The 72,089-nt window shown below is 40.0% G+C and overlaps 3 protein-coding genes across 3 annotated transcripts; 2 read left to right on the top strand and 1 right to left on the bottom strand.

Annotated features, from left to right (window-relative positions):
* The first annotated feature begins 30,424 nt into the window (after positions 1-30,424).
* Positions 30,425-35,674, top strand: LOC124277916 (chymotrypsin-like protease CTRL-1). The gene is made up of 6 exons (XM_046713641.1): positions 30,425-30,620; positions 31,285-31,456; positions 32,852-32,976; positions 33,426-33,581; positions 34,949-35,079; positions 35,501-35,674. Exons 1-6 carry the CDS (start codon positions 30,425-30,427, stop codon positions 35,660-35,662), a joined length of 942 nt encoding a protein of 313 aa, XP_046569597.1. The 3' UTR covers positions 35,663-35,674.
* Positions 35,675-52,739: 17,065 nt separating this feature from the next.
* Positions 52,740-68,455, bottom strand: LOC124277914 (zinc finger MYM-type protein 1-like). Its single transcript, XM_046713640.1, has 4 exons — positions 68,224-68,455; positions 54,445-54,635; positions 54,261-54,271; positions 52,740-53,808 (listed from the first exon to the last, which is right to left on the bottom strand). The coding sequence occupies exons 1-4, from the start codon at positions 68,453-68,455 to the stop codon at positions 52,740-52,742; spliced, it is 1,503 nt and encodes a 500-aa protein (XP_046569596.1).
* A 432-nt stretch (positions 68,456-68,887) lies between these two features.
* LOC124277938 (ras-related protein Rap-1b-like) lies at positions 68,888-70,354 on the top strand. Its single transcript, XM_046713656.1, has one exon. The coding sequence runs from the start codon at positions 68,915-68,917 to the stop codon at positions 69,596-69,598; it is 684 nt and encodes a 227-aa protein (XP_046569612.1). The 5' UTR covers positions 68,888-68,914; the 3' UTR covers positions 69,599-70,354.
* Positions 70,355-72,089: the final 1,735 nt, after the last annotated feature.

Below are 72,089 nucleotides of genomic sequence, written 5' to 3'. Positions count from 1 at the left end.
AATGGACACTAATTTTGTAATGCTAGACAATCGGGACAAACATTAGTTTATGAAATGTAGGACTACCTTCCTTGAACGGATATGTGAGTGTGGTATTGCTTTTCCTACCACCTCAGAACGCTGAGATCTGTTCACGCGATCTGGATAAACAACTGTTTCTCGCCTGGGAGGGAAATATATTTCTGAGAGGAGTAAATCCCATAAACCCCGTTACAAAGCAAACAGCTCCATGTTCTTTCGAGTCCAAGAGAGCCACTTAGCACAAGTTAACGTTACCTCAATCGAACACCTGGTGGTGGTGGTGGTTTAGGGGTGGGTAATGTGTGTGTGCGGAGGAGGGGTTATGGTGATCAGGATTTTTTAAGGGACGGTCATCCATTTTGTTCTGGTGAGGTAGGGGGGAGGTGTCAACACTTTTGTTCACGTGTTTTGGGGGAGTGGGGGGGTAGTAAATTTGTACATATAAATATTAAAACATTAGCTTAAAGCTAATTATGGGAAGGAGGGGGGGGTGTCATTGATTTTGTAGGGCAGGGGTCACTTACTTTGTACATAAATTTTAGGGGGTGTCATACACAATGTACATGCTTCTCCATAAAAATCATCATCACCCCACCAGCCATGAATTAGGAACGCTCCCTAATGACGGCGGCAAGGCAAATTCGGTGTGACTACTGATATAAGTGTTAACACTGTACGGAGAAATCACCTGTACTCCTTGTGATTCTGCTTCCTCCTACATTGGGAATCTGGCAGTGTTGTGTTCTCAAGTATGCAATACTGCGTGATATCAGTGTATTCGAGTAGTTATAATGAGATCAAATGTACACTAAACACCTCCTACCTTTATGAATTACTTAAAAACTATCAAAGAAGATGTTAGAAGGTATTAGTTTACAAGAAAAAAAACATGATGAAAATCACAGCTTATGCAAATCACAAAAACAATTCTAAAATGCATTGTTCATATTTAGGTGAAATGCATCTTTTCCAGAAGAGTTAAATTGTCCTATTTTCGTCCATGCCGAAATAAACCAATAACAGTGATTTAGATGTTCAAAAGAAAGGTTGAAATATAATTCTGCTTTGGGACAACGATAAACCATTTAAAGTCACCATTTTCAACTATTAAAACAAGAAACAACTGTTGTAGAGTGTGTAAAATTGTAAAATAATCATTCCTATGATTTCAGTCTTTTAAAACATTTTCTGCTGATTTGCATTAGTGAAAACAAGTAAAAGGTGTCTTTGATGTTGTGAAAAAATGTTTAGCAACATCTACAATGATCTTTGTTAACATTTGCGCTTGCAAAGTAATATTTTAAATTTCCATTTTCTGTTTACACATAGCAGTATCAATCGGCAAAACGCAGCATTATTCAAGCAGTATTTGCATCCATTTCATATGTAGAATTATTCCATAGGGTATGAAGAGAGCCTAGAAAAGATGATATGATACACAAGTACGAGAAATATGCCACGATTAACAGCTGCAGAGTGAGAAAAAGCCATTTGGATGTTGCAGATGGGGTCGACATACAATGCTGTTGCCAACGTCCTGGGATGCCACCGGTTATAAGACTTATTCAGGGCTTCTGACAGACTGGGGTCACCGCAGACTGACCAATAAGTGGACGTCCACGCATCACAACGCCAGTTGAAGATAGGTACCTCCGTCATTAAGGAAGGAGGGTAACGTTTCTTTTGGCGTTTAGTGTATTCGGCAGATCAGGAGACACTTGTAAAAAAAATGAAACAACATACAACTTTGAAATACGGTTATCCAGAGAATGTTAGAACGCAATCTCTATGCATAGCAACATGCATATGCCTACAGATGTCGTGGAGATATAAAAATATTTTTGTTTCCTGTTTCCCCGATCCCAAAATTTGACCCGACCTTCAGATTTTGTGTTTTACACCAGAGAAAATGCGACATTGACTCTCAAAATGTGCATGAATTTTCCACATTCCCAAGCTTTGATTTTCTATCAGAGAAAAGGTTTAATTTTCCACAGAAATCAAGGGGGTTTGGACATAAATAAAATAAAATGTAAAAATGAAATCTGCCCGCTCAACCCACATCTCTCTCTCTCTCTCTCTCTCATCTTTCTCTCACGTGCGCGCGTGTGTGTATCGCTTTCTAATAACTATAAGGCCAGTTTACGCTATGTGATAATAGGGTTACAATCCCCGAATTTGTGCTAATTTTGTTACATCATGAGTAAAACAACTGCTGCTGATTGGTAGACCTGCATCAACAGAGCAGAGGGCACACTCCATGTGTTAACGCTGTTGGTCATGTGATATTCAGTGTTTCAAAACAATCAGTCGACTTTGTTTATTGTCGTGCCCCGTAAAATCAACAACATATCAGTATCGTCAATATCAGTGTAAGTCGAAATAACATCAACACAGTGTCATTTCAGTGTATTGCCAATATGTTTTATACATTGTTTGGCAATGAAACCTATCAAGAGCTACTTAATTATTGGAATCTGCAGGTGAACACAAACGTTAACACAAACACAACCGAGAACTTTCCAGAGTAAGACGAGATCATCTGGATACATATCAGCGTGCCGTTTGAGTGGAGAAGAGAGTTGACCCCAGGTATTTACGCACTACAAGATGTGTTGCTATGGCAGCTATTTGTTGCTATGGCATCACCTCTGTAATGGCTGTTACAGATATCACATAGTGAATATGGCGATAAAATTCACAGCTGGAAAATGGAACATCGTACTGAATCAGAGATATACTGATGCCTCAAACATCACACATAGGCGACTATAGTTGTACCACACCGTAGGAGCGGTGAACGGCAGGAAATATCTCATAGCATGGAAGTGAATGATTTATTCAGAGAGTTGATCAGGTTTTATTTTTTAGGTGTAGGAAATTTGTCAATATCTATATTTGTATAGGTCACATTGTCCCCAAACTTAATGCTGTAAAATAGAAGACACATGTGCGTAATCATACCCAATATCTTTCCATTCCGTCATTATACAAGCCCATGAGCCTGCAGAACAATGTCTAGCTTCGGGTACGTTTCCGTAAAGATGCATAAACATATCAAAGTTTAAGGTATCATTGCTGTATAAACGAAAAACAAAATACACCAACATTAAGAGTAATTATCGAACTATCTTTGTGCCAAATTTGAATGCTTAGTTTTGTACCGTTTTCGAGTTTTCATCCTCGAAAGTCCAACATCATCAAACAGTGAACGATTTACGAACATCATGTGAACGATTTCATGTCGAACTCTAATTTACACAGAGAACGCTTTACGGTGGTTATTCAATAAAGTTTCTTGTGACAAGGTGTGCTGTACGTACTGCCCCAAAGTAGTGTATTCACACAGAAAGCATATAGAGACATCCGTATTTCAGTCACGTAAAGCTGAATCAACTTGATATAAATTCTTTTTCATCATTTTTTTGTATTACATAGTTATTATATTTCTTACGAACGGATTCTCTCCGTCAACTTCTATAACTGAGTAAGTGGCAGTGGTTTGTATTCTGAACTATTGTTTCAAGATGATCATATCAGTCGCATAACATTTGAAGATAAAGATACCAGAAGTGAATGGCATCACCTTGGACGGCTCATTAAACGAGACACATACTCACGTGAGCAGGTCTACACCTATCAAAAGCAGTGCGGTTTCATTTATCAGTTCAACATCTACACTCTTCAAAAAACAAAAAAAAAGAAACGCATAGGTGATTTTGAGAATATTGGACTCGGCAAAAACAATACAAACATACTCTTTCTTTCCAAGACGTCATCTGTGTGTGATTGTAAACAACTTCAGCCCAAACGCGACAATTTTAACCTTTCCCCTTGTTTTAGAAGTGTTTGAAGAAATTTTCGCTAATACGTCACCAAGAAAACATTCAAAGCAAAATGCACGTGCAAGTAAGCGGAAAACCATGTGGTATCGATCATTATAAAAAGGTAAACGTTGTGTTTTGTCATTCGTTTTTGCCTGGAAAAGAGGAAATCATCATGCCACGACTGAGTGCCGCCAATCGAAACATCGCCATTATAGGCCGCCTTGAAGCTGGGGGGTCGCAGTCTGCAGTTGCCCGACATTTCGACTTTCATCAGAGCACCATATGGCCTTTGGGATCGTTTCCTGCAGACCAATTCAGTCCAAGATCGCTCAAGAAGCGGCCGTTCAAGAGTTACCACCTGAGCCCAAGACCGCTAGATCCGGGCTGCTCATTTGCGTCATCGTCTTGACACAGCACGGTATTACCGGTATATCGCAATACGCCTTTAAAACGATACGTATTGCAATGTTTTTTGTTGTTGTTATCTTTATGGTTTATTTTCAAATCCATACAGACTTTCATTCACGCTGACGTTTTCCATTGTAATTGATTGACAAATCAGCATACTTTACATACAATACATTTTATAAAAAAGAAAATGCAATCCTTCAAAATCAAATCGAAATTCGAAATTTCTATCAGCACAGCCATTAAGTTTATTATTATGGCTTTAGCATATAGAAAATAGGCTCTGCATGTACAAACGATGTCACTCACTGTCAAACACTCAGGCTCCCAATACATCGCAATGCTTATCGTAATACGGGTTCCAGAATCACAATATATTGCAATCCAATTTATTTGCCAATACACAGCCCTTGTTTAGAGATACTTCCATCGGCGCAGTCGAACTGGAACCTTATCTGGAGTCGAGTCTGGCTCAGTGTTGAATCACGATTTCTTCTTCACCGGTGAGATGGAAGACAGCGTGTTTACCGTCGGAGAAATGAACCTTTTGCCCCTAATTGATTTCGACAGGTCGACGGATTCGGTGGAGACAGTGTCATAGTGTGGAGTGAGATATCTAGCACATAAAGATCTGATTTCGTGGTGGTTCAGGGGAATCTGACAACAACTCAGTACATCGACGACGCCCTTGCACGTCACATGCTTCCGACAGAGGGAGTTGTTCCAGCATGACAACGCTACTTCACCTACAGTAAGCGTTATGGTCTGCTACCTTGCCTATTCTGACGTGAATGTCTTGCCATGGCCTTCCCGATCACCAGATCTAAACCCGATAGAACACCTATGGGATGAACTCGATCGACGTGGTCAACGTCAAAATACGCCTCAGACACTTCCATAACTGGCCATCGCACTCAGGAAGAGTGGGGAAGAATTCCGCAAGAGCGACTTCGTCGACTTATCCAGTCTGTGCCGAGACGGTGCCGAGCAGTAATTGCTGCCAATGGAGGCCAAACAAAGTACTGACTTTGACGCCTTCTTGTGGACTCAAGTAAACAGAAACACAACAATAAGGTTGCTGTTGTGTTGGCGAACTCTTTGTCTATAGACGTATGAACTTTCACCTTTTTACCATTGAAATTACATGAAATAAGTGCTCTTAAACTAATACGAATTCTTCTAAAATTGCTTATGCGTTTCTTTTTTGAAGAGCGTATCTTGTCTTTTATTGGTGTACATGGTGATTCGTCATCCTTTGATACTGAGTTTTTCAGGTTCTTTAGAGACAACAATTTCTTTATCAGTTACATTTGGCACATATTTTAAATCTTTTTGTACTTATTTGAGTTTACCTGTAATGTCACCTTAACGTATTTTTAAAATAAAAATTGTCTTCTCCGTGTGAATGTCATTACAGTGATATACCGCCCCACTGAAGTCTTGAAAATATTCAGAACAGTAGTAGTACTGATTTCCGTCGTTTAATCATCACATCTGAAGAATTCAATACTTGATAGTTCGTGGTAATGCTATGTAGCAACTTGGATGACGAGTTTAGGCTGACCGTAAATCGTTCACCAACAGAAAATGAAATAGTTCACCACGACCAATTGGCTGGGTTCTTAAATCGTTCACTAACAATTTGATTGTGTCTGCCTTTCGAGCATTAAAGCTCGAAAACGGTACAACACTAAGCATTCATATTTGACACACAGATAGTTCGATAATTACTCTTAATGTTGGTGCTTTTCGTTTTTCGTTTATAGAGCAATGATACCTTAAACTTTGAATATGTGTATGCATCTTTATGGAAACGTACGCGAAGCTAGACATTGTTCTGCAGGCTCATGGGCTTGTATAATGACGGAATGGAAAGATATTGGGTATGATTACGCACATGTGTCTTCTATTTTACAGCATGAAGTTTGGGGACAATGTCACCTATAAAAATATTGATATTGACAATTTTCCTACACCTAAAAAATAAACCCTGCTCACCTTTTGCGTGATAAATCATGCACTTCCATGCTATGAGATATTTCCTGCCATTCACCGCTCCTACGGTGTGTTTACGTCGCACTCGGCACTATTCCAGCTATGTGGCGGCGGTCTGTAAATAGTCTAGTCTGGACCAGACAATCCAGTGTTCTACAGCATGAGCATCGATCTACTCAAATGGGATACGATGAAATGTGTCAACCAAGTCAGCGAGCCTGACCACCAAATCCAATTAGTCGCCTCCTACGACAAGCATGGGTTAATGAATATCAATTCTAAATTAATATTACTTTTTTTTTATCTTTTGAAACATAAAACGTGCAATGGTAGTTATCATATATTACATAAGTTATCAATGAAATTATCTACTGATATGTAGTTATTGAAATTATTTCTTTAACCAAAGGTCCTATTTTAATCAGATATCAGTCACTCAGGTAGCCAATGTAAACCTTTTATATTGGTATTAACACGAACGTCTTAATCAATGAATTCTGAAGTCAAAGTTATTTTTAACACAAAGTCAGCTATACCTTATTTACTTAAAGGTAATTGCTTATATTTCAAACGGTATATCTATACTCATATGAGCATTAAGCACCACCTGTATCCATTGGCAATATTTAAAATTTTGGTTCAAACAGATGATTATACCAATAAATTGGATCAAGTCATGTAAAATACGGGCTTCACACAAAATCTCATAAGCTGTGGGGATCATGTGCTTGTAATACAAATATGCCAAACACATTGGAGTAATTGCTGTATGTGTTTTTTTAACTTATGTAAAAGACGACAGTACCAAAAAATACATGGCAAGACGTAGACATACAGAAAATCACACGATGACAGGTTATTGGGCGTCGCAACTACGGTGCTAACGTGAACGTCAACCACACCGTGAAGTAAAAGATCATCCAAGACCTGAAAGATCGAGGAATTTTAAGTTCAAGTGTATGTTTGCAAATACAACATAGCCTTCAAACTGGATTAACATTTTCGCAAACTTTTCCAAGGACATGTAAGTCTTTAAACTTCTTAGAAGTCTTTGTTATCTTAAAGATGTGTATTAAAGATTATAAATTTGTTGCTTCTTTTAATACCGCAGGTAGCAATATTCCAGCTGTTTGACCTCTGGCAGTAAAGAATCGAGTCTGAACCAGAAATTCCAGTGATTGACATCATGAACTTCGATCATGCGAGCTTGACCAACCGACGCCTTTAGTCACTTCTTACGACAAGCATGGGTTACTGAAGATCAATTATAACCTGGATATTCACGTAGGAGAGGCTCTTCGATTCTGAGGAATGCCAAATAAGCTCCCATCCGTGAAGATCCGGTTTAGAATTGATCTTCTGTATTCCATGTTTGTCGTAAAAGGCAACTAACGGGGTCGGGTGGTCAGTCTAGCTTACTCCGTTGACACATGTCATCGTGTCGCAACTGCGCAGATCGATGCTCATGCTGTTGATCACTGCATTGTCTGGTCCAGACTGGATTATTTACAGACCGCCGTCATATAGCTGGAATATCGGTGGGTGCGGCGGTAAACAACAGACATAATGTTGCTGGTGTATAACACCATATGCTTGGCTGTAGGTGGTGTGACTGAATCACTTCGCACTTTCACTCAGAACTCCAATACATGTCCAGCTTTCTAACGATATTAACATCCGTTGATGCCATTTATCACACATAGGGTATGATATACATTTAGTAGGTATGTACGGGATGGCCTAAAAGTCGGGCCAAGAAAAGTCGGGCCGGGCCGGGCCGGGCCAACGGGTAATACTAAAAATGGATTGCAGAATATTAAAACGAAACCAGCACATTTGGGTCGATACACTTCCCGCCTTCACAAATGCATAGTTTGGTTGAAAAAGTATAGTTAATGGGGAAAAGACCAACACAACAACAAAGTCTACATACCGAGATTCCCGTAGAAAAGACACCGTCTTGTTGTTATATGTTACTTCTTACTTCTCTTAGCGTGTGACATCCTGGGGTCCTGGGCAGGAAGTGACAGTGTTGTGACTGCTTTTCTTTCCTTAATTAAGATATTAGCTTATAGGGTTCCCTAATTAACCTTTATTGTCTCAGGCTGAATCAGCACAGGATGTTTATGTTAAAGAGACGTGGATATCGGCGAATGTCAACCGGCAAATATGACATGATTATGTATATTAAAAGAAATATTTGAAATCACAAACTTTTGTAACATGTTATAAAGGATCAAACAAAGTATGCATTCACAAACACAAAAATTCTTATGTGTTTTCAATGTAAACAATACCAGCCCAAATCCGATAGCCAGCGAGTGTGCGTATGCTTATATTTACTAATACACATGAAACACAAAATAGTATTATATCTACCTAAATACCACTTCATAAAGTAAAGTAAAAGTGAAGCCCCTTTCTCTCTCCATTCCCAACGATTTAGGAAAATAATGTCCTCGGAGAAAACAAAATCCGCAATCAAAAGTGTTTAGTCTCTGTTCAGCCCGACTTGGCCCGTGATGTCAAAAACAACTTAAACCTCACACGTGTATCTTGAAATGTGTTTATATCTATAGATTTGTATTATATCTACCTAAAAACGTCTTTATAGAGTCTCAAATCGTTGTATTTGAAGCAAACACGTTGCTTAAAGTGAAGTCCTATTTTCTATACATTCTCAACAAAGACACAGTATCACAAGCTTTCGGTCCGGCTTGGCCCGCGCTCTCAAACGCACCTTAAACCTCACAGATGTATCTTGAAATGTGTTTAAATCCATAGATTAGTATTATATCTACCTAAATACCTCTTTATTGAGGCTCAAAGCTTTGTACATGTATTTGAATCTAACACGTTGCTTAAAGTGAAGCCCAGTGTTCAATCTGGCTCTGTGCGGGCTAATGAAATTAATACACCTGTTAATTACACCTGTATCCAGCTTGCTTAATTGCCTCTTGTCAAATTGCAATCAGCTAGGTGTTGTGATGCAATTAACATACTCCATTGTTGCCCTTAATTACCGTTCAGGGGCCTTCAGTGTTACTGATTACTCCACCATTTCTTCATTACGTTTATCACAGATGTATATATAATATATAATAGATATATATAAAGTTATTTATGCTTCCACTCGTGTTATATGATGCGTATGGGATGTTCTCCGTACATGTTTCAGAGTATAAACATTAATGAATACTAGTACCGATACAGATGGCAGGCTTTACACATATAATTAACTTAATAAATATCAGAAGATATTATACCCAATTATATGACATGAAATGCTTGAAAGAGGTGGGTTTTTTAGTGGTTCAGAATACAGGATGTTCTCCGGACAGTTTCCACAGTATAAACATCAATTCATACTAGTACAGATATAGATAGCCGGCTGAAGCTATTCATGACATGATTTGAACATATCAGTAATTTAATAAATATCAGAGGGTATCAGCTAAAATGACTTGCCGTATGAGATGTTATGGTTATATAATTTGAACATACGAAAGTATGAAAACACATCCACGGCAATGACACTGTGTTGCCCAGCTCAGGCTCGGGAGAACATTGTTTTCACTGTATGAGCTTTGCCAAAGGTTACTCGGAGATGCCGTTTCCAGATGTTGTAAACTTCAAGCGTTTCTGATAATCCTGTTTTCCTGATAATCCGGTTTCGACGAGGCTCACTTACAGCGTGTTCGGATGAAATGGACAACGGTCTTACAACGGTCTTACTGTATTACCTAATATATTCAGTAACACATCTTTTACTTGTAATACTTTAGATTTTAAATTTAATTTTTTGTTATCTTCTACTGCTTTCTTATCTAACTTAGGTTTAATGTGTTTTAAGATGTTTTATCGTCGTAAATGTTTTAAGAATATTTCAACTAATTCTATCTAGTCATTATTTTATTAAATATTTTTACAATTTTATGTACCTTATATATACATTGTACTGTACGGTTATTTTATCTTATTGAAATAAGTTATATTTTACAGTTTTATACCGTGTCTCTTCGGCCTATTGAGGCCCTGCATAATCTATTTTATCTTTGTATATTTATTGTGTGTATACCTTGTAATTTTATGCGTGACACGTTAATAAACAATTCATTCATTCATTCATTCAGTGATCGGACGTTTGATACCAGTGACCTAGATAAACCTGTAACATTGGCGGAGGTTGAGTACGCGGTTGCCCGTGCTAAACGTGGTAAGGCTGCCGGTCCAGACTGTATACCTGCTGAAGCTCTAAAAAGTAAAACATGTATTGATCTTTTATTTAGACTGTTTACATTTTGTTTTGAAAACAATAAGTGCCCGGATATTTGGCGTACTAGTTTTATAAATCCTATCAAGAAGCCCGAGGGTGACCCACGTGATCCATTGGGTTATCGCGGTATTTCACTGCTTTCAGTCCCATGTAAAATATACTCAGATATCCTTAATACTAGACTTACAAAGTGGTTAGAATTACATAATATATTGGTTGAGGATGGCCTAAAAGTCGGGCCGGGCCGGGCCAAGGCGGGCCAAATCTATTATTGGCTAATAAACCCATTAACAAAAACCATGCCTACAATTAATCAATGCAACATACACTCATGATAATAATGATCAATCGGAAGCCACAAACGCGTACCATAATAACTTTATTACGAGTAAATCGGCTAAAACCCAGGAAGGCGAGAAGCCTGTGAACTGGCTGACCGAGGTTACGTATAAAAGTGGAATCGTTAAACGAAACGGGATTTAATACGTATAAATACTTCAGCCAATTCCGATACACATTTCCGTCGGCCCGAAAATGATTTTACATCTATATCCAATCACATACCACCCCATAAATTCACTATTCATCGTATTTAAAGCATGCCCACATTTAAATGTTACGATCTCTTCCCCACACTCTCAACATTATCTCGGCCACAATTTTCCGCCCGGCTTGGCTCGAGCTGTCAAAGGCAGCTTAAACGTAACACACGTATCTTGAAAAGTGTTTAATTCCATAGACTGGTATGATATCTACCTAAATATCGCTTTGTAATATTATAAAATGCCACATGTAAAGAAAACTGGTTCGTTAAAGTTAGCCCTTTTCTCGCTCCATTCTCAACATAGCCTCAATCAAAAGTGTTTAGTCTCTGTTCAGCCCGACTTGGCCCGTGCTGTCAAAAACACCTTAAACCTCGCACATGTATCTTGAAATGCGTTTAAATCCATAGATTAGTATTATATCTACCTACATTTCACTTCACAGAGTCTCAAAGCGTAGTATTTGAAGCAAACACCTTGCTCAAAGTGAAGCCCTATTTTCTATACATTCTCAACAAAGACACAGTATCACAAGCGTTCGGTCCGGCTTGGCCCGGGCGCTCAAACGCACCTTATACCTCACAGATGTATCTTGAAATGTGTTTAAATCCATAGATTAGTATTATATCTACCTAAATATCAATGTGTGATGTTACAAAATGCCACATGTAAAGATAACTGGTTCATTAAATTGAAGCCCTTTCCTCTCTCCATTCACAATATAGTCTCAATCAAAAGTGTTTAGTCTCTGTTCAGCCCGACTTGGCCCGTGCCCTCAAAAACAACTTAAACCTCGCACATGTATCTTGAAATGTGTTTATATCCATAGATTAGTGTTATATCTACCTACATTTCACTTCACAGAGTCTCAAAGCGGAGTATTTGAAGCAAACACCCTGCTCAAAATGAAGCCCTATCTCTGTACATTCTCAACAAAGACACAGTATCAAAAGCTTTCGGTCCGGCTTGGCCCGGGCGCTCAAACGTACCTTATACCTCACAGATGTATCTTGAAATGTGTTTAAATCCATAGATTGGTATTATATCTACCTAAATATCACTTTGTAATGTTATCAAATGCTACATGTAAAGATAACTGGTTCGTTAAAGTTAGCCCTTTTCTCTCTCCATTCTCAACATAGCCTCAATCAAAAGTGTTTAGTCTCTGTTCAGCCCGACTTGGCCCGTGCTGTCAAAACACCTTAAACCTCACACATGTATCTTGAAATGTGTATATATCCATAGATTAGTGTTATATCTACCTACGTATCACTTCACAGAGTCTCAAAGCGTAGTATTTGAAATAAAAACGTTGCTGAAAATGAAGCCCTCTTTTCTACATATTCTCAACAAACAGTATCACAAGCGTTCGGTACGCCTTCGCCCGGGCTCTCAAAAACAACTTAAACCCCACGCATGAATTTTGATTTGTGTTTAAATCCATAGATTAGTATTATATCTACCTAAATATCAATGTGTGATGTTACAAAATGTCACATGTAAAGATAACTGCTCCGTTAAAGTGAAGCCCTTGTCTCTCTCTATTCACAATATAGTCTCAATCAAAAGTATTTAGTCTCTGTTCAGCCCGACTTGGCCCGTGGTGTCAAAAACAACTTAAACCTCATACATGTATCTTGAAATGTGTTTAAATCCATAGATTAGTATTATATCTACCTACATTTCACTTCACAGAGTCTCAAAGCGGAGTATTTGAAGCAAACGCCTTGCTCAAAGTGAAGCCCTATTTTTGTATACATTCTCAACAAAGACACAATATCACAAGCTTTATATCTACCTAAAAACGTCTTTATAGAGTCTCAAATCGTTGTATTTGAAGCAAACACGTTGCTTAAAGTGAAGTCCTATTTTCTATACATTCTCAACAAAGACACAGTATCACAAGCTTTCGGTCCAGCTTGGCCCGGGCGCTCAAAGGCACCTTATACCTCACAGATGTATCTTGAAATGTGTTAAAATCCATAGATTGGTATTATATCTACCTAAATATCACCTTGTAATGTTATCAAATGCAACATGTAAAGATCAGATGATTTGAAAATAGGCTGCTACTGCCCAGCTCGGCCAGTTAGGCGAGACACTGTGGATTTAATGAAAACATACTTCTCCCACTTCTCTCTCTAATACTTCTATTGTCTGTATGCGTGTTCAGGAAAACAGGATTATCAGAAGAAGAAGAAGAAGAAAATATTTTTATTTTTGTGTCACATGTTATATATAAAACATACATAAACTTTAAAACATTCAATAAAATATAACATCTGGCCATATGGCCTATGAGACACAAGGCACTATATTATATCTAAAACAGTATAGTAGTAAATAAAATATCACAGCTTTGTAAGCAACATTGGAGTGTGGTATATATATTTAATTACATGACTACAAACTGCGTTTACAAATGGTTACCAAGAAGAAAGAGTGTTATAATTTGTGTTTAACATGTTGTACCATAAGACTCTTAATATAACATCTGGCCTGTGAGACACAAGCCACTACATTCTACCTAAAACAGAATAGAATCTCACAATTCTCTAAGCAACAGTGGAGTGTGGTATATTTAATTACATGACTACAAAGTGCGTTTACGTCTATTAAACATTTTAGTAACTAATGCAGCTAAGGGTTTTATTAATTTAACATTACCTAGCATATATTTGGCCTGGTCGGAAGGTGGCAAGAGAGAAAAAAAAGGGTTAATATTAAGTACATTTTCCCACAAATCATATCGTAAATCCGAATATAGTGGGCAGCTGACCAAAAAGTGAACTTCGTCCTCAATCGTATTGCCATCACAGCATTTACAAATTCTATCGTCTAAAGGTGTTTTAGGGCGTGTAAATCTACCGACCTCTATTTCAAGGGGTAAGGTGCCACATCGTAACTTGCTAAGTGTACTGCGATGAGATCTAGGCAGAAGTTCAGTGACATATGGTTCAGCTGTTAATAGTTTCTTAAACTTTCTGTAAGTACGGAGTTTATTCCCGTTAGGTTTCCCTCGGTCGTTCCAAAGTTCTTTATTCCAGTCCTGACAATCTAATGATCGTATCCACAGTGAGGCGTAATAAAATTCCATTTTAGACATATTATATAGGTCAACCACGGGGAGATCCAATTTGTTAAGAATATTTACAACAATTTTATTCCAGGATTTTGGAAAAGTATTAGACCATCTGCATACAGCACTAGGTATTCTCGGCTGCTCAGTAGAACACAGCTTACTCCAGAACCGCACAATTTCAATTTTTTGTTTAGAAAATGGAGTTGTCCAACCCATCTCTCCCCGGACCGCTAGATTTGGAGTCTTACTGCCAACGCCCAGGAAGAATCTACAGGCCCTGTTTTGTAATGCATTTATACAATTGAATTGTTTTGTGCCCCATATGGCTGACCCATAGGATAAGATCGGCTGGACAAGGTTATTGTATAAAGCATAAAGACATTATAAGCCAAACCACCACAAGATCTGAATTTACACATGATAACACCAAGTACTCGACTAGCAGATTTAGCGATTTCTTTAGCTGTAAAGCTCATATCAATGTTTTCCTGCAACCAAACGCCCAGATATTTATACGCACTGGTATAGTCAATAGTAACATCACCAATTTTGAATACAACTTGTGATCTATTGAAACAACAGGGTCGGTAATGAACGAGATTAGTTTTCTTCTTATTAATAGTTAAACGCGAACGTTTACACCAATTATCAACGCAATCTAACATCCGCTGTAGGGACAACTCGTCTCTTGCTATCAAAGCAATATCATCAGCGTACAGTAGTGTACTCAACATAACTCCGTCAATGTTTACACCACAATTGAGAGCGTTGATTTCTTCGGTAACCTCCCATTACCCCTACATGCCATAACAACTCAACATTGCGAAGACCAGCCATGTTGATGCCATGTTTGTTTCATGTCAGCACTTATATACTGTATGGAACAATCTCAATTTCCTGTATCATCTCCACGTTTTATTTCTCTCAACTTCTCAACATTGTAATATATGTAACATTAAAGTGCACTATAACAACTTTTCTTAACAACATTTAGCAATCACAACACTTTTCCAATTGTATGTTTCTTCTACTCAGGGTTGAGGTTTGTTTTCATCATGAGACCACTAATTTCCTTGCCACAAAAGACTAATCACATTTATGCATCCCTTGATCTCATCTATGCTCCATGCACTAATCCCTCTTTAGGATTAGTCTATTATATCAGACAGGTAAATGCTAGGTGTTGTTTTAACTAGCTGTAGGGGTACTGGAGTGTAGGGGTAGTGGCATGTAGGGGTTATGGGTGTGAACCATTTCTTCTGCTAGGTCATTAATGTAAATAGAAAACTAAGTCGGTGACATTACACAACCCTGCCTAACACCGGAATTTACATTAAATAAATCAGTGAAACAGTTGTTTATACGTACACGGGCGTTAGAGTTATTGTACATAGATTGAACAGCATAAAGGAATTTCCCTTTGATTCCAAGTTTTAACAGTTTAAACCATAGACAATTTCTATCTACCTTATCAAACGCTTTCATTGCATCGATGAAGCACACAAAAGTAGGTTTCCCAGTTAGCTTTCTGTTATTGATTACTGAATATAGACTGTAAATATGTTCTTGAGTACTACGCTTGGATCGGAAGCCATTTTGTTCCTCAACCAATATATCATGTAATTCTAACCACTTTGTAAGTCTAGTATTAAGGATATCTGAGTATATTTTACATGGGACTGAAAGCAGTGAAATACCGCGATAACCCAATGGATCACGTGGGTCACCCTCGGGCTTCTTGATAGGATTTATAAAACTAGTACGCCAAATATCCGGGCACTTATTGTTTTCAAAACAAAATGTAAACAGTCTAAATAAAAGATCAATACATGTTTTACTTTTTAGAGCTTCAGCAGGTATACAGTCTGGACCGGCAGCCTTACCACGTTTAGCACGGGCAACCGCGTACTCAACCTCCGCCAATGTTACAGGTTTATCTAGGTCACTGGTATCAGACGTCCGATCACTCGCCCCGTGACCGTTGTCCATTTCATCCCGAACTCGCTGTAAGTGAGCCTCGTCGAAACCGGATTATCAGGAAAACAGGATTATCAGAAACGCTTGAAGTTTACAACATCCGGAAACGGCATCTCCGAGTAACCTTTGGCAAAGCTCTCACAGTGAAAACAATGTTCTCCCGAGCCTGAGCTGGGCAACACAGTGTCATTGCCGTGGATGTGTTTTCATACTTTCGTATGTTCAAATTATATAACCATAACATCTCATACGGCAAGTCATTTTAGCTGATACCCTCTGATATTTATTAGGGCTCCTTTGCCTTTAGGCAGGAGACCTATTGTAATCGTTCGTGTTTTTATTATTATTATATTATTATTTATTCTTCCGCCGTATTTTGTACCAGAGCTACAGAGAGCACCGCTGGACAGAATGCCTTGAAAAAAATCACCCAGATGCCCACCGAGGTGTACATATCGCGCTTTAAAATCTGTAGGCTGTAGGCCCAATAGCAAAGGGCAGATAATTCAAAATTAATTCAAAAATTTCAAACGCAAATGCAAATATCTCCAAAACTAATGCTCCAATGTTTGCCAAAGTTCTGGAGCAGATGCGCAATCAAAATGCCTACAATTTCGCCTGGACGGCTCAAGTCGCTAAAATGCACCGTTTGGACGCTATTTGGGATTGAAGTTTTTGGTGATGTTTTTCAGCAAAATCCTGACTGCATACCTCCCAAAATGTGCTGCACTAAAACTACAAGGGCTACGGCTTTCAAACGTTGCATACTTTGTGTCTATGCATGTTTCTACACAGTAGCATCGTCAAATGTGCCTATGTTTATATGATGGCCGCCATATTGGACGCTACTTTTCGGCAAAAGTTGTCTTCAAAAAACTTTCACGGGCTTCTTTGCCATTTTGTGCCAAACCAAACTTAGCACATACAACATTTTAAGCGCTTGTTCTGAATCGGCCTTTGGTTGCTGAACATTTTCTGTTCTTGGTCCTATGTCAAAAGTCACGTGATGCGGCGGCCATATTGGATTGAAGATGTTTCTCGGAAATGTGCAGATTTTGTAGGGTAGGCATTTTTTCGCAAGCCATAACTCTGAACGTATGAACTGCAGAACGCTGTAAATGTGCAGATATACAACATATACCTCAATTATTAATGCCCATGAGCTATGTTGCGATATCTTGATTAGTTACGGATATCTAGATGTTTGCTTCTGTTGTTTATTTTGTACTAAAATGTATTTTCAAAAAATCGCAGCAACATTACTATTTCACCTATGCAGCTAGCATCTTGCAGTACGTAGTAACTTGGTATGTTGAACATTTTTTGTTCTTGGGTTCATGTCAAAATGTGCATTGCTTGGCGGCCATATTGGATTTCGTCAGATTCTGATGATACTACATTATAAACAGCATAGCTGCTCGAGTTCTGCACAGAAGGCAGTAAAACCTGGCAGTATGCATCAACATAAGATGCTTAACATTTCGTGTTCTTACATGCACGTACAAAATTGGATCGTTTGTCGGCCATAGGGCATTGAAAATTGCACAAATGCATTATGTGTCCTGCAATCAAAATGCCTACCATTTCGCATGGACGGCTCAAGTCGCTAAAATGACGATTCCAGAACACTAATTGTTTTGAACGTAGACCCAAGGACAACGGAGCTACGGCCTGTCAAAGAGCGAACTATCTCTTCTCCGGAACTTCTTAAAAGGTACATGACCCCGCGCCGACCAGGGGTCAAGTTTTCCAGTCCTCACAGCTCATGTTTTCCAGCTTTAAACACCCGTAACTCGGAAACCACCCATCCGATTTCGACCAAAATTGGGATATGCATTTATGCCGCCAGTGCACGTTGTGTGTACCAGTTGCAGCAACATAGCTTCAAAGACAACGGAGGGACAAATAATATTCTATTTTCCTCACCACAGTTGCTAATCTTGATTGGTTCTCTACTGTGGGCTGTGAAAATTGTCAGTGGATATGTCTATGGTTTGCTGATCATTTTTTATTCTAAGGTACATGTTAAAAATATCACCGTTTCGTGGTTAGAGGCAGCCGTCAAAATCCTACAAATCCACTCACTCGCTCGCCGACTTTGTGATGTCTGGAATGTGTCATAACTTTCTCGGAGATTTACGGCACGGCAGATTACCCGTGCAAAGCATGCGACAGTCTGAAGGGAAGCGCAGGGACGATATCTGCTATAAAGAGACTACCACTGCAAAGCGTGGTCCACGTGCAGATATGGGAGACGATGTCAATTTCAATTGACAATGACGAGAGCTAGCGTTACACAACATTAAAATACACTGCAGTAGAGGTGCTTTTAGCTGGAAATTGTATCTACACTCACCCGAAAATAAACGTGCAATTACCCATACCATACAACACAATCCTTTGTTTCTAACCCTGAAAACATAAGAATTCAAAGTTTACCACTGAAGTATTTTTCATTACTGACAATGATATGATCCATATCAGCTATAACCTTTACTGCTTTCGACATCAGGTACCAAATGTTTAGAAATTATCCAAGCCAAGGAGCCCTCAAGGTTGCCCGCAACTTTAATTAAATTACTGATATGTTCAAATCATGTCATGAATAGCTTCAGCCGGCTATCTATATCTGTACTAGTATGAATTGATGTTTATACTGTGGAAACTGTCCGGAGAACATCGATATCCTGTATTCTGAACCACTGAAAAACCCACCTCTTTCAAGCATTTCATGTCATATAATTGGGTATAATATCTTCTGATATTTATTAAGTTAATTATATGTGTAAAGCCTGCCATCTGTATCGGTACTAGTATTCATTAATGTTTATACTCTGAAACATGTACGGAGAACATCCTATACGCATCATATAACACGAGTGGAAGCATAAATAATTTTAAATATATCTATTATATATTATATATACATCTGTGATAAACGTAATGAAGAAACGGTGGAGTAATCAATAACACTGAAGGCCCCTGAACGGTAATTAAGGGCAACAATGGTGTACGTTAATTGAATCACAACACCTAGCTGATTGCAATTAGACAAGAGGCAATTAAGCAAGCTGAATACAGGTGTAATTAACAGGTGTATTAATTTCATTAGCCCGCACAGAGCCAGATTGAACACTGGGCTTCACTTAAAGCAACGTGTTAGATTCAAATACATGTACAAAGCTTTGAGCTTCAATAAAGAGGTATTTAGGTAGATATAATACCAATCTATGGATTTAAACACATTTCAAGATACATCTGAGAGGTTTAAGGTGCGTTTGAGAGCGCGGGCCAAGCCGGACCGAAAGCTTGTGATACTGTGTCTTTGTTGAGAATGTATAGAAAATAGGACTTCACTTTAAGCAACGTGTTTGCTTCAAATACAACGATTTGAGACTCTATAAAGACGTACTTAGGTAGATATAATACTAATCTATAGATATAAACACATTTCAAGATACATGTGTGAGGTTTAGGTTGTTTTTGACAGCACGGGCAAAGTCGGGCTGAACAGAGACTAAACACTTTTGATTGAGGCTATGTTGTGAATGGAGAGAAAAGGGCTTCACTTTAACGAACCAGTTATCTTTACATGTGGCATTTGTAAAATCACACGGTGGTATTTAGGTAGATATAATACTAATCTATGGATTTAAACACAAATCAGGACATATGTGTTGGGTTTAAGTTGTTTTTGAGAGCTGGGGCCAAGCCGGACCGAAAGCATGACTGTGATACTTTGTGGTTGTTGAGAATGTATAGAAAATAGGGCTTCACTTTTAGCAACGTTTTTGCTTCAAATTCTACGCTTTGAGACTCTGTGAAGTGATATGTAGGTAGATATAATACTAATCTATTGATTTAAACACAAATCAGGATAAATGTGTGAGGTTTAAGTTGTTTATGACAGCACGGGCCAAGTCGGGCTGAACAGAGACTAAACACTTTTGATTGAGACTATACACAGCAAAAATAACAGGGTTTCCAGATTTCCGGAAACCTACATGAAACTGGGTAATGCCAGAATCATGTAGATTTCCGCTCACGGAAACTATGATTGTTTGCTTCCGGCAGTTTCCTGTTGCTGAAACTAACACGGTTAGTTTCAGCGACTGAAAACTGTCGGAAACAAACAAGGTTAGTTTCCAGAAATGGAAACTGACAGTAATGTATCATTGTTAGTTTCCATTGCATAAAGCAACTGGAAACCATCATTGATGGTTTCTATTAGTGAGAACTTGAATGAAACGATCGTAGAAAAATATATTTGACTCCATATGCATATATCCAGAAACCTACATTAACCTACGTTAAACTGCCTATGTATTATATAGGGTTTAGTTTCGTGATGTCAGTCTTTCTGTACATCAGAATTCAAATAAAAGATATTGTCACATAAAATAAAATTAATTTCAGGAAAACGGAAACCTAATCGAAAGAATATGGAACCTGAAGATTATTTACGTTTTGTTTGGTAAACTTACGGAAAACTTAAATTTATAAGAGATTTGATGGTACATTTAAAAGCTATTTAAGCAGTGTAAATCAAATATAGTTTGCAACAACCACAAAAGTAGCGGATGATTTGGCCTATTTTCAGTGTACCATGGTTCTTCTTTTGGCTTTTGTGTGAACCATATGTTATCGATTTTATTCGTTTGATTAGTTTGTCATAGATACCTGTGGTGAGACAGACTTTGATCACGTTTTTGCAAACATCTGTTACCATAGCTATTTCACAGCAAGTCATATGTCTGCAAATTTGGTAGTTGCGAATGAGATTACATTCAGTCATTGAGGACAGCAGTGTTTATCCACAGTTATCTAGAATATCTATGATAAACATTAGCCAAGTATATTGTGAATGGAGAGAGAAAAGGGCTTCACTAGTTATCTTTACATGTAGCATTTTGTAACATCACACATTGATATTTAGGTAGATATAATACTAATCTATCGAATTAAACACAAATCAGGACATATGTGTGGGGTTTAATTTGTTTTTGAGAGCCCGGGCCAAACCGGACCGAAAGCATGACTGTGATACTGTGTGGTTGTTGAGAATGTATAGAAAATAGGACTTCACTTTAAGCAACGTGTTTGCTTCAAATACAACGATTTGAGACTCTATAAAGACGTTTTTAGGTAGATATAAAGCTTGTGGTATTGTGTCTTTTTTGAGAATGTATACAAAAATAGGGCTTCACTTTTAGCAAGGCGTTTGCTTCAAATACTCCGCTTTGAGACTCTGTGAAGTGAAATGTAGGTAGATATAATACTAATCTATGGATTTAAACACATTTCAAGATACATGTGTGAGGTTTAAGTTGTTTTTGACAGCACGGGCCAAGTCGGGCTGAACAGAGACTAAACACTTTTGATTGAGACTATATTGTGAATGGAGAGAGAAAAGGGCTTCACTTTAACGGAGCAGTTATCTTTACATGTGACATTTTGTAACATCACACATTGATATTTAGGTAGATATAATACTAATCTATGCATTTAAACACAAATCAAAATACATGCGTGGGGTTTAAGTTGTTTTTGAGAGCCCGGACCAAACCGGACCGAAAGCATGACTGTGATACTGTGTAGTTGTTGAGAATGTATAGAAAAATATGGCTTCACTTTAAGCAACGTGTTTGCTTCAAATACAACGCTTTGAGACTCTATAAAGACGTACTTAGGTAGATATAATTCTATTCTAGAGATATAGACAGAAATCAGGATACATGTGTGAGGTTTAAGGTGTTTTTGAGGGCACGGGCCAAGTCGGGCTGAACAGAGACTAAACACTTTTGATTGAGACTATATTGTGAATGGAGAGAGAAAAGGGCTTCACTTTAACGAACCAGTTATCTTTACATGTGGCATTTTGTAACATCACACATTGATATTTAGGTAAATATAATACTAATCTATGGATTTAAACACAAATCAGGATACATCTTTGAGGTATAAGGTGCGTTTGAGCGCCCGGGCCAAGCCGGACCGAAGACTTGTGATACTGTGTCTTTGTTGAGAATATATAGAAAATAGGGCTTCACTTTGAGCAAGGTATTTGCTTCAAATACTACGCTTCTAGACTCAGTGAAGTGATATGTAGGTAGATATAATACTAATCTATGGATTTAAACACATTTCAAGATACATGTGTGATGTTTAAGTTGTTTTTGAGAGCACGGGCCAAGTCGGGCCAAACAGAGACCAAACACTTTTGATTGAGACTATGTTTAAAAATTGAGAAACAAGGGCTTCACTTTAAAGGAGTAGTTATCTTTACATGTGGCATTTTGTAACATCACACATTGATATTTAGGTAGATATAATACTAATCTATGGATTTAAACGCATTTCAAGATACATGTGTGAGGTTTAAGGTGTTTTTGACAGCACGGGCAAAGTCGGGCTGAACAGAGACTAAACACTTTTGATTGAGGCTATATTGTGAATGGAGAGAGAAAAGGGCTTCACTTTAACGAACCAGTTATCTTTACATGTGGCATTTTGTAACATCACATATCGATATTTAGGTAGATATAATACTAATCTATGGAATTAAACACAAATCACGATACATGTGTGAGTTTTAAGGTGTTTTTGACAGCACGGGCCAAGTCGGGCTGAACAGAGACTAAATACTTTTGATTGAGACTATATTGTGAATGGAGAGAGAAAAGGGCTTCACATTAACAGAACAGTTATCTTTACATGTGGCATTTTGTAACATCACACATTGATATTTAGGTAGATATAATACTAATCTATGGATTTAAACACAAATCAGAATACATCTGTGGGGTTTAAGTTGTTTTTGAGAGCCCGGGCCAAGGCGTACCGAACGCTTGTGATACTGTTTGTTGAGAATGTATAGAAAATAGAGCTTCACTTTTAGCAACGTTTTTGCTTCAAATACTACGCTTTGAGACTCTGTGAAGTGATATTTAGGTAGATATATTACTAATCTATGGATATAAACACATTTCAAGATACACGTGTGAGGTTTAAGGTGTTTTTGACATCACGGGCCAAGTCGGGCTGAACAGAGACTAAACACTTTTGATTGCGGATTTTGTTTTCCGAGGACATTATTTTCCTAAATCGTTGGGAATGGAGAGAAAAAAGGGGCTTCACTTAAACTTTACTTTATGAAGTGGTATTTAGGTAGATATAATACTATTTTGTGTTTCATGTGTATTAGTAAATATAAGCATATGCATACGCGCTGGCTATCGGATTTGGGCTGGTATTGTTTACAATGAAAACACATAAGAATTTTTGTGTTTGTGAATGCATACTTTGTTTGATCCTTTATAACATGTTTCAAATATTTATTTTAATATACGTAATCATGTCATATTTGCCGGTTGACATTCGCCCATATCCACGTCTCTTTAACATAAACATCCTGTGCTGATTCAGCCTGAGACAATAAAGGTTAATTAGGGAACCCTAATATCTTAATTAAGGAAAGAAAAGCAGTCAAAACACTGTCACTTCCTGCCCAGGACGGCAGGATGTCACACGCTAAGAGAAGTAAGCAGCCTTCCCTCATAGACATATCAAGGAAAACACATAACAACAAGACGGTGTCTTTTCTACGGGAATCTCGGTATGTAGACTTTGTTGTTGTGTTGGTCTTTTCCCCATTAACTATACATTTTCAATCAAACTATGCATTTGTGAAGGCGGGAAGTGTATCGACCCAAATGTGCAGGTCTCGTTTTAATATTCTGCAATCCATTTTTAGTAATCCATTTTTGCCATCCCGGTATGTACTTCTCACGCAGTGTTTTATACCGAACACAAACCATCAAAAAATGGTATTCATCTTCGATGTAGCCTTCATTACACACAGTGCACACCCTTTCATCTACAGGAATATTAACATATCCGCCTGTTTCAATTTTGAGTTATTACAACTTATAATGTCACTTGTGTATCGCCGACAGACAAACGACATCTCAATAGTAGGTGTACATGTCATTCCATGATTCCGGCGAGGCCAATTATTTACAACAAAAAACATCGAGTTCAAAATAAATCCTTTCCAAGCTGAATCAAAATCAAACCGGTGCGTTAAGATTCTGAGAAATTCGTTCTGCCCCGCACGTGTCTGTCTGCAAACAACATCAACGGATCGGCTGTATTTTCCATAGGACAGGAGGCTGATAACAGATGTTCGCCAGTTTGAAATGTCAAGTGTGGATGCTGTGGTGCTACAGCCCCGACACCTGGGAACCACACACCTGCATGGTGGGCTTTGTATGACACGAGAAACGTGCTTGTGTTGCGTCAGGTGTCTGAATACGAGATACACACATTAGAATTAACTATAATGAGATAGGAGATTTACTTCGTTTTAACTTTTAAATAATCGGTGCAGGGGTGAGCACCCCTCCTCCCTGAAAGTTTATTAAATGACCATTGAAACTCTCGTGAAAACAGGTCAAAATGAAGTGTGCACCACCCCTTTCTCAGAAGTGTGCACCCCCACCCCCCACACCCCTTTCTAAAAAATCTGTATCCGCCCCTGCCTTTCACTCGCGTCAGGCAAAGACCCGGGTTCAAATCCCCAGGTAGGAATACTGCGTGATATTTATTTCTTATATCTTTGTAATGTTGCTTAAAGCGGAGTGAAAAAACATATTTTTATTTTTATTAATTTTTTTTGTCGAATGAGTAATCACGTTAAAACTTCGTGTGGATGTGGGGCGGTGGGGTAGCCTAGTGGTTAAAGCGTTGGCTCGTCACGTCGAGGACCCGGGTTGGAAACCCCACATGGGTACAATGTGTAAAGCCCATTTCTGGTGTCCCCCGCCGTGATATTGCTGGAATATTGCTAAAAGCGGTTCACACGTCCATATTTGGCCGGATGCTTATTTGGCCGAATGTCTTCATGAATTGCACTAAACGATTGGTCCGTGGATCATTGCACATCTTGATAGTAGCTGCGACAGAGACAGGTCTCCATCCTTGAATAAACTCCACAGTTCGAAAACCTCCTCCTGCCTAGCTGTTAAGGATTTTCGGATGTATGCCTTCAGCCTTCCTTCTTGTATAAGTCTTGTCTGGAGGGCCTTACGATGGAGCTCTGGGCTGAGCCTGTAGAGCCCCAGTGAGTGTTCTCCCACCTTGTTATTGATTCGCCTGTGCCAGCCTGAAAGGAAGAACATATTTTTACGTAACATTATAAAAATTGAAACCTGACAATGCAAAAATAGTATAATATTCAGTATTAATTTATTTTAAGTTTGTATTTTGAATGTATACCTTCAACAAAGTTGTTTGTCCTGACTGCGATGTTGAAGACTGACCAGGTGCGGGGGGTGAATATACAATTATTAAACAAACACGATAAATACCTCCACTCTCACTCGGATTGCTGTCAACTTGCCTCGTTGGGGTGGATGGCAATGGTGGTGTTTCCCCTCTTCAAATGAAGCCCCGAACTGTATAACAGATGCAGGACACGTGGTCGTCTTGTTCCTGACACTGCAGCGCCAGTAAGCTCGGGCAGTTGTTGATTTCTGTTACAAAACAATATTATTATACACCGTGATTACATTCAACTTATTTATATATTATGTATTTATTACTTATACATTATTTATTATATATAACATTTCTGAAGTTATATATTTAGGAAAAAATCTGTACTTACCCGGATGACATATGTGAATCCATATGAATCGACCAGCTTCTTCTTTCCTTTCTGAGAACCAATCTCCACGATTGTGTACTCGTTGTCCGAGATATCAGCAGTAGGGGGGGTCGAGGAGGGTGCTGTCTACCACGGAATGGTTGACACTGAGTTTGGGCGATTTGAGTTGTGATGTTTTCACACTAAATTTACAGGCTTTTCCAATCACTCTCGGCACAGTAGATGTTTTGACTATCGAAACATTCTACAAGCCGATTATCAGTCAGACTCATTCATTATCTAAACATACTGGAATCCGATTATCAGCTTACACAAACTTTCCAATCACTGTATTCAGATTATCTAATGACAAATAAGATGTTCCCAATAATTAGGATTTTATTTGGTGCCGTTTTCACCATAAGATTTGTAGCCGTTTTCTCCAAGTCGAGGTTCCGTTATGTCCAAATGGTGCCGTTTTCGCCTGGTGCCGTTTTGCTGTGGTTCCGTTTTAGCCTGCACCCCACCAGTTATGTCACGACTTTGTACATCGCGGTCCCTAACGTAAGGAAAAACTTCATTCTTTGTTCCATAAGCCATCCCTGTGGGCATCTCTCTCATCTGTTTCTTATGGATCGGATCGGAAAGTCACTGTCAAAGTCAAAACAAAGGGAACTGACAAAGGAACTAATCTCAGGTGCATTTTTTTATTTTTCCAACAGCCAGGGATAGTCAATTCCCATCTAAAGATGTACCCGAAATAACACGCAATAAACAGAAGCTTGGGACCACTTCATCTGTGTCTTATTGAGAGTGAGTTTAGTTTTACGCCAATTTTAGAAATTTTCCTGCAATATCACAAAAGCTTTAACCACTAGGCTACCGCAAAGTCCCGTCGTATTTAGATCTGTGCCTCGAGACTGTATGACAAGGGGATGACTTCGACATTACAATAGTCATCTTTGCTTTCATTTTACGATTACTAAATTCGTCTAACCGTGTATTACGTCTAATACGTCTAGCCTTTGGTGTCCATATTTCACAATTGTTAGGAACAATCGGAAACGCCCTTTAGCCGACTCGACCTGCCGGAATATTGCTAAAACCACTCATTCAGTCACAAGCCCTATATAAGTAGATTTCAAAGAATGTCCTAAGCAATTTTCAGCTGCGACTCATATGTTTGTTTTACAGGCGATTGGCTGACCTTCCTTTGCATGTGTTTGTGTCGGGTAACACAGGTGAGGCAGGATACGGTCACCTTTTTGCCCAAATCGTGTATCGTTACTACTTAATCCTCTGATTTACAGACACATGCGATCCGTGAAGATCCGGGTTAGAATTGATCTTCAGTAACCCATGCTTGTTGTAAGAGGCGACTAACAGGATCGGGTGGTCAGGCTCGCTGACTTGGTAGACACATCTTTTTGTATCCCGATGAACTCAATGCTCTTGCTGTTGATCACTGGATTGTCTGGTCCAGACTGGAATATTTACAGACCGCCTCCATATAACTGGAATATTGCCGTGCGGCGTAAAACTAAATTCACTAACTCACTCACTACAGACACATGCCCGTGTGTTTAACAGAGTTATCTTGGGAATACTGACAGCGTTTTCTAGCTATATCTTGTAAATAGGGTTGAGGTTATTGACAGTTGGGCCCATTCAGGTCGACGTCAACAGGTCCGGGATAACAAACTGCATCTGTGGACCATGTGTGTTGAAATCATATATAATGATGATACTGAAAGCCAGTTTAATTTCACTTTAGTTGTCCCCAGATGGGAACTGGGCTACTGTCTAGTACGGCGGGGTTCGACATTAAGAGGACAGTGAGTGAGTGAGTTTAGTTTTACGCCACTTTTAGCAATATTCCAGCAATATCACGGCCAGGGACATCAGAAATGGGCATAAAACATTGTAACCATGTGGGGAATCGAACCCGGGTGTTCGGAGTGAGGTGCGAACGCTTTAACCATTAGGCTATCCCACCGCCCCAAACCGCCTCCGTGGTGTAGTGGTTAGAACGTGCGCCCGGGGAGCGGAAGGTCGCGGGTTCGATCCCCGACCGCGTCATACCAAAAGACGTTAAAATATGGTACTTGTTGGTCCCGGCCTGGCGCTCGGCATTAATGGGTACAACAAGGATTGGTTGCCTCCGAGTCAGTATAATGTGTCTGAGTGGGGTATTCATGCTTCACTGCGGCATGGTATATCAGTGGGCTAGCACTATACAATCAGCTTAAGTATGCAGTATGGACTAGTACAAGCAGCCGCACACACACACACACACACACACACACGCACACAACACACACACACACACACACACACACACACACACACACACACACACACACACACACACACACACACACATGCATGTACGTCGTCATATGAGTGAAATATTCTCAAGCACGACGTTAAACCCAATTTCACCTCACCTCACCTCACCCAGCGCCCCAAGATTACAATGACAAGCGTATACGTTGACACGTAAAAATATACGTGTCTATCTCAGGGTACAATATTATTTTATTTTATTTTATACTGCACAAGTATCTCCATAAGTGGGACATATAGGTCGCAACAAACGATTTGGTGCCATGGGAATCAAAATCTGGTAAAGCTCTTACTCTATGACCAGATTGTTTTCATGGCATAAAAGTAAGTGAGTGAGTTATTAGTTTTACGCTGCTTTTAGCAATATTCCAACAAGATCACGGCAGGGGACACCAGAAATGGGCTTCACACATTGTACCCATCTGGGAATCGAACCCGCATCTTTGACGTAACGAGTGAACACTTTAACCACTAGGCTACCCCGTCGCCCCAATACGAATATTACTCTCTATGAATTTAACTCAGACATAAAACAGTAGTTCTCACATATTCTCTTCCCTTTGCAGATTAAGAAATATTTGACCAACTACCAACTCTAATTCGCTTTCGTCAGTGTTTCATGACGTCAAAGGCTGCAAGACATACCTGTCTCAGAACTCTTCCAATACACGAAGAAAAATACTTACGTATAATTTGTGGAATATTCAGCCACAAAGGTGTAAAAAGAATGGCGTGTTCATTAACTTTCTTGGATGTAGACGGAGAAAGCAATTATTTTTAGATCGTTCATACTTTGAAGTACATGTATATGCATTGAGTCAACAGACTATTTATCTCGTAGGTGTTGATAAATGCAGATGGTGTGACTAACGGTATTTGTTCTGTAACTAAAGCCAGACTTAGTGTTTACGAATGGCACACAGTTATACTATATATACTCTGGTTCCATGATACTGACCAACACTCACCTGCAGAATGAAGATGACTCGTCTCGGCCTCGTTATTCTGACGTTAGCGACTCTAGCTGACTATGCAGTTTGTTCAAGTTTACAGTCTAGGTCCAAACGAGGTGAGAGCTCAGCTCGAGTAAACAACTGATTTTTGTGAGATATATATTTTTGAAAGGGTCTGTGATTAAGTTTGCATGACTTTATTCACCATTTTGTGAATACCAGCGATTCTTCTGTAAGTCATCCTCTTACAACCAAAGCAGGTTGGTGGGGTAGCTTAGTTGTTAAGCCTGGCTCGACGGGCCGAAATTTTTGGTTCGATTCCACACATGGGTTGAATTTGTGAGGCCCTTTTCTGCCGCCCCTGCCATGATTTTGCAGAAATCTTACCAAAACATCCATACTCAGTGCTTCATACATCATTTTCTTTGTTGTATATTATTTTAAGCAATTGTCATTGGCTCTTGTGTTCGTTAACGCATCGTAAGTATCATCCGTGTTTGTTTTAACCTATCTAAGTCTTGTAAACAAGCGACCTCAGCTGTAAAATAACACTTCACAAATCATGTGCCAATCAGTGTTGCCTTCACCACCACGTGGTGTCCCAAACAATAGAACATTCACGTTATGACTTTCAGATTCTACCGTTCTGTGGAGAAACTCTTTGTCCTCTATTTGTTTGAACTAAGACGTGTTTGATTTGATATCTTTAGGACTTCATTGCTAAGAGTATACAATTCCGGTCAGAGTTATGTCCCCTGTTCCAGCCAGGAACCACTTGACGTTGCATTCGTCCTGATTCGTACCTCACTAGTTGTCGCCAACGCCAGTAACGGCTTCCATGGACAATGGATGTCTGTGTTCCTCACTTCGTTACCATAGGTGGTTCCAGAGGAGGGTGGTGCCGAGGTGCGCCCCTTTTGTCTTGAAAGTTTAATAAATGACCATTGTAACTCTCGTGAAAACGGGTGAAAATGACCTGTGCACCCCCACCCCCCTTTCTCAAAAACCTGTATCCGACCCTGGTTACATAGTACATTGTTTCCAGTTAAATAACCTTCATGATTTTAATTTGAAATGAAACAGTGGATAGACCATGTACCTGGTTGGGGAAGTTCGATTCGCCGGCGCCATACCGTAGAATAGTGTTCCAGTGGGCTTTATAAAAACGCCCCCCCCCTCTCTCTCTCCCCCTCTCTCTTTCTGTTACTCTCTCACACACGCTCTGTGTGTCTTTCTCACTGTCACGCTCTCTCTCTCTTCCTGTCTTCTTCATTATTCGCTTGGTGTTGTTTCAGCGGTCATACAGCTGGGTACCAGTTCACCGTCCACATACTGCCAGAGTCTGTTAGACATGGCGGACACTGTACCAGACATCAGCCAAGTCCCACTTCTAGAGATGCTCATCAACGGGGCATGTTCAGACATCGTCTTCTTGCCCGATGAAGACACAACAATTGCAGCCCAGACACTAACGACAACGACGACAACAACAAAGCCAACGACAACGTCAGCGACAGCATCAACTGCAACAGCAAAACCTTCGACGGGTAAGCAGAAAGTTATTTGAACTTTCATTGAACTATATGATATTGCCAAATAAGATTAACTGTTTGCGTGACGTCGTTACCTCTGATTAAGTTTAATATTTTCTTTTATTTAATAGCCAATTAGGTACAGGGTGTTGCAGGGAGCGCCGTTACTGTTTGGGGTAAATTTTATCGCGGATGCTTCAAGTAGAAAAGGACATGATTATGATTTTCAAAGAAAACTGAAGTTGTGTATAATGCAAAGTTGTAAATCGATTGAATTTTATAAATATAACAATGTAAAAGTCTTCTTTGACCTTAAACTAATTGCCAGTACATTTTTTCTCTGAAATATCGTTTATGTAATGTTGGTAACTTAAGATATTTTCAGTTGGAAATCAAACATGAGTGAGTGAGTTTAGTTTTAAGCCGCACTCTGCAATATTCCAGCTATATGGCGGTGGTCTGTAAATAATCGAGTCTAGACCAGACAATCAAGTGATCAAATTCAAACATGACAAAATTAGCTGAATGGTATAGGTTCCAGTTGCATCCGGTTTATGATTTATCATATCAGTGTAACTAAGAGACACTATAATTGATATACAGATTTTTCCTTTATCGTTTTCTATGCTTGCACTTACATAGATTCACCACGGTTAATAGTACAGGTGTACACTTTCAGGAACATGCGGAACTGTCTTTAACCCCGAATCCTCTCTGAGAGTCATCAACGGACAGAGGGTGGCTGTAGGGGAATACAAGTTCCTTGTGACGCTCCTTAAAAACGGCCAGGTTGTGTGTACCGCCACAATCATAGACCCAACCCACGTCATGACGGCAGCTCACTGTACTGTGTAAGTTGAGATTGGCTTGTGTAACGGTTCTTCATACTGCTTGTACCACAGTTGATCCATCACAAACTATAGACACAAATATTACAAGCCTTTAATCTCTTTTTAGAGTTTTTCACTTGCGTGGGAAGTGGAAGTATTATGTAACTTATGTGGGTGTATTTGGGGTTGTCTGTTTTACTGTTCAGAACTTATATTTTTATGCCGCCGTTTGTGAACACGCTACAGGTCAAAGTGACACGGATTAGTTCCCCCTGGCCCGTTGAAATAACGCTGATCGATCTACCTCCTCAGTTGCTTTCACTCACGTTTACTCAGCCTCAGGTATCACGGTGAAAGTCAACCATCACAGATGTCAGTTGGCGATGGAGTTAGATCTCCAAGAATAACTCATTCCCGATTCCCGAAACACCAATTTCGCAATTTTCCACTTTGTTTACTAAGTGTTTGCGAGCACACACAACACAGAAAACCAGGACGATAAATTTTGTGTTACTGTCAAGCTAAATTCAATTTTAAAAAAACCTTACCGTGAAAATTTCTGAAACGTAACGTGCAATAAAAAGGTGGTTATGGTGAAATATGTGATGTTTCTTGCAGCAGTACGTCTTGAACTCCATGTGGGATTCAAGGGCACATTGATGTTTAAATATCAACATGAAGTTTGTATGTTTTTACCTTAATATTCATTTAGCGGGGAATGATGATCTACGACTTTGCGTCAAAGATGTTTCTTAAATATTGACTTGGAATGTTATTGGAAGTGTGTTGAGTTGTTGGACGGTAATTGTTGGCACATTTCGGTCGCACAATAACTGCAGAAACCATGGTACGGAAATAAAATGGTATTTTGTTTAATTAAGTGTCTACTCAACTTTATAGTTACGCTTTGCTTTAGTTTCATCCATCGAACACTTTCGCGTTTCTTTTGCGGTTGAGTATTATGATATGTAAATGAAGCCACATGACAGTAACTATATCATTGTAATACGCTCATTACAATACATATACGCAAGGCATCTAATAACGTTTGATAGTCGTTCCCAGCAGGGGTTTTCCCACGCGAGGGTCCTCCAGAGATAGTTGTAAACAATTTGGAACAATTATGAACGGGTCTGTATTCACTGCAGTGAGACAGAACAACGGCGCTACCAATACGTTATCAACTCTAGCATCGCAATTTGTTACCATAAGGTGTTCCAGGTGCTCCTCCAGTGACAGAAAAGCATTCATAGTTTCATATCCTAAATGTCTTATATTGGGGACATTAAATGTAATGGGCTTGGGGATCATAACACATGTATTATATTTTTATAATAATGGTATTCTTACGATAAAGAAACACGATGGTAATAATATCACTTAACCCGATGTACATCCTCAAGTGACCGTTTTCAGACGCTCGACGGCACAACAGCTATCGGTTGGCATAGCCGAGCATGATTTTACCAAGAATGACGGCGAAAAGATCATCCAGGTGAAGACCCTTACCCAGCATCCCAGGTACAACGATGTCCAGTTAGGTATGTTTGATACAATACTATAGTTGGGAAGTCCAATACAATAACAACAACAACAACAGCAACAACAACAACAACAACACAATATTGATCTGTAAGTCAACACATCAACACAGTTGGTATTTGGGGCTTCAGCGATGAACGAACCTATGAGTCATATGGTTTGTATTTCGGCCTTTTGACTTTTTGACTTTTTGAAGGATAAATAGTGGGAAACAACTTTAGTTTCTCTTTCCTGAAATCTTGTATAAATATTGTATTTTGAAGCTCTGGACCCCAGAGTATCTCCATCGTGACCTGTCTGCGGTCACTGTAACCCGATAGCGTGGAATTCAGTGCCTAATATCAATCATTGGTTTTAAACTGCGGTCTAAAAAACGTTCGTTGTAAGGAATGCGTTTTGAAACAACCTCCACGTTAATAGTTTGTTTACAAACTGGTTATTTCTTCAGTGAACGACATCAGCGTCCTGACACTGTCGCAGCCCATCACCGGCATCAAGAACGCCGAGCCTGTGTGTCTCCCAGTCAACGACCAGTGCATGAACCTCCAAGGAAGGAAGTGTATCGTCGCAGGGTGGGGAGTCACCTCACAGCAGGGGGGTACCAGTACGTAGCTGTCATTTGACATGACTTTGTTGTTTAACACAACACTCAGCAATATTCCAGCTATATTGCGGCGGTCTGTAAATAATCCAGTCGGGACCAGACAATCCGGTGACTGATATCATGAGCATCGATCTACGCAATTAGGATACGCTGACATGTGACAACCAAGTCAGCGAGCCTGACCACCCGATCCCGTTACTCGCCTCTTACGATAACCATGGGTTGCTGAAGATCAATTCTAACCCAGTGCGAAAAGGGTAAACTGTGACGTCACAAAAAGTAGTGTCACCTAAAACATTATGACGTCATGACATTAGTACAGACCGACCAAAGAACTCACATCATGGGTTGTTTCAAGACGACGAGAATCATATCGCTAGATCTTTAAACAAGTAATACTACGTGTTGCTTTCTTCTAATCTTATTGACTATATATGTGTCAGTGTCAGCGTCAGACTGACGCGTCACGCTGATATTATAGCCCACAGTTGACGTTATGATGAGGTCACAGGCTAATATTTACGCTTTACTCTAGTGTTCACGTTGTGTTGAGGTTATAGGATTTTGTAAACGTTATGAATCTGTCAGAGTGAGTGTGTGAGTTTAGATTTACGCCGCTTTTAGCAATATTCCAGGAATATCACGGCGGTGGACACCACAAATTGTCTGCACACATTGTACCCAAGTGGAAAATTGAACCCGGGTCCTCGACGTAACGAGCTAACACTTTAAAAACCAGGCTACCCCACCACACTGATGTCAGAGGCTCTTGTGAACGCGGTCAGAACTCATTATGATTTAGTAAGCTTGGGATAAAGTTATCGCAGCAATTGTTAACGTTATTATGACGTCATAGGCAGTGTTAACATCAGGAAAAGGTCAAGGCTACTGCAGACGTAGTGATTAGGTTACACACTCGTGTCAACCTATAGTCACATAGTCCTCCTGGAGCTCCACCGCTAATCAGATCCTAGCTACTGCGTCCATATAGATGCGTTACCTAAATACCACAACCCATTAAACTGTTACCTCTATGTTATCTGCACGTGCTAGCTGTGCGTGACGCGTTTATGTGAAACATACGTATATAGATTCAACTAATGTTTGTGTAGTACAAGGGGGCGGCGGGGTAGCCTTGTGGTTAAAGCGTTCACTCGTCAAGACTATGGCCTGGGTTCGATTCCCTACATGGATACAATGTGTGAAGCCCATTTTTGGTGTCCCTCGCCCGGATGTTGCTGAAACAACGCTAAGAGCGTCAGAAATCGACACTCAATCACTCACTCTTTAAGTACAAATATATATGCAGCTTGAATACAAGAAAGGCCTGGAGAAGATATATGTGTATGTTACTGATTTGCTACCAGATACGTATCCAGACTTCCCCTCCGACGCAAGTGTCCAGGCTTATGATGGGAACTCGTGCCCCTACAGAGAATCACCGCCCAGTGACAAGAATACTCAGATCTGTGCTGCTGGGGAATCCGACACCTGTGAAGTGAGTAGAGTGAGTGTGTGAATGAATGAGTATGGTTTTACGCCGCTTGTAGCAATATTACAGCAATATCACAGCGGAGCACGGTAGTAATAAACTTCACACATTGTACCCACGTACCCTGGACTCGAACCCTATGACGGGCGAATATCTCTACGACGACGACGACGATGATAAGATGATGATGATGATGATGATGATGATGATGATGATGATGATGAAAAACTTAAACTATGTTAAATGCTGTAAGACTGTCTGGCATCATTAGAGGATAGAACGATGACCGGAGAATATTGCTAAAAGCCGCGTACTCATTCTCTCACTCACATTTGGCTGAAATTACAAACATGAAACAACAACGACATCACTTTATTGTACAATACATATTGTGTGTGATGATGAACATTGTCATTGTTATCCTCAGGGGGATTCCGGGGGTCCGTTGGTCTGCCAGTACGGCGGTAGATGGGTCCAGTGTGGCGTTACGTCATACGGGTTAGAGGAATGCAATGTCAAGGACACACAGGGTATCTACACCAAAGTACCTGCCTACAGTACATGGATTCAGTCAGCTCTTGCCAAATGATCACTCGGCCAACTGAACGTCATTCAATAAACATACAGCCATTGCTGGTTGTTCTTTTTTGTTCAACGATTTCTGATCAATTCCTTAGTTAAAAACTGACTTCAACTTTTTGGTTGATTATGTTTTTTTCGTTTATGGATTTATAATGTAACGAACCAGTGGGCACCTAAGGTTTGGTTTGGTTTGGTTTGTTGTTTAACGCCGCTCTCAGCAATCGAGTCTGGACCAGATAATCCAGTGATCAACAGCATGAGCATCGATCTACGCAATTAGGATGCTATGACATGTGTCCACCAAGTCAGGGAGCCTGACCACTCGATCCCGTTAGTCGCCTCTTACGATAAACATTGGTTACTGACGATCAGGTCTAACCCGGATCTTCACGGATGGCACCTTAGGAAAATCCGCGTCGGTTTGAGGACGCATAAAGGAAAAACATACTTATTGCAATACCTGTCGGATTCCGATTAAGCATGTATTGGCGAATCAGGCGAATCCCATCTTTCAAGGACCGGTGTACATAGCATGGACATACACTGGCGACTATTTCACAACGCAGATTTAAACATTATGAATTATTTGAGAATAACACTTACATTAAAGGTTATCCCAACTAACCACGTGAAACAACTCGTAGTTGTTTCTAACAGACACTAATCACGTGAACCAACTCATAGTTGTCTCTAACAGACACTAACCACGTGAACCAACTCGTAGTTGTCTCTAACAGACACTAATCACGTGAACCAACTCGTAGTTGTCTCTAACAGACACTAATCACGTGAACCAACTCGTAGTTGTCTCTAACAGACACTAACCACGTGAACCAACTCGTAGTTGTCTCTAACAGACACTAATCACGTGAACCAACTCGTAGTTTTCTCTAACAGACACTAACCACGTGAACCAACTCGTAGTTGTCTCTAACAGACACTAACCACTTGAACCAACTCGTAGTTGTCTCTAACAGACACTAATCACGTGAACCAACTCGTAGTTGTCTCTAACAGACACTAATCACGTGAACCAACTCGTAGTTGTCTCTAACAGACACTAATCACGTGAACCAACTCGTAGTTGTCTCTAACAGACATTAATCACGTGAACCAACTCGTAGTTGTCTCTAACAGACATTAATCACGTGAAACAACTCGTAGTTGTCTCTAAAAGACAATCACGTGAACCAAACTGCTTCAAAATCTGCAGAGATATCACCGACACAGTGTACGACGTGACGAACTCATATATAGTGTAATAAGTTGACAGGCTTTTCGACCTTTGCCTGACAATCCTGTCATAGATATGGCATGAATTAAATCACAGTTTCAAAACATGTTCTTGTATGGCCTCGGTCACTACAAACATGACTTGGTTTCCTGAAACCTGGAAACCGTCTGTATAGTGGGTAATTGGGGAATCCAGTTGGTTTCCATTCACTGAAACTGGGTAACTGAGTTTCCAACTAGATTCCATTTTGGATTCTGTGATTTTTGCATTTCTGTAAATGGAAACCAACAAGAAACTAAGGTTATAGGTTTCTTGTTGGTTTCCATTCCTGGAATTTGCAATTGAAGATTTCATTAAATGGAAAACAACATAAAACCAGAAAATGTAGTTTCATGTTGGTTTCCTGTGCACTGTTTTGAACTAAGAATTTGACCATCATGGCATCCAGTTGGGTTCCTAATAGAATCCATAATAGACACTGTAAACTTATAGTTCCGGAAATTGAAACCAACAAGAAACTATGGTCATGTGTATACTGTTGGTTTCCATTTATGAAACTTAGTTTTGAAGATTAACTGTTTTCATATCATATTACATTATCAGTAATTGTGTAGAATAATTATGAGGTCTTAAAATTCAAAATGAATATGCCTGGGGAAGGAATAGCAGATTTTCATTTGAAAGAGTACATAATTTGTAAGATTGCTTAGATGAACAAGACGAAATGTTACCCCAAATAGTTGTTGATGCATCATTCGGTGGATAATAACATAATTGTATAATGTGTCTTCAAACTGATGACACAAAAACAAAAGACACATTTCATTTCTTCACATTCCGTGGCAACGGCCATGTTTCGTTTTCAAAACTAACTTGGCGTCAACTCCGTGTTTTGGAAAGAGTAATTCGTGATCAACTCGTGTTATTCCGGGACAAGCCGAATAGTGTCATGTGCCTAGGGCAGCGGAAAGGGCGAAAGGACAGGTGGGAGAGAATTGTAGCTCTGTGTTCGAGGGAACAGTTCAGGGAGCAGGTACCATGGATCAAGCAGCCCGAAAATGACACGACTTCTTTCAACTAAACTTTGCAGCCATCATTACCTCGAGTAGGCACTGAACAAACAACAACAGAAGTGACGCAACATACGCCATATTTGGGTTTCTTTGAGAGGCCCTTTAGAAGTTGTGAAGATGATTCATCACTTGCTTGATAACGGTGTTAGTACCTACACCGAAACGTTGCAATAAAGAAGTTAACTATTCATAGATCTTGGTTTTCCTTCATATTTGGGTTTACACATTCTCACTAATGTACAGAATTCGGTACAAAACGTCACAGAATCTGTACTTTACTGAGAAAGTGTAAACCAGAATATAGCAAATGTTTCATTTGACACTTTCTAAAAGGCATTGTGTGTTCATAAATAACGCGTCATACCAACAGACGTTAAAATATGGTACTTGTTGGTCCCTGCCTGGCGCTCGGCATTAATGGGTACAACACTGACTGACTGACTGAGTTTAGTTTTACGCCGCTTTTAGCAATATTCCAGCAATATCACGGCGGGGGACACCAGAAATGGGCTTAACACATTGTGCCATGTGGGGAATCGAACCCGGGTCTTCGGCGTGACGAGGCAACACTTTAACCACTAGGCTACCCCACCGCCCCAATGGGTACAACAAGGACTGGTCGGCTCGGAGTCAGTATAATGTGTCTGAGTGGGGTATTCATGCTTCACTGCGGCATGGTATCTCAGTTGGCTAGCACTATAAAACCAAGCAGCCGCACATACATATACACACGCATGCACGTCGTCCTATGAGCGAAATATTCTCAAGCACGACGTTAAGCCCAATTTCACCTCACCTCACCTCATAGATAACAGAAGTGGATCCAGGATTTTAAAAGTGTGTGCATTTTACCCGAGTTGTGAATTTATATTTGGTCAATCGAGCAGGTAACATGAAATATAAGGAGCCTAAAAAATGAAGTGAGAATCCACTCTCTACCCTCCTCCTGGATATGCGATGTCTGACATTTTAACCTGCAAATATGTATTTGTTAAAGCTGGACTTTGGTTATGTTCTTAAGGATACTTTTCTAAACAGGAATGAGGTATTCGTAACTGAAACCTTTTTCGTGATACACATTTCACAAAAGTCATGACAGAATCTCACAGTAAGTCTCTCACCTTTTACTGCAGCATCGGGTGGAAGCGTTAACCCATTGTCTTTGGTGGTCCTCCTGGAACATATCCGTAAACAGCCTTCACTTGACAACGTAGCTGCCTTGTATGATATCTCATGGCTATGGTGTCCCAATAAGTCCGGTAATATGCAGCGTAATTACCCCCAACCTTCATGTTATTTCAAAATGGTAATATTTTAAAATACAGACGAAGTCATTAAGAGAACAAATATAATATATTTTACGAATGCTTCTATAAGTAAAGGCTTAAAATCTTATGGTCATGCTTCGCTCTCCAACGGATCAAAACCAGTCTGGATTATACAAATACAGCTGTAGGCCAGTTTAGCTATAAAACCTGTATGTTTTCAGAAAAGAGAAAGAAATAAAGTGTTATCCTAGAGAGCATGGTAGTTGTATTAATTTGATCAGATGTTATTCATATGATGATTTGTAGCAATATTAAAGCTTTTTCACGGGTTATTTCCACCATTGTTTCCTGTGATCAACATCCCACAGCGTCGGAGGACGATAAAACTTAACATTCTGATTCGAAACAATATGAAATGAAAGTACAAATGTGATGCAATTCAAGCATTCTTACGTCTGAATTTCTTGGTGTAAAGTGTACACATAAATATTTCAGGCTGTGACACGAATCAAAGCAAAAACAAATTAAGAGCAATAAAATGTTGAATAAAATTCATGACGAATGTCTAAATGACTCTAATTACTGATATGTGGCAGTTGTATTTACTGAGTAACAGCGTTGTAATAGTGTTTTATTGTTTTTGCGACGATGCTGTTGTTGTGAGTTTAGTTTTACGCCACACTCAGTAATATTCCAGCTATATGGCGGCGGTCTGTAAATAAACGAGTCTAGACCAGACAATCCAGTGACCAGCAGCATGAGCATCGATCTGCGCTATTGGGAACCGATGACATGTGTCAACCAAGTCAGCGAGCCTGACCACCTTATCCCGTTACTCGCCTCTTACGACAAGCATGGGTTACTGAAGATCAATATTCTAACCCGGACCGTCACGGGTCTGTTGCTTATGTGTTGTTAAAGAGATTCAAGATGAAAATACAGTTCTTCGCATGTGAAGACGGGTAGGTACTTATCTAGACAAGAGCATCTTGGACTGCAGCCAAACGTCAAGAACATATTTCACAACATACATCTTGACAAAATGCCAGTGCTTGACATCTTGACAAAACGCCAATGCTTTGACATCTTGAAAAAAACTCGATGTCTTGACATTTTGAAAAAAACAACCCGCGATGTCTTGATATCTTGACAAAACGCCAATGTAATGAACTCTTGGCAAAACGCCATTGAACATCTAGCACTAATGTAGCCATGCAGTCGATTTTCAATTTCAATTTCATCGACGTGTCTTCGCTCTCACGTTTACCTGATTTTCATTTCAATGTATTTATTCCTTCACTCCAGCCAGACACTATATCCATTTCAGTACATCCACGGTGTCACAGCGCAATGATTATTGCTATGAATCCACTCAACCTAGCCTCATCCCGACCTCTAAATATCTACTGGAAGGAGAACACCCTGTAGATATTGTGTTGTGTAAATAGTTCCCGTGCCTACTGCCAGTCTACATCTTTGTTTATTGGTTTTCTATGCGAAATTTATACGTGATCTGTTTGGTATTAGGATAATCGACTATCGGTTGTCTGAAATAGAACGTAAGCCTGAGTTGGCAGGCGTTTAGAATGTTCTATGAATGGCCGTGTTCACAGACGCTTGGCAGCTGTACCGCAGCACAATCGGAAATCCTCCAGAAAGTTATCGCCATCGTCTGTTCCTTCAATCCCAGCTGTCATACATTTTCCATGACCATAGGACGCCCAGTGGTCAATATGTTTCTCATCATCAGTGAGTTGTTTCTTCACTTTTTCTACAATATTACAGACATTCACTGAATCCATTTCAGGAACTGAACCCTGGTTTTCGGCTTGTAGAGCTAACTCTTCAACCGCAAGTCTAGTCTTCTCTATATGTAAAATCGCTCTTATCTGAAATACCAGTAAACCCAATCTTAATAACTTGTCCAAAGTCTCAGAAGAAAGAATTATGTTACCACAAACTGGGAACGTTTTCGAGTAAGAATAAGATTATGAATGAACAACATTTGTATTACAGCTGGGAGCGATGTTTCAGCGTAGTTGCTAACACTGTTATCATGCAAGTGATGCTGAGACCTACTCCGAAAAGTCTCTCCAAATTGTAAAATGTTGTTCATCCATATATTTAGCTTTACATAGTGCACCAACTTTTAAATACCCCTGAGGGAAGTTCATCAATCTTTTGTTATCCTACAATAATTAAATGAAGTATTGTTTAAAACTTTCGAAATCTATTCTTTAAATGACACTGTCTGTACAACATCACGTTCCTCGCTTATAAGTAATATCCGATCCGTGCAGATCCAGGTTAGAATTGATCTCCAGTAACCCATGCTTGTGGTACGTGGCGACTAACGGGATCGGGTGGTCAGCATCGCTGACTTGGTTGACACAAGTCATCGAATCCCAATGGAGTAGATCGATGCTCATGCTGTTGATCACTGGATTGTCTGGTCCAGACTCGATTATTTACAGACCGCCGCAATATAGCTAGAATACTGCTGAGTGCGGCGTAAAACAACAACCAAACCAAACCACTGAATATCCTTCTGTAACTTACAATGTTAATTGCTCCTTTCAAATCGAGACAGTTCATGTAGATAATTGATTTCATTCTGTCTGAACCATATCAAGATGACCACATGAAATATCGGTCTGAACACGGTTCGGTTTGATGAAATTTGACTGTGTCATGTGTAAGCACGTTCCACTGTTCATGAGGGAATTGTCCATAACGCTATGTCCCGTGATGATGCACCATGTCCAGTCATGTTCATGGCTATGCTATGGCAGACACCGTTTGGCAAGCAGACCTTGAACGCTGGAACTGACACACGCAGGCAAGAGTAGATATTGCACAGGACCAGAGAGAGAGAGAGAGAGAGAGAGAGAGAGAGAGAGAGAGAGACTCTAAAGTCATTGGGAAACTATCTTCGTGACAACTAACAATGATCACAGGCGCATTGGTAATGAGGTCCCATGTGAACGTTTGAGCCCTGAAAAGAAAGATAATTATCGAAGGAACCAGAGACCAATTTGGCAGCAGAATGCATTACAGAAGAATACAAGGAAGTCAACGCAAATATTGTGCCTGCTCAACAACTGCCATCTGTCCATAGGGACCTTCACCAGTCATTCCCGTGTCCTCTTACCCTTTGTTCCCGCGAGAGTACAGACGGCTACAGTGAGTGACTGCGACTGGTTTGTCTGTCACTGACCTTATCTCAGTCCCTGCGTCTGTCCCTGTCACTCACTCATTCACTCACCCACCCACCCAACCACTCACTCAGTCGCTAACTCACTCACACACACACTCTCACTCACTCACTGCATTGTCTGGTCCAGAATCGATTATTTACTGATCGCAGTCATATAACTCGGATATTGTTGAGTGCGGCATTAAACAACTCACTCACTCACTCCAATACATTTGCCTCTAACCATGCTCCCCTCCCATCAGACCAGAACAGCTTTAGTCTTGTACACAGGCGGGATAATGGACTCCTACACATGTGATGTGGCTTATACACAGTGACGTCCAGATCCGCTATTATTTTGGACTTAATCTGCGGGAGACTTGGCGTTTGTCAGGATAATACCTTAGCTGGCATTACTGATTTATTCATTATGCAAATCTGTCAGCATTAATGACGGGTTTTGCTGGCTCTCAAAACAACATTAATCCTGAAACGAATTCAGTCAGTCATACAGCCAACTCATTTTAAGTATCTTTAGCCAAGGAACCCGCGAGAAATATTCAACCCTTTCTTCAAATATAACTTGACATCTATAGCCACTGATATTACAGCTTTATTTGCTCAATATCGAGATGTTCCGTAATATGAGGATGAAGATATGTTGTATAAGTTGACGACCCACTCGCTCACTGTCATGCGTGCCTTTCTGTGCAGCCTTATAAATTCGTGATTCAATCGATTCCCGTTATGTGTGCACGTGTCCTCCACAGTGATATCGCTGCAATACATTTAAAAGTGGTAGACATCTTACCCTGGAGCTCTCTCATACACTGTCTCACCTTCCCTTTAATGGTATGCCGTGAGCTATTTTGGTTTAACGCCGTTTTAACGGTATTTCAGAAATATCAAAGCATTTGAACTTGATGTGGGAGGGATGCCTGAAGATTTGATATGGTTACACTTTTGTAGAACTTAAATTATGGTGCTGAGAAACCTGAAGGCATTTGAACACAGGACTCAAAAAAATCCAAAAAACAAATCGCAGTGCCATAGTCGATTAGGCTACCTGAACGAGTGAGTGAGTTTAGTCTTACGCCACACTCAGCAATATTGCAGCTATATGGCGGCGGTCTGTAAATAATCGAGTCTGGACCAGACAATCCAGTGATCAACATCATGAGCATCGATCAACGCAATTGGGAACCGATGACATGTGTTAACCAAGTCAGCGAGCCTGACCACCCGATCCCCGTTAGTCGCCTCTTACGACAAACATGGTTTGCTGCTACCTGAACAAAAATGGTTCATCATCTTGAATTATACCTACTTGTAATGAAGATAATTTCATAAAAAACGTAACCAGAATGTTAATTGTTCTTACCTTGTTTTATTCCGTATACAAAAACAATCAACATTGATCGTGCGAGAGGTTTCAGAGTAAATTGGGTTCGAACAAACACATATGATTGCAAAACACTCTCTGTAATATGTGATCTTATAATGCATTTAATAGTCTTTGAAGAAGTTGTGAGCAGAAAGAAGTGACGGTGGTCAGTGATGACCGCACGGACCAGCAGATAGCCAATGCACACCGGCACGAGAAGGTTGTACTTACTGGCAATCAATACCCCTGTTCGTTAAACACGCACTGATTGGAAATCTGACAACATCTCATCTAACATTCTCTAACAGTAGTCAATGCTCTCTAGGGGATCGCCAAACTTTCAAAAGGGACTTCATGCGATAATGACGCCAGTTATCCCATTGGTGACGCCACGGTTCCATTAAAGACGGAGTATGGCAACCAGGTACACGAAGGTTTGGAGGAGTTCTTGAAATACCACGAGATGGTGACATATCAGTCATAAGGTGGGAGTGCTTTGAACTTCACGAACGCGACCATGAAATCAAACCCCTCTAAATGGAGGTTATTTGGTTAGCTCTCGCCTTAAAAAGTATTCTAGTCTTGATAACAGCGCTATCGAGCAATTGAGCACTTACTTGGATCCAGGTATATATCACAAATACTTTGCTGCAGTTCAGGTTACATGGCTTGACGTATTTTCTATTTATGAATTTCGTATCATTATTTGTTTTTTGTAAGTGAGTGTATGTTGATCGATGAATCTTTATCGTCTCGGCTGGCAAACCAGTGACCACCACTAGGAAACGATGACATGTATTCTGAAACCACGGCAACAGAACCATTCCCTTAATGAGAAGAAACGTCAACCAACCACTGGACTGTATCAAAATATAGCATGTGGCAATAAATATTCCTGATCCGCAAAATTTAAATAAAAGCTACAAAACCATTTTCCATAATTATAGGACATTTTTGTTAAAGATAGATCATTGTGCACACGGACATGCGACTATGAATAGCCGTCAAATAAAGATGATACACCACACGAGTGAGTGAGTGAGTTAAGTTTTACGCCGCACTCAGCAATATTCCAGCTATATGACGGCGGTGTGAAAATAATCGAGTCTGCACAAGACAATCTACACCACACGAAGGGACAGTATTTCCAAAATTTAACCATGGTAGGAAATAAACATGCCATCCGCGGCCGAAATGACCAACGTGTGAAAAGTACGTATCATAAGTCAGATCGTAAAACATTTGTTTTATATATATGTGTATCCATGTTACACACACTAAGAACTTATAAACTTATAATAATAGAGATATTACAGGACAGATAATGAGCTGTCAGTGAGAGTTTACATGTCTGCCTTGGATCAGCAATATTGAAGCAGTTTACGTACATAACACTATTTCTTTTTAAAAAAAACCTTTAACTTTCCTTTGTAGAATTATCACGAAAAGCTGTGTCTGAAATATGACAAATATTTTTTTTTGCTTTTAAATAATAGTAATCACCTGACAAGAGTTAGTACTGCTTCAGTTTTGTTTCTTTTAAAAAATACGAAACAAAGTATTATAAGGAGATAAGGGTTTTGAAATGCACTTCCCTTCTTGTACACGCTATATATTCTTTTCCTCCAGGCTTATTTGGACGAAAGCATTTGAAAGTCTAGCTGCACAGGCAACAAAAGCTTGTATTCCTGTGTATAAACTATTCAATAGAAATAATTTTCTGTCTTTCACTACTGTTTCTAAAATTTTTGACAGTAAAATTGCCCCGATTCTTTTGTATGACTCCGACATTTGGGGGTTACAATATCATTCTTGGATTGTTCAGACTTCATATTTTAAATATTTTCTAGGTGTTGGTAAATATGCCTCAAATATTGCTATCTTAGGTGAGACTGGACGGCATTATATGTTTGTTCAAAGCCGGAAACGAGTTGTTAAATATTGGATAAAATTGTTATGTATGGATAGGTCTAGATACCCTGCACAATGTTATGTTTTGCTTAAAAGATAAGATGAAGAAGGTAAACGGAACTGGGTAACAGGTGTTAAAAATGTTTTATGTCTTCATGGTTTTTCATTTATATATGGAATTATCAAAGTGTTGGTGATGCTAGAATTTTTATGCATCAGTTTAATGAAAGATTACAAGATGTTAGTGCACAAGACTGGTTTTCTAAATTGTCGTCATCAAAATACTTAGAGCATTACTCAAATGTGAAATCTTTACTTAACGTTGAACGATATATTGCATTTATAGAAGATAAATCTTTAAGACGTGCTTTTTGTAGATTAAGAATAAATTTGCACAATTTCAAAGTTAATAAGTTACGAAAGAAAAAAGTCGATTCTTAAAATAGCATTTGTAACTACTGCAGTAAGGGTCTCATTGAGACCGAAGATCATGTTTTCTTTGTATGTGAATAATATGATGACTTAAGTTTGCATTATATTACACAACTCACAAATGTATACCATGGCCAGTTAACTTTGCCAAATATACTCAGTTGCAAAAATGAAACTGTTATTAAAATCACTTCTATTTATATACAAAAACTGTTTATGTCAAGAAAATCGTGACTAAAATGTTATTCTCAATTCCATTGTAACATGGGCCAAGTCTGTCTCTCTATCTGTCTGTCACGCTACATTCAGCTGGGCCCTTAGTCGTGCCTCTTAATCCCTGAACCATATTATTTTCATTTCCGCCCAACCCTTTTCTCAAATTCTAGATTTCCTCTGGTTTAGAATCTTCCAGCTTTCCGAGGCTCTGTTTCAGTTCAAATTTAAAAAAATGAAGATAAGTTGAAGATAAATGAACACTAGTTGCGAACACCAATATTTTTAGACATCTTTTGTTACTAGCTGGAAACATGAATCGTATATTTCAAGAACTCTGCTGAATTGTATAATGCTCGGATGCGAAACATCTCGCTTATTGTAAATATGGAGTCGGTTTAAAAGTCCAATAAACTGAACGCGAGTACTAATTATAATATATTGCATATCCTAAAAAATCAAACTCCTTTGAGAACAGTAACACGTAAGTAAACGCTTAACAGCTAAATATCTGTCTAGAGCCCTCTACCATTCCCATTTGTCTAAAGAACTAACAACCGTTTCTTTGAGAGGCATTTTAGAAGTTGAAAAGATGAAGGAAAACCAAGTTATATGGATAGTCAACTTCTTTATTGCAATGAATGCGACGTTTCGGTGTAGATTCCAAAACCGTTATCAAACAAGTGATGTATCGTGTTGAGAGGTTGATAACGGTGCTTCATTGCAATAAAGAAGTTGACAATCCACAGAACATGATTTTCCTCCAACTAACAACCGGCTGAATGGAACTGATTTAGCTGGTGACCGAATGGAAACGTGTCGGCTTGCACAACAGTTTTGTATAACCAGATGCTTAATGGGGTCATGGACAAATCTGTGTTCATCTCCCAGTACCAGTAATATGAACATATAAAACACGTTTAAATACATACCCTTGGCATTCGGAAAGATACTGTTCTTCTCTGGTTTATAAAAAAAGTTTACAGTTTGTTTTGTTTGCTGTGAAACCCGACATTCAACATCATTCTTGCTATATGACGACCTATGTGAGTGAATGTGAAACTCACATGCGGACGTCATATACCTAGAATAATGTTGAATGTCGGGTTTCACAACAATCAAACAAACAAACAAATTGTAAAGAAAACTCACCAGAGAAGAACATTCGCAAACATACGTATTTCATTACTTCAGGGAATGAAGCTTTCAAAACGACCCGCGAGTTGTGAAGGGTATAGTTGAATAACGAATTCAAACGAAAGTAGGAATTCTTAGGATTTAAGAGGATTAGGTTTCCAACCCATTGTCAATAAGTATAATTAAGGTCCACATTTAATCCCCCACGAAGCTTTCACGTATTAAAGATGACAAACTGTTTCAAGGCGCTTTATATTTTACTCGCTCAAGTTCACTCACGGTTACAATTCAAACAAGTCTATGCTAATTATGATATAGAGGTTCATTTGTATAGTTGACTCCGGGCCAACTTAAGCTTTATCAACATTATTGAATGCAAATATTTTCACATTGTACTGATTTGTTATACAATATCCCCGAGGTAGATGGAGTACAGATTGGTCTAGGTGTAATCTGAACAATACACAGATAATCTGTTCTTTAACACAGGCCACCTACTGTCCTCAGCCTTCAATATTTTCCCTTAAAATCCCAGTACCCTGCTGGGTTTGTTGTAGCATTCTTTAGTTCTTGCCAAGATAACGGTATGTTGCTCCAGCAGACACCCAGATACCTCTCCCCAGATCAGCAGACATCCACCAGACGTTAACCTCCATGGCAGACATCCACGACGAAAGTTGATGAGCATCATGTCGGCAGCCACTGAATCAATTTCTACATCCTCGGGTGGACTGGTGCGTGGACGAAGTCGGGAATGTGAGTGTCTTTAATTTTGTAAGTACCAAAACACACGGAGCTGGTGTATCCAGTTAACATTGATTTTACGAGAGCAGTAGAATTAACTTCATCTTACAACACGAGCGCATACAACCATGTGGGTCAGGTCTGTGTTTACCATTCCCCCGTCAGAGTATGGGTATGTTTATCCAAGGGGCTACCTAACGATTTATCGATGTAGATAATATTAAACCCCATGAATGTCCCAACACGGCGAACGTGGCTTAGTTTGGCAGGGATATTGACAACATCAGCGGCTGAACTGTTTACCTCTCAGTGTTCTTAAAACACATTAGTTTTACGACCAAAACGGGTAACATACATTGTAGACTGACATGCTATCTAAAAGAGTCCACGTTTCTTCCGTCTAAAGAGCATTGATATTTCTTTGGGTTTTTTTAAATGGTAATAGTAAACATAGCTTTATAGTGATTTGTTCAAGTTGGCTGAACGATCACAAGGGATCAAGGGAACAACCTCCAAATGCGTAGGATTGTCATTATCGTCATAATTTTTCTCGCCCACATAAAACAGCACTTATCCCTACTTACTCTGCTGATACTGGAAGTACAAACCCCATATTCATAAGACATGTCTAGCAAAAGCAGAGTACCGTGCGAATCCGAGTATGTTATGAACAGGTGTTTATGAATCCCTATCAATTATTAAACCCTACTTTTCAGTAATGATTAATCAGTAATTTGTTTTCACGACCATTGGTGCAGTAATTGCCCCTATTATTTATATTCTGTCTCTATGAACACACTGTAGATAAATCGATGTAGTTCAAAGACGTGGGAGGTGTTTGTACCTGTCCTTGAAAGCGTCAATACCTGTAGGATATTAATATTCGTATCATATTTATATTGGAATGCAAACAAACCCCCAACTTCGATCGGGAGGCTCTCAACAATTATCTTGCTGCCATCCGCCTCGTGCAACAGTGAGCGAAGCAGGCCCGGGCTAAGACCTTCAGGACCTTGGCCCAAACTGGCAATGTCAGCGATGACACGCCAGAGGTCCGAATGCTCTAACCTGGTAATATCATGTTAAACATTAAAAGCACCTTAGCACATATAATATTTAAGATTGTTCTGTATACCCCAATAATTCAATAACTTTCTGTTTTAACTGAGAAGACATTCAAACGTGTCTCCTGGTAATAGAGTTGAGTATCAGTCATACAGATGAAACACTGACAAGGCCGCACTGACAACTCTCACCCCATCAGTCATTCAGACAATAATATTTTGTTGCAACATAAAACGTCACGCTTTTGTTTCTTGACGTTTCTAGCACCTGTGTCAATCGGAAACTGTTTCGTCCATGTGTACCGCAGTCATGTCGTGTAATACGTATCAACACGTTTTTGCCACCCTTAAGTTTGTGTGTGATCTGAAGACGCAGTTAAAGTTTCAATCTGAGGATGAATAATTACTTAACGGCAATCCTTTTAGTCATTCCCATTTGACTGCCGTTCCTATGTCTTCCGTAATTAAAGCTTGTCTCGAGCGCGTTTAAGACCAATGTTACGGGGATCTCAATGGCTTTGATGGTGATAATACTTCATTCTAATCGAATTACTGCCTTTTTCAGATCGAAGTAAGATCATTACCAAGTCCGGTGATGTTTAGGGATTTTATTGATTTCCGAAACCTGAACAGTTCTCATTTCTTCTTGATAGTCGTAAGAAACGTAGGAAGCACAATGCGCTCCTCCCGACATTTAAAATGTATTAACATTTCCGTGCGTGGCCTGTTCGCAAGAATACGAGATGGAGAGTTACGAATATCAAATTCCATAGACAATAGGCATCTCGGTATCTTCGTTGTAAATGTCTCTCGAGATTATGTCGTTATTATTAACAAGCTTTACAATTGGAGGTGACGTCGGTGAAGAGGATGCGATATATTGATATGTCATGTAAATCGTCTGTCTGGGGATAGTTGTCCTTGTTAATGAATGGATGTCGTGAACATTTCTCGGTAGACACTATCTGGCACATCTTCGACTGTCCAATGTATCATATTCCCGTAGTTCTTTGAGTGGGTGAGTAAGTGAGTATGGTTTTACGCCGCTTTTAGTGTTATTCCAGCAATGTTTTGGCGGGGGACACCAGAAATGGGCTTCATGCATTGCACCCATCTAAGAAATCGAACCCGGGTCTTCGGCGTGACGAACAAACGCCATAACCACTAGGCTACCCCCACCGCCCAGTAGTTGTTTGAGACATGTTGTATTTAACAATTGTAACGGAAAGGTTTAGGACTTTCGGTAATAAATAGTTTTACCCTGACTAAAGGACTGGTATATGGAGATATTAAGAAACAAATAGTATTTTGATGAAATAGTCATCTCATGCATATTCCGAATTAGTGGTAACCTATAATCTCTCACATGCTAGATTATCATATTTAATGGCCGTTTGCCTTTAAATGCAATAGACATTTTCATTTGAATTTTATGGTCAATAGCCGGGAAAATTCGCTTCCAAAGATTCGTTTTCAAATTGTATAAAAACAAGACGTTTAACACAGCTGAGCACCCACAATACACTTAAGACGGAAAGAAATTCTGTTTGCGATAAGAGAGTGAGATGGCGACGTGTGTTGGGTAGCGATTTTTCTATATATAACGGCATGGGAATATACCCGGACAAGCGAGGATGGGTCAGCCTTTGACAAGTTTTGTTCGGGGAAACCTGTTCCTTAGATTTAACGTTGTCATATTGCATAATTACACCAAAGTCTAGTTAATCTCTAAGATGATTTGGTCATTAAGTGGCATCATTCACCTGATGAAGGAGTAATGATATACTCCGAAACGTTGTGTTCCTGTTGAAGGAGTAATGATATACTCCGAAACGTTGTGTTCCTGTTGAAGGAGTAATGATATACTCCGAAACGTTGTGTTCCTGTTGAAGGAGTAATGATATACTCCGAAACGTTGTGTTCCTGTTGAAGGAGTAATGATATACTCCGAAACGTTGTGTTCCTGTTGAAGGAGTAATGATATACTCCGAAACGTTGTGTTCCTGTTGAAGGAGTAATGATATACTCCGAAACGTTGTGTTCCCGAAACGTTGTGTTCCTGTTGAAGGAGTAATGATATACTCCGAAACGTTGTGTTCCTGTTGAAGGAGTAATGATATACTTCGAAACGTTGTGTTCCTGATGAAGGAGTAATGATATACTCCGAAACGTTGTGTTCCTGTTGATGGAGTAATGATATACTCCGAAACGTTATGTTCCTGTTGAAGGAGTAATGATATACTTCGAAACGTTGTGTTCCTGATGAAGGAGTAATGATATACTCCGAAACGTTGTGTTCCTGTTGAAGGAGTAATGATATACTTCGAAACGTTGTGTTCCTGATGAAGGAGTAATGATATACTCCGAAACGTTGTGTTCCTCATAATAAAGAAGTTGACATCCAAAAAACTCTCTTCAACAAAACGGGAAGAACATACGACAAATGGCGGGATACAAATGGAATGTTTCAGAAATGTTTTCAGGCTGAAAAACGAGTATTTCATATTTACACCTTCAAGACCTCCCTCCGAAAAATCAGTCTTGAACCTCGTACGTACCAACTCTGACCTTTATCTAACACAATTACAAGATAACATTACCATAATCCTACCAAAAATGTTACGCGAATCAACACAATACATCCTTTCAGTTGAAACACTAACAGCCTGTTTCCATGCTATCGCAATTGCTGTGACCTTTCCTTGAGCAGGACCCTTAACAGAATTTTATGGTGAATACGAGTGGTCGATGACGTCATGTGGAGTGCACTGGCTCATTTTGTCTCTATCAAGGAACTCTCTGCATCAGCAGGCATTGGTGTTGCATTGAATCAGGCATAGGCGTAGGAACAGTTTAAAAGTTGGGGGGGCAAGATTTCGAAATTGATAACGGGGGTGGGGGGGTGGGGGGTGGGGTGGAGAGGAGATATATGAAAAGGACAGACGAGTTCACTTGAAACTTTAATTAATAGCAAATGCATTACATTATTCAGGTAACACTAGATCGACTGTTTATACAGGCTAGTGCATCTCGCGAAATGTTCAGCTCTTATGAGAAAAGTCCAAAGTAGTTGCGTCTTCTGTCATTGAAAGAAATGAACTCCCGGGCAACATCCACTAGAGATAGTTCATCAGCAATGGTTTTGTGGACATGCAGTAGCAGAACGTTGTTCAGACGTTCCTGTGTCATTGTAGATCTGACGTATGACTTCAGGCGTCGAAGCGTGGAGAAGGTACGTTCTGATGTTGCTGTGGTGACAGGAATAGTCAAGTAGATCTTCAAAGGGTGCTTATCTCCTTGAACAGGTGCCTTATTACAGGCGATGAGTTGATAATTGATACAACAGTATCAATATTTGTGACTTCAGTGATTAAGCATCCTCTTTCAGTGGAGACAGATTTCACTGTGTCATGAAGCATGGAAAGCTGTCAGTTCAATCGAACAAAGTCAACATCATCTTTGTAGAGTTCTCTGATGTGAGAAGATATTTGAAAGTTCCGTCCATTTGCAGCAGACAGCAACAGTTGCTCTATCTCCACAGCAGTTTCAAATCCTTTCTGTGAGAATCTCCGCTTTAGTTGCTCTGAAACCATGCCTAGACCTTCAAAATATTGTTGGCGACAATAATCTTCCACAGAAGGAAACGTGTGAGTATTAGATCCATCATCCAAGCTCGTGGGCCTCTTCCGGTAGCGTGGTAGACGTGGAGGATCAGTTTTGTCTTCAGCTTCATCAACAACAGACTTGTAGAACTCTGAAAAAGTATCTGTACTCCTCAGCTTATCATAATACGCCAGTACTTGCTCTGCTCCCTTTCGTGCGTCCTTTGCCGTTGTTTCTACGCTTTGAATGGAGGAAGACAATTGCCCTGATGCACCAAAAATTTGGGAAGAAACTTTCAGCCCAAAAGGCACACTAAACTGGTCAAACTGTGAAAGTAAACCACCTGCAATCCTGGCATTCTCATCGTGACCCTTATTGATTTCTTCAAATGCTTTTCGAAGAGTATCAAAGTTCTCCAAAACAGAGTTGATAGATCCTGTTCTAACTCTCCAACGTGTTGGACACAGAGGTCGTAAGCCACGAGTTCTTTCAGTTTGAGGCACATCCATGTCAAGACGCTTCTCAATGGATGGAGCTTTTTGAAGATTCTTGAATAGGTGTTCTCGTTTTGGAGAATATTTAATGAGCTTGTTCACTTCAATTGTGATGTCAAGAGCATCCCTGAGAGGTTTGCATGCTCTAGTGGCTTCTTGCAAAGCCAAGTTGATACAGTGGGCCAGGCAATGGACATGAACTGCTCGTGGTTCTTCTCCTTGCAGTTGGACAGCAACTCCATTGACATGGCCTTGAAAATTACTTGCACTATCATAGCCTTGACCTCGGCAATTCGATAGTGGTAAGTCACAACGGATAAGTGTGTCTTTTAGTACTTCTGTTAGTGTTGCTGATGTTGTGGAAGGAACCTCATATAGGCCAATAGCATCCTCATTGACACTGAAATCATTATCCACCCAACGGATACATATGACAACTTGTTCTTTGTTTGATGTCTCTTGTTTCATCCGCCATAACGGCAAAGAACCTGGCAGCTTTGATTCTCTCAAGAATCTTCAGTCGCACAGCTCGGCCCAGGAGCATCGATTGCTCATTCACAATTGTAGGTGACATATATGTTTTCTCAGATAACCATGTTGGCAACCCCTCTATGTTAGAACCTCTCAGGTTTCGTCTGCACTGCTGTTCCTTGGTAACTTTTGCCAGAAGTAAACTTGTGACACTGTCATTACCATGTTTCTTGTGTTTTGCAAGGGCATCTCTGTGATACGAACTCTTATCATGCTTTTTGAACTTATCTCCAGACTTTTTCCAATTGTTGAAACCTTTTGATATGAATGTTGCTTCAGGTTGTCTGGAGGTAGGATGCTTCTGCAGATCACTGTCCTTACCGTAAGCCAGTCTGCAATAAAAGCAGAAAACTTTGTTTTTTGTTGTACACAGAGTAAGCCAAGGATATTCATGAAACCATGAGAACGAGAATGATCTCCCAGGTTTCGTAGTTGTCTTTTTCAAGGTTGATGCAGCATTTGGCTGATAAGGTTCACTAATTTCAGAACAAGGTGAATTGCACACATGTTGACGTTCATCTTCATCACTGCCGGGTGATGATTGGAGCTCAGATGTCAGAGAACTCTCCATTGAAACATCCTTACTCTTGCTTTCACTGATGATGTCTGGAACTGGGTTTATATGAGACTGAGAGTCTTGAGGCCGGAGAAATTCTGATGGTTTTGTCTCACTTTGAGATTGCTTCTTGCTCTGAACTGAAAACATAAAATCCAACGTCCTCTGTTTCTTTTGTTTCTTTTTTTGGTCACTTTCTGCCAAGTCAGCATCAACATGTTTTTTCGCAGTATCCAAACAAGCAACAAAATGATTTGATGACCAGTTCTTAGTATTTGTGTTTGTGCAATGTGTCCACATGATGCAGACAGGTTCCTCCTCCGCATCATTCAGAGGGTGTATTGTTTGATCAAGTATTATGTCTGTTTGTAGCCACATTTTGGATTTTGGGATAGATAAATTGAACTGGTCGTTTCAGAACACTTGGCAAACTAAACATGTGTAAAACTGATGAATATTCTCCATTTCTTTTTGTTTTCATCACTAAATGTCTGTAACGCTGCATGTTGTCACCCTCTGCAGACTGACTTTCGGATGACGTCAAAATATACTGTAACAGTGATCCGTTACCTTTTGCTTCAGAAACACTTGTCAGTTTTGATTCATTTAAGTAATGTTCTTCATTGATGATAAGATCAAAAACACCTCTCACTCGAAGTTCAGTATAATAATCTTCAAAACCAAAGCAGAGTTGAGAGGCTGACCTCCAAAAACAGTTTCCATCTCCATAACATCTGACTTGGGTAAGATGTGTAGGAGCATCATCTGGATATAACATTCTAGCAACATGATCAATACTGAATTGCATATTGCTATAGTTTGGCAAATGATTTAAATCCAGTTCAAATTTGTTAGTGTTTGACTTTATAATAATTTATTCTCTTTATATTTGGTCTTAAATATCTGAAAAATAAGAAATTGGAGTCACAGTCATTTTTTCTTTATGATGATCATATTTGGGGTGCTGACAAATAGAACAATAGGGTACTGAAAAACAATAGTTTTATACTATAAATATATTATAATTACATTCAATAACAAGGCAGAAGTGAGCACAGCTCACATACCCCCGCTTATAGTCTGATCGCCTTCAATACCATTATTGAATACCAAAATAAAATTTTAGGAAAACTTTCAATTTTGGCATCATGCAATTGAAAGCCAAAATCCACAATGGCACCATAAGGGTAAGTTCCATGCCAAATTTGAAGTTTGTAAGTGGTATAGTTTTTGAGTTATGCTCAGAGAAACCATTCCGGACGCAAGAACGCACGGACACACGGGCGGACGGGCGGAGTGCTATATACCAGCGACTACGTCGTAGCGGGGGTATAATAATGCAGCCATTCTTATTTCATACATGAATTCGGCTTTCAGATAAAACCAGCTCTCTCACTGCCAATGTATGAGTTTGAAATCGTGTCTTATTGTTATTGTTTAGATGTTCAATAAATAAATCAAACAGCACCTATTATACTTAAAATATGGCTATTACTGTAAACTAAATGTTACTGTATAGACTACACTGTAATGTCAATGTATGTTGTCAACTTACCGCTGATTCGAATCCATGTTGGCTGTTAATAACAGCCTGACTGCCTCTACTTTCACTTTTGAGTGACATGAATTAAAAAAATTTGGATTCTATCATTAGCGGTCAAAAAAATTTTTATCATGTTATTTTTCAACGTTACCAGAGGCTTGAATTTGTGTTTAATTCTCTATTATGGTCCCTAAAAAAATTCCAGCTTGTAATAATAGGGGGGGGGGGGGACATTCCTACGCCTATGTCAGGCACAGCCCTGTACCTTCCTCCGTCAGGACATGGCAGTGTAACCATTGGAGGTCAGATTAAATTAACCTCAGTCGAAATTTGACCCTCCAATCAAAATGCAGGATGCATCGGGTTTAGACCCAATTACGCGTCAGCTCTCGAAAAAGAACCGTCCTAATTGTTTCCAACGATTTAACGCTATCCGTTTTTATTTCTGCTGGATAGCCTGATTGCCAATTTCGGTCTAAACAAATTAAATACCATTCTTAATGAATGAAACGCGTAAACGACAAATTTAAAGTTTCGACAACGTTTTGAAGTCATTGTTGTTTTCCATTTGGAACTACAGAAATGCTGTATTTGCTGAAATCCTAATTCGCTCTCTCAAACAAAAAGTTCAAAACCCTCAAGGCTGTTTAGGTGATTAGAAAGTTCACCTCTGGAATGAGATAGTGACAGAGAGTGGTATAGAATAAAGGATCTGAGATTGGGGTTGAATGTAAGGTTTGATGCAGCTTCAAGAATACGATTTGCCAGAAATTTGACAGATATAAGTTTATTCAATTTTAAATTTCGGTCTCCACGCTCATACTAAAAAGTATTAGAATTTACTAAGTTAGTAAACAGTTTGGAAAATATCGACTTATTAGACAAGCAGGTGCCATGTCGTGTATTAGGAAATAATATTAACCAACGATTTAATAGTGCTTCTATCCATCCTTCAAAGAACTAGCTGTATTGGTTGTAAATTATACAAATTTAATTGGTCATATTTACTACTCGTCTCATAAGTAACCAACTGCAATGATTATTTCTAATATAATAAATATTTCTAAGCTTGTAGTTCATTGTCCTGATTGCGTTAACGCAGTCTGACGGCGTGAATGGTGCTACTACCGGATTGACCCGTTTGAATACTACATATGAAATTGATGGATTATGAATGTCTGGGGCGTACACAACTTTTTATACTTTATCCTAGTGTGTGTGTGGTGTTTGTGAGGCGGAGGAGCTGTGATTGTGTGGAAAACATGTAATTGTTCCATTGAAAAAAATATTCATGTATCAGACTTGAAACAAATTGTCTGCATCAAAAATACATCTTTGCATGATGTCTTCTTTTTAAAATGTGTTGTGTAAATTCATCAAAATGCCATCATGTTAGGTTGATACAGCCAGACAACATCTGGAACCCGTGAATACGCAACGATATGGGTTTAGGTATTGTTATAGTTGGAGACTGATTTCTGTCATCTACTTAAAGCTTGTGAAGTTCACATTATAACATATCGATGGACGTAGGCGCCTTCTTGGATTAGCATCTCTTCTCCTTGCTTAGAAATTGCCTCAATCATTTAGTATGAAAGATATGACCACGCCGCGTTGGGTCTCAACCATGAACACTCTACAACCTCAAGGATTATCTGTTGAGCTCGGTCTTCTTTCGTGATGGGATTGAAAGCGACGCCTCGTTGGGGTGTTAACGTTGTAAGGAGCTAATGCGTTGTAAGGAAAGCCGGTAAGTGGCAAGTGACCGGATGTTAAGATGGCGAGTCTCAGAGTAATCCGGTCCGGCTGAGATCTTCTAAATCCTGTCTGACCTCACGTCCACACTAACGTCACTTTGACCAACCGTAGCTTGTTGCATGAAAACCACTCCCGGACGTGGGTCAGTGTGAGTTATGTGGGTCACTGTGTTATTTATTGTTATAGCAGTGTTGCTTAGTTTTGTATAGTTGCGGTGGGGTAGTTTCGTGGTTAAAGCGTTTGCTCGTCACGCCGAAGGCCCGGGTTCGATTCCCACGTGGGTACAATGTGTGAAACCCTTTTCTGGTGTCTCCAGCCGTGATATTGCTGAAATATTGCTAAACGCGGCGTAAAACTAAACTCACTCACTAGTTTTGTATAGTCAGGTGACCAAACGACCAAGAAATCGATCACATTTTCTCATAATCGAACACAAACAATTTGGGAACTACTGTTTTAATGTTTGAAACACTCAACAATGGAACATATCTTAAAAGTTATCAGAGCCTGAAACATATTTAATTCTTAGAAAACTCACTTCACTTACTGAACAGTCATGACCGAATATTTCTTGCGGTTTATGTTCATGATATATTGCCACTTTAAAGTAGCAATTTGCATCATTTTACATTGGATGTGAAATTTGCGCAGTTTAAAAATAAAAGGAAAAAACAACAGAGCACTGTCTTATACTTATCTGCAATAAAAACCTGAATAGGAAAATCTGAAACATTACGCTAACCAATATTTTTCGATGATTGCTCGTTGGTAATGAACCAATTACCATTTGTGAGATTTCAACCAATTCCCAACACTACTTCATGGTCACCATATCAAAATGATCTCATGAAGTTCGTGATTATGCGAGTAACAGTTAGAAGTATTTGTACACAACATTTGAACGTAATATCATGTTCTGCGCAAAATCTCTGAAAAGACAGGGTGACATGGATTCAGCTGAAATCGGTATAAACCTGGTTTGCTTTTTCATTATAGATGATCTATACTAATCATTTAGTTGAGGTGAGGCGGCGGGTAGCCTCGTGGTTAAAGCGTTCGTTCGTCACGCCGAAGACCCGGGTTCAATTCCCTACAAAGGTACAATGTGTGAAGCCCATTTCTGGTGCCCCCCCCCCCCCCCCATGATATAGCTGGGATATTGCTAAATATCGGATTACCCTAATTTCACAGATGACACGTATCAGTGTTGCGAATATTGCAGAAAAACACTTGTTGGCCACGGACAGCAGACATAATATCAGATTTTCGTTAATAAGGACCCTTTGCATTGAGATTTCACATATATACGTCATTTTAGCTAAATACAGATCGTACCGTACAAGATCACCATTACACGTTAGACACAACGTTTCGTTCAGTCGATGTTTCCGTTACAATTCAGTGGGGCAGTCTTTGGTTTGTGTATTTTCAAGCCTCGTTATGTAGATATAAATAGCCGCCCTGGTTCTGTTCAATCAGAGATATCCCGAGGGAGGTGGATTGTTTACCACGGGGTTCCTGTAAAGTATATGTACTCAGTTTGTTAATTAACGTTTCTCTTGTTAAGAAAAGCGATACTTACATTGGCTCGGGGTAATTAATATCAGTGTCAGTTGGTAGGAATTTTTAGCCGTGGTAAAACGAAATTAGTTGGATGGTCTGTTGTTCAACGCCATACTCAGAAATATTCCAGCTATATGCCGGCGGTCTGTAAATATTAAAGATCACATAAACCCTAGAGGTTAAAAATACATAAATTACTAACTGGCATCGTTATAAATGAAACCCCGTCATTAAAACTACTCATTTCGACCTTTAATTGACTTAAATCGACCTTTTTGACAACAGTGCACAATTCTCACCCGCGAACGAAATTTCAACCAATCAGAGCGGCGCGACTCTGTGACGTCATATGAGGAATAGCTTTGAGGGCCGATGCAGAATCCATCTACATTTTAGGGGGTAAATTATCTTGTTTACAGGCTTGTATAAACCTGAAATCGTGACAATTGTTGTGGAAAATGAAAGCTATATGTTCTCACAATCTACTGTCATTTAATTTTGTCTCCTGCTTTGCCTAGTTTCCGAGTTACAACTTGTTTTCATAGACGCTTCTGTCACAATTGATTGGTGTCGTTAGGCCCTATTTGATCCAAATTGATCCCATTTCTGTGTTTTTTTACCTCGATATTTAATCATGTCATGTAAAAATCTGTTTGTATTCTCAAAACAGTGTCGGCCCATAAGTTTTCACATGCAATACAGCAATTAATACTCCCTTGTTGTAACCCGTGTTAGGTGGTATAAACCTACACATGTTATTTGTCATCATTCACTTGATGGTCAGTTAATGAATTTATAACAGGTATAATTAGTGGTTACACACTTAGATTACCCGACAAAGGTTCCCATTTGGCATTTCTTGTGTCTGGAGTAAATATTCAACATTATAAACATCGATCAAAGGATTAACCGATAACACGCTGATTGATTAATTACTTTTATCTTACACAGCGGAATTGTCAAAAGGTAGTGTTTATGTATGTAGATTTACTAATCTATACTGAATACACTCTGCCGTGTCGGTGTCTGCGTAAAAACAACGTCCTTCTTTCAAAGGATTAACCGGCAATACATTGATTGATTGCCCATTATTGGCTAACTAAATTACTGTTTTTAAAGAAAGGCGGACATTATGCAATTAGTTGCCAGGTGTGCTATCTTGGGTGACCAATGAGACTATACACCAATACCTGAAAAGATTTATCACTTTTTCGTATATTAAAGTGTTAAAAGACACATCAGTTTTGTGGATATTGATGGATACATTCCTCAAACAAGGTAATGGCCTGATATTGTTCCTATAACTTTAATCTGTTTTAATTTTAATATTTGCATTTTGTTTTTTATTCATTTGTCGTAGCATTCAACAGAATCATTGTTTTCGCCGTGAAGTGTAATGAGACAGACAACATACACTAGGGTGTGTGTGCGAATTATGATTTACATTGGCAAACTATAAAATGTCTAGATATTACAGTTCTGTTATAAATTCACTATAAGTATCAGCAGATCGTCAGCTTTTTATTTAGTTTCAAAATGCGTAAAAGTATGATAATAAACTAATTAGGATTATGAGACCAAATATAAAGACGCACATTGACTAGTATCTACATACTGGTGAGTGGACATTAACCATGGGAATGTAGCAAGAAATTTATCGCGCAGTATTGTGACTACGACCCCCATCTCGCTTCCGTGGAAGAAATCGTTATGTTATAAGTTGTGTCATGCAAAATCCTTTTGGTTATGATTCCAATACATATTTAACTACGAGTAGAAAGTAGTTTTGATTTTCTAACTTGATGAAAACAAACTATAATCTCATTAATTCTAACAGACTTTACGATTTTCAAAAATGGCGGCGCCCTGTCGGGAACATCCGCCAGTCTGTGGATAAATGCTATTTAGGTTTGTTTTCACCGAGTTACAAAATCAAAACTACTTTCTACTGGTAAAATATGTATTTTATTGATGGCCAATAGGATTTTGCATGACATAGCGTATAACATAACAATTTCTCTCCTGGCAGCGAGGTGGGTGTCAATATAATACTACTTACAATATTATTGTTACTTCGACCACAACCTCACTTCCGAGGAAGAAATCGTTATGTTACAAGTTGTGTTATGGAAAATCTTTATGGTCATCAATCATATACATATTTTACTATAACTAGTAAGTAGTTTTGATTCTTTAACTTCCGTGAAGCGATCTCAACACAAGTAAGATATCGTTTCAGACTTCCACAACGCTCGCTTCGCACTCACAAACATAACCCATTTAGCACGAACTGCGGGGTCATGTGGAAATCTGTGCATGGTGACACCATCACCCGACCCCTAGGAGCAATTGACGACAAAGCAACGATTCGGCATGTCGTCGTTCATGTCGAGAAATCATCAAAATGATGAGCGTGCTACACACTTTCTATACAACTAACTGAAAATCGTTCCTCATATGACGTCACTGCAGTGCTCTGGCGACAGAGTTACGTAACCTGTCTGTGGTTTCGTTGGCGGGCGAGAGGGAAGCAGGCGACTTTTTGGCCACTTTTAATCGCTCGGTATTAATTAACCACAAGTTTTTAAAGAATAAATTTGGTGTTCCGCATAAGACTAACCACAAATCTTTCATATGTAATGGTTAAAAGAGTAACAAAAAACAAAGTTTAGTGGTTCTTTAAGCAATTGGGAACCGATAACATGTGTCAACCAAGTCAGCGAGCCTAACCACCCGATCCCATTAGTCGCCTCTTACAACAAGTATGGATTGCTGAAGACCAATTCTAACCCAGATCTTCACGGGTCGGTAAACGATGTACTAATGAATCGCTCAGTTTCCCCTGCACACACTGAATAAGACGGATACGAATGCGAGAGACTCTTGTTTTACGATGGAGCGAGTGACACTTTCGCTGTATCACATACTCCTGTACATAGACTGGGCCAGGTAACGCAGTTGTAGATCACACGTGTCATCCAAGTCAGCGAGCCTGACCACCCGATCCCGTTAGTCGCCTCTTACTGAAGATCAATTCTAGTCCGGACCTTCTAACGCTGAGTAGAGGTCACAAGGATTTTGATTTTCCCCGGAGACCCGATAGGGGTGGCACTCTGAAAAGTTAAGCAAAGTTAACAGGTCTTTCAAAGATGTGACAATGGCATCTGTATACACTCCTACTTACAGGGGCGGAGGGGTAGCCTAGTGGTTAAAGCGTTTGATCATCACGCCGAAGTCACAGGTTCGATTTCCCACATGGGAACAATGTGCTAAGTCCATTTTTGGTGTCCCCCACCCTGATAGTGTTGGAAGGTGACTAAAGGCGGCGTAAAACCATACTCACTCACTCACAAGCTGACAAGATAATTACTGATAATTGCTGTCCAGACTGACCCCGAACAGAAATTAAAGATAAGACCAGGCACAAAGATTACATTTGCGAGAGGCAGATCAAATCCGTTTTTGTTACATAAAGCAGTTATGTAACAAAAAGTTCTCGTGTGTGTTGTTTTGACGACATACAATGAAATACCTTGAACAATTTGTATGAGATGTAGAACCGGTTATTCCGAGCGTTGTTTCGATTGTTTCCCTGTTGGTCTGTTTGCTGTTCCATTACATAACACAGCGTATAGCTTATGTGTCTGTTTGAACAACCGACAATCAATGCACTCTTCGGCGTCAGAGAACAGGGACAGTTCCTGGAGGCCATTCCATCAAAATGTGAACAGCCCCATTGACTACACTCTGATACAGCCCCCACTTCAGTGACACACTGGTACCTCCTCTGTCACTTGGTGCACCTCTGTTACCTAGGGCAACTCTGTTACCTTGGACACCAATCTTTCGCACTCGTGTAAGTATTCTCTTTGTGTACACTAAGTGTTATCTGATATTATTGATACTGTTTATTCAGCACAAAAACAACAGAACTCAAGTTCATATTTGGTATGTCTTGTAACCAGCAATTGTTTTGGCAGCAACGGCAACTTTTGGCAAGAGGTTTTAACTGTTCTGTGTGGTTAAGGTACGTTTGAAATGATTACTCTCCTCTCCTCCATTGATAGCCGCCATATAGCTAGGCTTTACACAACAAACTCTATCGATGGAATGCTGCTACGAGCGGCGTAAAACTCTACTCCACTCACTCACTCCTCACTCACTCACTCACTCACTCACTCACAAACCAGCTCAAGCAAGTCCCGCTATGGAGACACTCACTCCACAGGCCATTCACACCTACGTCACCACAGCTTTCCGCGCTCCCATCAATTGTTTCACCAACATTTCATAACTGATGTACACGTAACCGTGACAACCACACGGCCGTACCTATCAGCGTGACATTATCTGCTTGCAATTAAAGCTTTATCGGTAAACTTTCTTTACTCAATGACAACTTAATTCCATATAATTTCGAACCGACACCTTTTTACTCAATTATTGAAATTTTCCGAGGGGACTGTTACGCGCTCGTCAAACTGACATTTTCCATGTGGGTTTCAATGGTGCTCGTCTCGGCGTACACAGCACGGTCGCAACAGCGGGCCACAATCGATGGCTTATTCCTGTCTTTTCTAACACTGCACGCTTTCCTGGGCAATTTGTGGCAATTAGGACAAGATAACCGGCATATTGATGGGGAAGTTGTGTAGGATCGCTTTTCCCAGTTGATTGTGTCACCATGGCGAGGAATGGGACAGGTAAACTGTAACCCTACCCCCCAAAACAAAAATGTGCCCTGGACATTGGGAATGCTCTAAAACAAAATCAGCTGTTCCACTCTTATTTTCACAGAAGAACAGTGTAACATATGTTATATGTGGGATTACACTTTCTCAGTAAAGTACAGATTCTGTACTTTTTGGGTTGAGTTTTTGTGGAAGTCGTGGTGGCTGAACGGGTTGGGCGGCTGACATTGTGTGCTGGCGAACTGGTGCCTGACTCTGAGGGTGTGGGTTCGAATCCCGGATGGGACTCAACCCCCAAAGTACTAGAATCTGTACTTTACTGAGAAAGTGTAATCCCAAATATAACATATGTTACATTTGACCACTTTCTAAATGGCATTGTGTGATCATAGAAGAAAACTGCCTGTGATATATCCTGTCTCTGACCCTAAAGAAATTTCTATAAAATAATATTTAAACACTCGTGATGTTCAATATAAACGGAATTTGAATAGTTTTGTTTTATTTTCTATTTGACGTGCTTTCCGTCTATTTGAGTGACCTATCCGAGGTGAATCAATGATTGGTGTTTGGTCAGTGTTGAGCATGTATGTACGTGAACATAATGACGGTCAATAGAGCATTATACGGTTGTGAAATAGGGTTTAATTCACGTTCAGGACATCCTCGATAATCTCCAGGGTATACGTTCCGATAAATCTCACCTATACCCTAGAGGCATCTACGGTTTTATTACCTCCCTTGGTTGGCTTTTTATCCAATCAGGTCTCCACGCTGGGAAGTTGAGCGTACCAATCACAACTCACTTTCACTTTTTAAATTATCTAACCGATTAAACTTGGCACAATAATATATTGTTTCAGAGGTACTCTGAAAGAGGTAGAAGGAGTTCTTGCATATATTTTTTAAGGTTTCATACCTGTTAATTTGTCTGTATGTTTTCCCCCCAAATCTGAGGGGGAACACTGCGAACAAACTTTCGAAGCTGCGACCGCTGTCTTTGTTGACACTGGCAAGCTCGGTTGTAACGGCGGCTTATCTGATTGGCTACTGTGAGAATGCGGAGCCAGCAAAGGGAGGTAATAAAATCATCGACTCGAACCGTAGATGCATCCAGGCCTAGGGTATAGTGGAGATTTATAGGAAAGTATACCCTGGAGATTATCGAGGATGCGTTCAGGATTCCTTTACTTGTATCGTGTGTGGCTTGTGACAGGTATGTGTTTGCTAGTATTAGTACGGAAGAGTTTTGTAGAGCTTCCCCATTGAAATACCACGCCGAACCCGTGAAGATCCGGGTTAGAATGAGTCTGCAGTAAATCATGCTTATTGTGAAAGGTGACTAACGGGATCGGTTGGTCAGGCTCGCTGACTTGGTAGACACATGTCATCGCATTCGAATAGTGTAGATCGATGCTCACGCTGTTGATCACTAGATTGTCTGGTTCAGACTCGATTATTTACAGACCGCTGCCATGTAACTGGTATATTTCTGATTGCGGCGTAAAACTAAACTCGCTCACTTAGCATGGACACAGGGATTTGTAACGAAAAAACTAGCATCAATCTATAGGCTAAAATTGTCACTGCTGAGGTCTTCGTACAGTGTAAAGGATCTTTTTACATAGAGAACTCGGCAGTGATAATGTTTCATACATGTGCTTGTTGTTGCTTTACAAACCTTTGTGATTTGTTTAGTTGTTGATTAACGCCACACTCAGCAATATTCCAGCTATATGGCGGCGGTCTGTACATAATCGAATCTCGACATGACAATCTAGTGATCAACAGCATGGGCATCGATCTATGCAATTCGGATACGATGACATGTGTCAACCAAGTCAAGGAGTCGGACCATTAGTCGCCTCTTACGACAAGGAAACGTTGCTGAAGAGCAATTCTAACCTGGATCTTCACAGGTTCACAAGCCCGAACACATATACCAAACTGAGACCCATTAGTCTGACAGGGGCCGGTCAGTCCTTGTTTCGTTCCCTATATCCCCAGCGCCAGGCAGGGTATCAACAAATACCTTCTTTAACGTCTTTTGCTACGACGCGGCCAGAGATGTGAACCACCAAACTGCCACAGGCGCACTATCCACTACACCACGGTAAAAGGTCAGGCATGATCTAACGAGTGCAGTAGACCAGATTGAGAAGGATTCTCATATTTTCGCTTAATTTAAAGCGTCTGAGGACACTAATCCGTTGGATAATGCGGGACAACTGTTAATATATGAAATGTTAAGTCTTACCCGAAGGTAAATGAGTGGAACCAAATTCGACCCTGGATGTGAGACGATCATGTGTAAGTTGGGTGGTTGTTTTTTTGTTTAACGCTGCACTCAGCAATATTCCAGCTATATGGCGGCGGTCTCTAAATAATCAAGTCTGGACCAGACAATTCCGTGATCAATAGCATGAGCATCGATCTACGCAATTTGGATACGATGTCATGTGTCAACCAAGTCAACGAGCCTGATCCCGTTAGTCGCCTCTTACGACAATAATATTATTCTAACCCGGATCTTCACTGGTCCGTTGTGTAAGCAAGGGAGTGAGTGAGTTAGTGAATTAACACAGAAGGTCGCATCGGCTTTATGTCTTCATTTTAGACCAAGTTTATGCAGATGCACAAGTGTCAGATGGATAGTTAAAAGCAAATTTGTCCATATATATCATAACAATATGACTCGATGTGTGTTGCCATAGAAACACATCACAACTCAAGCCCTAATGACCCGGCGGCATAAAACACAATTCTCATATGCTGATCATATGGCATTACAGACATATTGTTTTTGATTTAATTTCAAAGTTACCATTTTGAAACTGTATATATTGTATTTGGACAAATGAATACACTAAGGGATGTGGACTGGCAAACTAGTCAGCATTCAAAAAATATTTTAATGTTCTGTTGAAATGATTGTTCTGAATATTACCTATATATTACCTATGTGACGTCACATAGTGGGGATTCCCCGTTGCAAGTGCGCCCCAGCTACCTGTGCTTTTGGTAGGAGGCGAAAAAATAGATCGTGCAGTTGCTCATAATATCACTCATTGGATTACCTATATATTACCTATGTGACGTCACATAGTGGGGATTCCCCGTTGCAAGTGCGCCCCAGCTACCTATGCTTGTGGTAAGAAGCGATAAGATAAATCGTGCAGTTTGCTCATAATATCACTCATTGGATTGTCTGGCCACTGGATTACAGCCGCGGCTGTTGGCAACAGCTGAACACGTTGTTATGGACGTGGCAGTTTAAAAACAAAGAAATGTTAGATACACAGAATTACTGTTTAGGAGACGGGATGCTTGGATATCAAAGCTATTCGGGTTTTCCTTATAGCTTGTAATCCCTATAGCGTGTTTACCGTTAACGTAAATCCGACCTTTTATTCAGGGAGAATTAAAAGACGTTTCAACTCTAATGGAATGGTTCCGCTGTTGACTATAATTTCGTTTCGTGCTACAAAAACGTGCCGACCGTAAGAGGAGAGTGAGTTAGATTTTGCTTCTGAAAAAGTAGCGTTTTTTCGCGAAAACCTAAAATACCTCAACATTACGTTGAGTGAAAGCAAGTGAAATCCCACGACTGTATATTCTGACAAGACTTCCAAGGAGCACATTTAGATTGAGAACAAGCTGCTGACAAAGATGATTATCCTCTCGTTTTCTCATGTTCGGACGAGCCATTATTGGCAGCTATTACACTGACGGTTAGCACAGACTGACAGCTTCCACAGGGGAGCAATGTCGGCAGATAGACCGGTAGCGTCAATTTATCTTTTCCGAAAGATTGGTTCTTGTAATATCCCCGTGTCGTGTGTTCGTCACACTCCATATTGGCTGGTGCGGGGTTTCCGTGCTTTATTCATAGCAATAATAGGTGGAGAACTTTACAATGAAGTGTTACTGTTACAGCCATGCAGAACCTTTGAGTGTGTGAAAGATAAAGAGATGACGAATTATACTGGTGGTGCTATCGGATGTGGCGTTGAAGCCATTGTGATCTGATTGACTTCCAGCAATAATCACTAGTCACCCCCTACTGCTTTTGCCCGAGCTTCATTAATTAGCACACAGCTTCGGGCGGGATGAGGACAAGGGGTGAATCGTGACGTCATAATGCCTGTGCGGCAAGCGTGTCTCGAGTCCCACCTCGAGGTTCGGAGGCTGACACGAACTGAGGGCAAGAGTGTCCCTCCTCCCCCTCCCCAGTGCCGTGATTTCCCATTTCCACCGCAAGACCTCCCTTGGTCGAGGTACGTGTTGATCTGCTGATCGATATATCCCGGCGTCTCGCAGCTTGACTGTCATTAAATACATCTTGCAGCTCTTCCGTGTCAACGCTGAAGCGTCGGGCTCTAGGATCACCTTTGTCACTGGGCATTTGTCGCCACCTTCCCTTCATCCATCCATTCTGCGTCTGGAGACCGTCGCTGTAAACACGGGGCAGTGTTCCAGCACCCAGGTAAGTCAAGACTCCTTCATTAATTCCCACTTGGACACTAAAAGCATATTGCAGGAAGCTCATTTCCTACAAGCTCATAAATAATCATAAATGACCCCCAATCAATCTCCAGCATCGGTATCTGTGTATGAATATCGATCTTAATGTATATCAATCACAACCAATTACAATGGAAGTTGATAGGCGTGTCACATAAACCCGGCTCTGACTTGGTAATACACTGTTAGCCTTCCACCGGGGTTATTCTGTCAGTGTCATGACACCTTTCATCCAAGCACGTGAGCAGTGAGATTTAACGAGATTTTTTTTACCTTCCTTGATTGACAGTTGCCATACATATTTCAGATACAGCGGAGGCTGTCGGCATCATTTGCAGAGATGTTGTCGTCAGGTAGACCCTCCACCGGGCAGCTGTGTCCACGGGGTGGTCATCGTCTCCCGAAAAGCAGGGCCCACTACCGCGTTGTCGTCATGGGAGCGGCGGCCGTGGGGAAAAGTGCCATCATATCCCAGTTTCTGTACGACAGATTCGTGAAAGAGTACAAGGCCACGGTGGAGGACCTCCATCGAGGGGAGTACGACGTGAACGGCATGCACCTCATCCTTGACATCCTCGATACGTCGGGGACGCATTCATTTCCAGCAATGAGGAAACTAGCAATAGCTACTGGAGATGCGTTTGTGCTGGTATATTCCGTGGACGATGATTCCTCTTTCTCAGCTGTGAAACAGCTTCGTGACGAGATAATGGAGGAAAAGAACAGCGAAGACGTCCCAATCGTCATCGCCGCCAACAAGACCGACGTTACCGAAGAGCGGAGGGTTATCGGGCGTGAGACGGCGGAGACGCTTGTATGTATTGAATGGGGGAACGGTTATATTGAAGCCTCAGCCAAAGATAACATTAACATTGTTGGCATTTTCAAAGAAATTTTACGACAGTCCAATATCCAATATGCCCTCAGCCCAGCCGTTCGTCGTCGACGTCGATCCATGCCGGCAGTGTTGGTACAGCGACGACAGCTCGATCCTCCAAAAAGACATAGTTGTTCGTTAAATTGATAAAACCTGACAGAAAATATGTCCAACATTCTACAACAGCCACCCATGCTATTCGTTGGGATATCTGTGTTTCCCCAAATCCTATGGATCAGTTGTTGCATCCTTTTCTTATGCAAGAATACTGTTGCAAAGATGTCTTCGTGTGTGTTCTGGGAGACATCATGCCCCTTTGCCGTGATGTAGAGAATGGTCGGCGTGGCGTTTTTGCACGCTGTACTTTGAAACATTGACGGTGGGTTTTCTATCACAAACCAATACTTTTAACATTCGACTCACTAACTCTTAAGTAAATCATTCTCAAAATTGTATTCTGTTATTGGAAGTGTTTGGGACGCGGTAATTTTGTCTCAGATACGTCGCAAAAACCGTTCCGAACTGTACTAACTGGTTCTACAACGAAAGTCATTGATACACCGCGAACTGAAAGAAGCAGTTCTAGTAACCACAGACTGGGAGTAATTCCGAACTTTCCGTGCCTGTACATGTTTTGTGTAGTGTCGTACGATAGTTCATATTGATAATATTGACAGCATGAAAATGTTGGTTCATTATGACTTATATTCCTGGACATTTCATAGGGATGTATAAAATATCCCTGTTAACAGTTGAGGAGTATATGTTGATAAGTTATGATATATATTGATAAAGATATTATATATGTTGATAAAATGATGTTACATGTTGATAAAATAATGTTATGTGTTCATAAAATAATGCTATATGTTGATATATCATGTACATACTTCTCGATCAGTAAACGGCGTAAAATTATCAATGATTCGTTGGTTTATCGAACAGTATGGGTGAGTTTATCATGTAAATACTGGCGTGTCATGTCAGAACCCAGGTTCGATTCCACGTTTGAAATGGAAGATATATGTGATGCCCACCCCGTGACTGCCGTGAGGACAGGTTTGTGTAATACCAAAGCGGCGTAAAACAAAACCCACTTACTATTTTTGACCCGCTATCAGTATGTACTTTTATATCATATAACTAGTACATATCTTCACAAGTGTTCAGGTTTCTGAAGAGTATATCGACAGCCTTCACTTTGGGGTTTGTTTGCCAGTCTCGATCGAGATATATGCCTAAAATGTTGGTTTATCATTAGGGACAGTCCATTTAGTATGGGGTGGGCAGGTGCGATTAAAGGAAGAGGTGGCGTGGATGCTCAAATGACACAATTCCATTTTTGAAATATGAAAATGAGGATTTAAATCAGGATGCGGTATCAGGATGCGTTTGCTTGTGTGTGCGTGCGCGCGCGTGTGTGTTAGGACGATGTCATGATACGTGTCTTGGGGTTGGGTGAGGCGGCGCCATAAAATAATGTTTCATAAAATGGGAGGCTGTCAACAAATTTGATACAGCCCTAGTCCAACCCCATCCACTTGTAATAAGTAACCTGTCCGTTATATAAAACCAAAAAAGCAACGGGTCCACAGAGTGCGTTGCATGGACAGGTAACTGGCAGGTTCTATACTCGCCAGTAATATTCTAATCAAATTGTATGCATTCGGACTTAACACTATGGCAAACATAATGAGAAGATTACCAAACAGGAAACCATTATCTCATGCAATGGCTTTCATTTCCCACCAGATATGTTATTCAAAAGCTTCTAATTTCCTGTCATAAGCTCCTCTATGGCAAACAGAATGTGCCGGTTGTGCCGATACCGTCACCGGCGTCGTCGGAACGGTTACCCTGGGGAACCACTAGACGATGACGTTGGGCAGTTATTCAGACGAAACCTGGCTGGAGATTAGTGGGGGATGTTCTTAACGACGAGGGGCTGAGAAATGCCAGCTGCTTGTTAGAAACGGGGCCTTGTAACTGAACATTCTTGTAGATCATTATATTTACATGTTTATATGGGAAGGTCTTGCAGATGCGCCGTATTCAGCCGCCCACACTGCCTGGTATTACCTTTGCTGCACAAGCAGCGAGTCTCCTTGGCGCCGTTACGGTGATAAAGCATGGTACACGCAGTACGATATAGGAATGGAATATTAATCAATAGGATAACGAATCTTTAAGGTGAAATAGTGTGTACTGATATGTTATTTAACGGAGGTTTGTTTGTTTGTTGTTTAACGCCGCATACAGCAATATTCCAGCTATATGGCGGCGGTCTGTAAATAATCGAGTCTGAACCAGACAATCCAGTGATCGACAGCATGAGCATCGATCTACGCAAATGGGATACGATGAAATGTGTCAACCAGGTCAGCGAGCCGACCAACCGATCCGTTAGTTGCCTCTGAGGACAAGCATGGGTTGCTGAAAACCAATTCCAACCCAGATCTTTCAAGGGACTTAACGTACATGTAGGTAAATCACGGCGGCATGTCAATAACTGAGTCTGGACCGGTCAAACCAGTCATTGATGTTTTGAGCAACACACTAATCTCGGGGTACGATTACATGCAATCAGCCAAGGTATCTCAGTACGATCAATTCTGTCTGTAGGACGAGCATATGTTGC

Source organism: Haliotis rubra, unplaced genomic scaffold (genome assembly GCF_003918875.1).
Source record: "Haliotis rubra isolate DU_JTF1 unplaced genomic scaffold, ASM391887v1 Scf23, whole genome shotgun sequence".
In the NCBI taxonomy this organism is placed as follows: domain Eukaryota; kingdom Metazoa; phylum Mollusca; class Gastropoda; order Lepetellida; family Haliotidae; genus Haliotis; species Haliotis rubra.
Note: the sequence above shows the minus strand (reverse complement) of the source record. Positions and strands in the feature narration are given on the sequence as shown.

Coding starts and splice junctions, on each gene's coding strand:
- LOC124277916 (XM_046713641.1), top strand. CDS start 30,425: ATGGCGGACACTGTACCAGACATCAGCCAAGTCCCACTTCTAGAGATG. Junction 30,621..31,284: donor AACAGCAAAACCTTCGACGG/GTAAGCAGAAAG, acceptor GTACACTTTCAG/GAACATGCGGAACTGTCTTT. Junction 31,457..32,851: donor ACGGCAGCTCACTGTACTGT/GTAAGTTGAGAT, acceptor GACCGTTTTCAG/ACGCTCGACGGCACAACAGC.
- LOC124277914 (XM_046713640.1), bottom strand. CDS start 68,455: ATGCCCAGTGACAAAGGTGATCCTAGAGCCCGACGCTTCAGCGTTGAC. Junction 54,636..68,223: donor GTCAGCCTCCGAACCTCGAG/GTGGGACTCGAG, acceptor TTATGTTTTCAG/TTCAGAGCAAGAAGCAATCT.
- LOC124277938 (XM_046713656.1), top strand. CDS start 68,915: ATGTTGTCGTCAGGTAGACCCTCCACCGGGCAGCTGTGTCCACGGGGT.